The 72,089-nt window shown below is 41.7% G+C and overlaps 1 protein-coding gene across 2 annotated transcripts; it reads right to left on the bottom strand.

The window, feature by feature from the left end:
- Nucleotides 1-12,839: 12,839 nt before the first annotated feature.
- On the bottom strand, nucleotides 12,840-63,089 carry LOC134571673 (putative methyltransferase DDB_G0268948). Of its 2 annotated transcripts, XM_063430172.1 has the most exons (9): nucleotides 62,970-63,089; nucleotides 62,576-62,631; nucleotides 54,109-54,242; nucleotides 50,463-50,623; nucleotides 31,393-31,495; nucleotides 25,329-25,439; nucleotides 16,686-16,786; nucleotides 16,462-16,599; nucleotides 12,840-13,218 (listed from the first exon to the last, which is right to left on the bottom strand). In XM_063430172.1, the coding sequence occupies exons 3-9, from the start codon at nucleotides 54,217-54,219 to the stop codon at nucleotides 13,128-13,130; spliced, it is 816 nt and encodes a 271-aa protein (XP_063286242.1). In that variant the 5' UTR covers nucleotides 54,220-54,242; nucleotides 62,576-62,631; nucleotides 62,970-63,089; the 3' UTR covers nucleotides 12,840-13,127. The 2 variants fall into 2 exon arrangements, with proteins under 2 accessions (XP_063286242.1, XP_063286243.1); XM_063430173.1 differs by lacking the exon at nucleotides 62,576-62,631.
- Nucleotides 63,090-72,089: the final 9,000 nt, after the last annotated feature.

The following is a 72,089-nucleotide window of genomic DNA, read 5'->3' as shown; positions in this document are numbered from 1 at the left end:
TATTGAGGTTTTGACAGACATTAAGATATTTAAAATAATGGGTCTAGATTGTTTATTGATGCCCGCCATATCCATATGTAATAAAGCCATACTCGGAGTTAACTCAATCCTTGTTTCTAATAAAGATGACAAATATTGGTTTAACTCATCCCATAAAGGTCATCTCCAACAATTGGGTAAGGCTGTTGGATACATTTTTGCAATTTTGTGGGGAGTATTGTACCATCTGTTTAATATTTTGTAATGAGTTTCGTGTATATTTAAACAGTGGCAGACTTTATATAACGTATTTAAAGAGTTATTCCATTTTTTCATGGTTATATCTTTGGCCAAATCATGATTCAATTTATTAATTGCCCTTAGGATTGGCTTTCTCTGAGTCTTATATATTATTTTTTGGCATTTATTTACCAAATGGGTATAATCTGACTGCTCATATAAGTCTGATAGAAGCTTAACTGGTGGTTCCAGAAGATTAAATCTCATATATATGTATATATATGTATTATATATATATATATTATATATATATGTATTCAAAAAAGATTTTACCCTGATATATTTAAGCCAATCATTATTAGGTATGTTATATTCAATTTGGAGTTGTTCAAAGGATTTTACTATATTTCCTAACAGAAGGTTGGATATAGTTTTTGAACCATACGTAATCCAGATTGCTAAATTTATATCTGTCATTATTTCTGCCAGTATTCTTTTTACTTTTATTTCTTATGGGATTTATATCCAACTGTAGACTATAACAGAATGGCACAATCATAAAGCAAAACATGGCAACAAAGAAAAAAATTAAATTATCCCGGTTTAAAAGTCTGCATACCCTTAGTTCTTCATACTGTGTATTGCCCCCTTTAGCATCAATGACAGCATGCAGTCTTTTGTAATAGTTGTCTATGAGGCACCTAATTCTTGCAGGTGATATAGTTGCCCATTCGTCTTAGCAAAATGCCTCCATGTCCTGCAAAATCTTTGGTCGTCTTGCATTAACCGCACGTATGAGATCTCCCCAGAGTGGCTCTATGATATCAAGATCAGGAGACTGTAATGGCTACTTCAGAATCTTCACCTTTTTCTGCTGTAACCACTGGAGGGTCAACTTGGCCTTGTGCTTAGGGTCATTGTCATGCTAGAATGTCCAAGAGTGTCCCATGAGCAGAAGAATGCAAATTGTCTGCCAGTATTTTCTGATAACATACTGTATTCATCTTGCCATTAATTTTCACAAGATTCCCCAAAACATCAGCTCACCCCCCCCCCCCCCCCAAAAAAAACATCAGTGAGCCACCACCATGCTTCATAGTGGGGATGGTATTCTTTTCACTGTAGGCCTTGTTGACCCATCTCCAAACATTGCGCTCATGGTTGTGAACATAAAGCTCTATTTTGGTCTTGTCACTCCAAATTACAGTGTGCTAGAAGCTGTGAGGCGTGTCAAGGTGTTGTTGGGCATATTGTAACTGCGCTTTTTTGTGGCATAGGTGCAGGAAAGGCTTCTTTCTGGCAACTTGACCATGCAGCTCATTTTTGTTCAAGTATCGTCCTATTGTGCTCCTTGAAACAACCACACCGTCTTTTTATCCCGAACAATTCTTCTGGCAGTTTTTATACGTTTATACTTCCTTTATTGCACAGTTTGTTTAATTTACAATTTCTTAGCTCCTGCTCTGTTAAAGGGGCTCTCTAGTACATATCCGTTGTCCTGGCACTGCAGGACTTTGCAGTGCCCCTCTCCCTCCCATCCCTCATCCCATGTTGCTGAAGGGGTTAAAATCCCTTCAGTGTCTTACCTGAATCAAGTGCCGATGTCCCTCAGCGCTTGGTCAGGCTCCGCCCATACTCCTCCCCTGCAGACGTCAGCCAGCAGGGGAGACCTAATGCACATGTGCTGCAATTATTCAATGTTTTCCAATGCGGATTCCGGCGACACTGGAGGTCCTCATGCATAGGTCTGTGCATTAAACACTTTTGTGTTCTAAGAACACGGAACTCCCTCTACTGGCTGTCTGGTAGACAGCCACTAGAGGAGGACTTAACCTTGCATGGTAATTATCGCAGTTTATAAAAATGCAATAATTACCTTGCAGGGTTAAAGGGACACTCCAGGCACCCAGACCACTTCTGCCCATTAACCCTTAACCCTGCAAGTGTAGTTATTGCAGTTTTAATAAAAAAAGAGACCTTCTTTGTCACGGCAATGGTGCATAATTTATTATTACACTATGAAATATTATCCTTTAATGTAATTTGTGTAGTAAATGGCACAAATTACAGAGACGGTATTGTTGAGGTCAAAAGGGGTTACATCTTTTGAAGCTGGGACCCCCACAGAGGTCAGATGACAGAAGGGGTAGTGTGAATGGCATAGCAATGTGAAAAGGATTTTACTATATGGATGTGAAGTAATCGATGCTCTGCAAGGTGTGAGGTTCTACACTTGGAAAAAGTCTGAATGTCTCTTCATCCATTTGGCATGTACCTTGTGAAGGATAGTTCAATCATTTGATATGGTAATGGAATTAGTTTCATGAAGATCCTTGTATTCCAGTATTTTATCCAAGAGAAAAATTAATACTTACCCACTGTTTAATAATTAAGCCTCATTTTTATTATATTTGGAATGGGACAAGCCCAATCTCTTAAGCCTAAACATGAGTTGCACAACTTAAACCGTGTGGCAGGAATTGTGATGTCTGTCCTATTGGATCGTGGGTGGGGCGTGCAACACGTCTATGAAATGGGAAAATAATAACAAATTTATAGAGGCAATTATTATTTCTGTGGCAAGTACAGTAGAGGAGATACAACCAAAAGTTTATATTTGGCTTGTTGTTTTCTGGAACAAAGGAGGTAGTCACTAAGTATCTCTATGGGTATACCTTAACTCCACCCCTGGGCAAGACTTGATAAACCACAGGATATATATCTAATGATCCTTAAGGGTGATTGTGTACTTGCTTGGGGCCAAGATCTAATTTTTAGTGAGTCACCATCCTTCCTTGCCAGAGCCCCATGGACAGAAGTTGTACTTTGAAAAACCTAAGTGAGTAATTAGGACTGTATTTTATCCTTTTTGCTTTTATCTGTTGTTGGTGTAACTAATTTGTTTATCATATCTTTTATATGCACTGTGACCATTTTTTGCTCATAACAAACATTAATTTATTAAGTTCTGCCTTTGTCTGGTTAAGAATCACGTTACCTGAAGAGACTAGTTAGTATATTTGCAATTCCTTAAGTATTGTATTAAGTAATATTTGGTGGGTTTCATTATTGATTTACCTGGGGGACCAAGGCACCACATTTATAAATTGTCTTGGTGGTGTCAGCGTTAAAATAGTAATAGTTTAATTATTATGTTTAAGTGTGGGTGGTGTTAAAGGGGGATTTTGTCATTATTTCCGGTCTAGTACAGACAAATAGTGAACTTTAACCCTTTCACCACCACAACTACGTCACGCACACTCTTGGAGTAGGGTGCGTTCGTGACAAATTTTGTACCAGATTTTAGTGTTGCTGGATTTGTTGGTTAATCCAGGCACTAAAAGAAATTGTGTCTCAATTTCCAAAGGCTGAACTCTGTGCATATATAATATATTTACACCTCAACAGTCCCCCCCTCCTCTCTGTTTTTTCTTTGCTATCTTTTATTTACCAAATGGAGTACCAGGCGCAATCCAAGGCAGCGCTAGACCAGCTTTGCCGGGAGAGATCTATTCCCTGTCGGGGAAAAACAAAAGAGGAACTATTACAAGCACTGGTGGACTATGATATGCAACAAGCGGAGCAAAGTGATGCCTCAAACTCTGCAGAGGAGATACCTGTAGCTTTTGTCCGTGATGTACCAAGATCTGGAGATCCTTTGGATTGTTACTTACAATCAGACGCAAACCAAAGACTACAGCTTATCCTTCAATATCAGGAGGCTGAGAGAGAGAGAGGCTGCTGAGCGCCAAGCTGAGAGGGAGAGAGAGGCTGCTGAGAGGGAGAGAGAGGCTGCAGAGCGGCAGGCTGAGAGAGAGGCCGTGGAGCGACAAGCTGCCAGAGAGCATGAGCTAAAATGGCTGAGTTGGAGAGGTTGACTGCCTCCCCTATAAGTATTAATTCCAGAGACTCTTCTGCACCCAAACCACGTGCAGAGAACTTTCCAACTTTGGACAAGGATGGTGATTTGGATGTTTTCCTGCACAGTTTTGAAAAGGTTTGCTAGCAGTACCAGCTACCAATTAACCAGTGGGCAAAATGCCTCACCCCTAGTCTCAGAGGTCCTGCACTGGAAGCATTTGCTGCGCTTCCAGCAGAATTTGACCAGGACTATGATGCGATTAAGGCTGCCTTGCAGGAATGGTACAACCTCACTCCTGAGGTGTACCGAAAGAAATGCAGGACTTTGCAAAAGCATCCCACAGAAAGTTATGCAGCAGTTGTGGGACACCTGGCGACAGCATTCAGACAGTGGAATACAAGGCTGGAGATTACCACTTTAGAAGGTTTGCAACATCTGTTAATAAAAGAACAATTCTTGCAGCTCTGCCCAGCTGATGTACAGGAATGGCTGCTGGACCGGAAACCCCAAGACAGCATTGGAAGCCGGTAAGCTGGCAGATGTCCACACTGCCAACCGAGCAACAGTGGACCAGAGCAGAGGTTTTGCCAAGGCTGGAGGACCACACCACCACGACTCCCCATCACCAGGCCTAGCGGGCCATCCTTTGTTTCAGCTCCTACCTCAGGGAGAGGGGGAGCTAGTGCCATGTCTGCGCAAGGAGATAGTCGCAGGTGTTTTATTTGCAACCGAATGGGGCACTTGAGTAATACCTGCCCAGAGAAAAGGAGGCCAGCACCCTCCTCAGGAGGGGTTCAACCCACAAGAGCCCCATCTTCTGTGTTGTTCGTGACCAAGGCAGAGGGCAACAACAATGTGAACCTGCAGCCTGTTACAGTGGGAGAGAAGGTAACTGTGGGACTCAGGGACACTGGGGCAGATGTGACTATTGTGCGTCCAGAGCTAGTGCGCTCTGAGGACTAAATCCCTGGCAGGACTTTAGCCGTAAAAGGAATTGGGGGAATACGTCCTGCAGTGCCAATGGCACGTGTTTATTTGGATTGGGGAGCGGGCAGGAGTCTGAAGGATGTGGGGGTATCGGATAATATTCCTACAAATGTATTGCTTGGTACCGACTTAGGTAGGTTGATATCCCAGTATTTGCCTGAGAGTGATATGTGTTACCAACCAAAGCCCTGTAGGGGCCCTGCTGTGGAGAGGACAGGGTGTAAATGTTTACGTAAATTACTGTGCTGGGAGGGAGGCCAGAATGTGTGTCAGTCAGTGCCAGAGCCCAGGGTGTCTGTGGAATCATGTAACGAGATATGTCGACAATTGTGCTGGGAGGGAGGGCAGAGCGAGCATGTGTGCCAGTCTGTGCCAGAACCAGAACCAGATGTGTCTGCAATACAATGTGAGAGTGTGCCAAGACAGAGTCACTGGGAGGGAGGGCAGAGTGAGTGTGTGTATCAGTCTGTGCCAGAACCAAACTTGTCTGTGGTACCCTGTGAGAATGGGCCAAGGGCAAATCACGTGGAGGGGGAGACAGAGGTTTCCACTGTAGCTGTGGTAACGCGGCAGCGATCTTACCCGAGTAGGGAGCAGGGCCTGCCGCAGCCTGCAGACTCAGAGCGTATGTCCACAGGAGAGCACCCAGATGGGGGAACCAGGGAGTCTCGCACCTTGTTACCCTCCCCTCCTGTAGTCCAGGGGCAGGAATCTGTGTCCGAGCTCCCTATTGACTCTGAGACCAAGGCGCGGTGTCCTGAATTCCAGCAGGCCCAATGGACAGAACCCACGTTAAAGGTATTGAGGGAACGTGCTAGGCAGCCACTTACAGACCGGGATAGGGAGAGAGTGTACTGGGATAACAAGAGGTTATACAGAGTAACCATTCCTACTGAGGGGCAAGAGCCCTGGGTAACAGAAAGGCAGCTGGTGGTACCCCAGAGATACCGGGACCAGCTGCTGAAGGTAGCTCATGTCATCCCCATGGCTGGGCACCTAGGGGTGGCGCGGACTAAGTCTCGCTTGTCCCACCATTTTTATTGGCCTGGTATGGGCATAGATGTGGCAAATTATTGCCGTTCCTGCCCTGAGTGTCAGAGGGTGGGAAAGCCTGGGGAAGTTTGTAAGGCCCCCCTAATACCCCTTCCTATAGTTGGGGAACCATTTGAAAGAATAGCTGTGGATATTGTTGGTCCCCGTGCCATTCCCCATAGTTTGTGCAAGTGATATATATTAACCGTGGTAGATTACGCCACTCAATACCCAGAGGCAGTAGTCCTATCATCCATCAGGGCTGACAAGGTGGCTGATGCTCTGTTAAGCATATTCTCCTGTGTGGGATTTCCCAGAGAAATGCTAACCAATCAAGGTCCCCAGTTCACCTCAGATCTGATGCAGCCCCTCTACAATTGTGCAGGTAGAACATCTAGTGACCAGCCCCTACCACCCCCAAACCAATGGCTTGTGTGAGAGGTTTAATGGGACTCTCAAGCAGATGCTGAGGACCTTTGTAGAGTCACAGGGGAAGGATTGGGAGCGATACCTGCCACACCTACAGGGAGGTGCCGCAGGAATCTACAGGCTTTTCCCCATTTGAGCTCCTCTATGGACGTAGAGTGAGCGGCCCCCTAGCTCTGAGAGGGGTGGGAAGGAGAGTTGGGGCCCCCAAAGACCTCTATTGTAGATTATGTAATCCAGTTTAGGGATAAAATGCAGCCTTTCATGGGGGAGGTGTGTGAGAATCTGAGGGCTGCCCAAACCAAGCAGAAGGGTTGGTATGATCGTGATGCCGAGAAAGAGTGTATGGAGTGGCTCAAAAGGTTTGTGTTCTGATACCCACAAGGCAGAACAAATTGCAGGCAGCATGGGAGGGTCCATTTACTATTCTGCAGCGGATAAATTATGTAAACTATGTGGTATCCCTGGATGAGGGGGGAAGGAGGAAAAAGGTGTATCACGTAAATATGATTAAAGCCTATTATGACAGGGAAACTACGGTGTTAACTGTATGTAGTCTGCCTGGGGACGAGCAAGAACCTGATCCCCTTGTGGATCTACTGGCTGCAACCCGGGATCTAGAGGGCATTGAGGTAGCCCAGGTTAATACCCACCTAACAGAGGGACAGAGGAGTCAGCTATTAGACCTTACCATAGTTTCTTCACATGGAAGCCTGGCAGGACACGCCTAGTAACCCATAACATGGACACTGGGGATCACCATCCCCTCAGACAGGCTGCCTATAGAGTATCCTTAGAGGTGAAGGCAGACATTAGGAGGGAAATAGAGGAAATGCAGGAGCTGGGTGTAATACGTAAGTCTCACAGCCCCTGGGCCTCCCCAGTGGTGCTGGTCCCCAAGAAGGACAAGACCACTAGATTCTGTGTGGACTACCGGCGGTTGAACCTGGTAACTGCATTTGATGCATATCCTATGCCACGCATTGATGCATTGCTAGACCAACTAGCTGGAGCTAAGTTCCTTAATATTATGGATCTCAGCCGAGGGTACTGGCAGATCCCCATGACCCCGGAAGCGCAAGAGAGATTGGCCTTTATCCCTCCCTTTGGCTATATGAGTTCAAGGTGATGCCCTTTGGGATGAAAAATGCCCCTGCAACCTTCCAACGTCTAGTTAATCACCTGCTAGAGGGAAAGGAGGGGCATGCAGTAGCATATCTGGATGATATTGCGGTGTTCAGTGATACTTGGGAGGAACACCTGCTCCATTTAACACAAGTTGTGGACCGCATAGCAGCAGCTGGGCTCACCATAAAACCAGATAAGTGCCAACTGGGCATGACAGAGGTTCAGTACCTGGGGCACAGAGTGGGAGGGGGGGACGCTTCGCCCTGAGCCCAGTAAGGTAGAGGCTATAATGGCCTGGCCTGCCCCCCAGACCAAAAAGCAGGTGATGTCATTCCTGGATACTGCAGGGTACTATAGGAAGTTTGTACCACATTATAGTACCCTGGCCAAACCTCTAACCGATCTCACTAAGAAAGCACTCCCACGGGTGATTAAGTGGACACCTGAGTGTGAAGTGGCCTTCAACTCCTTAAAACAGGCCCTCACTGATTCTCCCATACTACAGGCCCCTAATTTCCAGACGGTTCTTAGTACAGACCGATGCCTCTAATTATGGCCTGGAAGCGGTGCTGAGTCAGGTGGATGAGAAGGGGGATGAGCATCCTATTGTGTATCTCAGCTGGAAGCTGCTACCTAGGGAAGTGACCTATGCCATTGTAGAGAAAGAGTGTTTGGCCATAGTTTGGGCCTTGCAAAAACTGCAACCGTACCTGTACGGGCGCCAGTTTACCGTGATTACCGATCACAACCCCCTACATTGGTTACATAGGGTGGCTGGGACAAATGGGAAACTCCTCAGGTGGAGTCTGGTTCTCCAGCAATATGAGTTTACCATACAGCACAAGAAGGGAAGTACACATGGCAATGCTGATGGTTTGTCCCGCCAGGGGGAAGACTTGACCTAATACGCAAGGTAGAGGCATGTGAGCCTTCTCCCATTGCGTCTCTTATTTGGGGGAGGTGTCACGGCAAGGGTGCATAATTTATTATTACACTATGAAATATTATCCTTTAATGTAATTTGTGTAGTAAATGGCACAAATTACAGAGATGGTATTGTTGAGGTCAAAAGGGGTTACTTCTTTTCAAGCTGGGACACCCACAGAGGTCAGATGACAGAAGGGGTAGTGTAAATGGCATAGCAATGTGAAAAGGATTTTACTATATGAATGTGAAGTAATCGAGGCTCTGCAAGGTGTGAGGTTCTACACTTGGAAAAAGTCTAAATGTCTCTTCATCCATTTGGCATGTACCTTGTGAAGGATAGTTCAATCATTTGATATGGTAATGGGATCAGTTTCATGAAGATCCTTGTGTACCAGTATTTTATCGAAGATAAATATTAATACTTACCCACAGTTTAATAATTAAGCCTAATTTTATTATATTTGGAATGGGACAAGCCCAATCTCCTAATTAAGCCTAAACATGAGTTGCACAACTTAAACCGTGTGGCAGGAAACTGTGATGTCTGTCCTTTTGGATCGTGGGTGGGGCGTGCAACACGTCTATGGAATGGGAAAATAATAAATTTATAGAGACAATTATTATTTCTGTGTCAAGTACAGTAGAGGAGATAAAACCAAAAGTTTATATTTGGCTTGTTGTTTTCTGGAACAAAGGAGGTAGTCACTTAGTATCTCTATGGGTACACCTTAACTCCACCCCTGGGCAAGACTTGATAAACCACAGGATATATATCTAATGATCCTTAAGGGTGCTTGTGTACTTGCTTGGGGCCAAGATCTAATTTTGAGTGAGTCACCATCCTTCCTTGCCAGAGACCCCCTGGACAGAAGTTGTACTTTGAAAAACCTAAGTGAGTAATTTTATCCTTTTTGTTTTTATCTGTTGTTGGTGTAAATAATTTGTTTATCATATCTTTTATATGCACTGTGACCATTTTTTGCTCATAATAAACATTCATTTATTAAGTTCTGCCTTTGTCTGGTTAAGAATCACGTTACCTGAAGAGACTAGTTAGTATATTTGCAATTCCTTAAGTATTGTATTAAGTAATATTTGGTGGGTTTCATTATTGATTTACCTGGGGGACCAAGGCACCCCATTTATAAATTGTCTTGGTGGTGTCAGCGTTAAAATAGTAATAGTTTTATTATTATGTTTAAGTGTGGGTGGTGTTAAAGGGGGATTTTGTCATTATTTCTGGTCTAGTGCAGACAAATAGTGAACTTTAACCCTTTCACCACCACAACTACGTCACGCACACTCTTGGAGTAGGGTGCATTTGTGACAGTCTTAGTCTTGCTATGTAAATTTTAGCAGTTTCTCTAAACCTGCAATAATTTACGTTGCAGGACTAAGGGGGACAGGGACACTGCCCCCAGGCCACTTCAATGAGCTAAAGTGGCCTGGGTTTCTATAGTGTCCCTTTTTGGGGTTGGTCTTGCCCTACTTGGCTATGAGCTTTTGATTTTATAGTTATCCCATCGAATGGCCCTCTTGATATGCATATATAGGTTATATTTTACTATTGATTCATTTGATTTAAATGTTTTAAACACCATTTTCTTACGGTTAATTACTTGACTGACCATTTTATTAATTGGTTTTAATGTGCTTCTTTTATTTCTGTTCCCTAATGTTTAGAAATGAGAAATGTACCGTATATACTCGAGTATAAGTCGAGTTTTTCAGCACATTTTTTGTGCTGAAAAACCCCCACTCGACTTATACTCGAGTCAATGTCTGTATTATGGCCACTTACATTGCCATAATACAGACAAGGACCGCAGGGCTCATTACAAGCCTGGCGGTCCGGTTGGGGGCTGGCAGGACGCGTTTACTTACCTTTCCTGCAGCTCCTGTCAGCACCCTTCTCCTCCAGTGTAAGTTTCGCGAGAGCTGCGGGGTCAAAACGTTGCCACGGGTTACCGTGGCAACGCTCCGCGTGGCCGCGAGACTTACAGTGGGACTTGACAGGGGAGCTGACCGGACCAGCGCGGAGGAGAAGGGAGCTGACAGGAGCTGCAGGAAAGGTAAGTAAACGCTTCCTGCCAGCCCCCTCCTACACAGCCCATCCACTGGACCACCAGGGAATGAGAGCCCCCCTCCCTGGCCAGCTAACAAGCAGGGAGGGGGGACGAATACAAATAAATAAAAATGTAAATAATAAAATAAAATAATAATATTGAAAGAAAAAAAAAATGCCCACCCCTACCACCAAGGCTCTGCATCACACACACACACACACACACACACTGCATTCATACACACACTCTGCACTCATACACACTGCATTCATACACACACACACCGCATTCATTATATTCACACACACACACACACACACACTATAAATAAATATTCAATTAATATTTTTGGGGGATATCATGTTATTTTGAAATTTACCAGTAGCTGCTGCATTTCCCACCCTAGTCTTATACTCGAGTCAATAATTTTTCCCAGTTTTTTGGGGGTAAAATTAGGGATGTCGACTTATATTCGGGTCGACTTATACTCGAGTATACAGTACTTTTGTAGAATTTGTTATAAGACAATCAAATAATCTTCTGTTCTTTTGCTAGTGAAATGTTCCTGTAAGTCAATTAGTTATATGATGTCCTTACCCCTTTAAAGCATTTTGTAGAGCCATATAAATGTATTTTTTTGAGTTGATCACACATTCTGCCATATTATGGTCGGTATTTCCCAAGTGCTCCATATATTCAGTCTCAGTACTCTATGTATTCTATGTTTGCTTATGAATGCTTTATGTATTCTCTCGGTCTCTATTGATGGGAGCATTGAAGGAAAGAATTGAACAACCTTTTCTTAACCATTTAGTTTCATATTTTCTAATAATCCAATAATAAGCACAACATTGCATCTCCCCCTGTGAATATTATTCACATGTTTACATAGTAAGCCAGGGGTCAGCAACCTATGGCACGTGTTCCATGCATGGCACTCAAGGTGCCTTTACATGGTGCTTAAAGCTGTCAAAGATGATGTAACAAGTGCCTTATGGGTGCCACCCACAATATCAAATAGGGGGCTATCCACCAAGCCAGTAGAAGGAAGTTAATGGACCTTTATTTTACCTATATTTGTGCATTTTACACAATTTTGTATCAAATAAATATCCTTTTGGAGAAAATAAATCTTTGAAAAGTTTTTCAGTGTGCTGGAACTTCCTTCTTCTGGCTTGGTGGATAGCCCCCTATTTGATATCGTAGGTGGCACCCATAAGGCGCTTGCTACATCGGAAATTTGTGAGTGAAACTGTGTAATTGTTTTATACATATACATCAAACAATATTTGCACTGTTATGTCCTTAATTTTAGGTACAACAGCAGGATCCCTAGATATTTCTCTTTGTATATATCTGTGCATTAATTGGTTACTACCTGGGAAGTAACCTTGGGAGGCTGTACACCTAAGCTCAGTATTTTTATTTTTCATTTATACACAATTCACTGGTGTTTAGGTGGCTTGATCACAATTGTATGTGTAGTGGTTATTACCCTTGCTAATGCTTTTTTTTTAAAGGAACACTATAGTCACCTAAATTACTTTAGCTAAATAAAGCAGTTTTAGTGTATAGATCATTCCCCTGCAATTTCACTGTCATTTAGGAGTTAAATCAATTTGTTTCTGTTTATGCAGCCCTCTGATTGACAGAGCCTGCATGAAAAAAAACTGGTTTCACTTTCAAACAGATGTAATTTACCTTAAATAATTGTATCTCAATCTCTAAATTGAACTTTAATCACATACAGGAGGCTCTTGCATGGTCTAGCAAGCTATTAACATAGCAGGGGATAAGAAAATCTTAATTAAACAGAACTTGCAATAAAGAAAGCATAAATAGGGCTCTCTTTACAGGAAGTGTTTATGGAAGGCTGAGCAAGTCACATGCAGGGAGGTGTGACTAGGGTTCATAAACAAAGGGATTTCAGTCCTAAATGGCAGAGGATTGAGCAGTGAGGCTGAAGGGGCATGTTCTATACACCAAAACTACTTCATTAAGCTAACGTTGTTTAGGTGACTATAGTGTCCCTTTAAGTAGTGCTTAAAGTCATAACTGCATTTGCTAGCAAAATGATTACCGTAATTCACAATGAAAATTTATTTTGCTGATTTTAAAATTATTAAGAACTTTATAAGACTGTTACAGTATTGTATGTAAGGACTACTTATGAAAACAAAGGAAAGTGGAAAAATAGGATTTATTCAAAATATTCTTAACTTTGATTCATGTAATTTGCTGTAAAGACAATGCTTTCCTTTACCATGTTGTTTATTATATGTATTTCCCTAGCAATACATTATGATTTTTAAGCTGCGTGAATTAAAAATCAAACAGGAAACACTGATTTTTTTCAAGAGTTTATATAATGTGTAGCATCTTACAAGATTCATTTACTTAAGCTTTTTTTTCTAACAGACCTATTATGGTTCATGTAACAAAAGCTTTGTTGCGCTAGGCATGTTTATTGTTTTATCTCTTCACTTAGGCTTGGAGGCCAACAAACATACATTGTTCAACCGCACTTCAATTTCTGTCTCAGTGGAGGATACCCCCATGATTTCAAGGAACCTGAAATAATAATAAGGTTTGTAAAAAGTCAACAGAATGTCATAAACTCGTAAAGAATGTCATAAAGATTAGCATCTTCAGGCCACCAGGATGCCTAACCTAGAATCAATCAGGTGCTATATCATTGTTAATAAGAGATAGCAAGATGGCCATTAAAGTAACTAGTAATGTTGATAAAAAAAAAAAAAAAAAAAAAAAAATTATTTAAAAGGCTAAAAGGAACCAAGGTCAAAGAAAAACTTTGGTCCAACAAAAACCATGACGAAGTAGTGGCTATGTTGTTAGGGTACCCATTTCGTACATTAAAGCACTAAAAATTACCTGTAAGCTAGTGAAATTTGGAAAGCCAGGTGTATGAAACACTAAGGGTGACTTGTTCATATGATTGCGGGCTGATTTGCTATGACAAATATGTACTTTTGTTGTATGTCAAATGTGCAAAATAGTAAATATTAAGTGGTAGTTAGTATCAGTTGAGGAATATGTACATAGTGTGCAGACATTAAACACGGCGTGGACAAAGGAAGTCCATTTAGTCACAAATATCTGCTGATTGTTTGTATTAACAATGTGTAACAGCTGCTCTTTAATAACAAGCATGAAAACGTGTCTCAAAAGTGTATATGCATAGAATGGTAACATCATTATATTCAGACAAAAAAAAATAAAAAAATTCTATAACTGTATATATTCATCATGCACCATGAAAAGGAGACATCAATTGCAAAGTATATAGTTATTATTAGACATGTGCAAAAAATACCTTTGAATAAAATATCTTTTAATTGATACAGAAAATAATGGATTTACATCAAATATTTTTATTAAAGGGACTCTCCAGGCAGAGTCTTTTACTCACCTCGTTCCAGCGCCGGGAGCCTCGTGAAGCCGCGCCCCCTATTTCGTCAAAATAACTAAATAGGCGGGCACAAGCAGGGAGCAACCAGACGCTTCCATTTGGAAGCGTCATTGCTCCCTTGTGCGCATGCGCGACTTCGCCACACATGCACAAATACTTCAGAGGGCGGCATTCATGCCGCCCTCTGAATTCCTGAGCGCCTTACCGCGCATGCGCGTGGTGTGCGCAGCCGCGAGCTGAGCTGACTGACAGCTCAGCTCGCGGTCTTTGAGCGCCCCCCTCCTCTGCTGACAGGCTGGAGAGAGAAGGCGCGCACACAGTGCCTTCTCTCTCCTGCACACGTATTATACGTCTGACGTATACAGGGCCCTTTTAGGGCCCTGCATGATAGGAAGTCCCTCTGGTGGCCGTCTGAGTGACGGCCACTGGAGGTATTCCTATCAATGTAAACACTGTATTTTTTCTGAAAATACAGTGTTTACATTATATTGCCTGCAGGGGCTATAGATCATACCTGAACAACTACATTAAGCTGTAGTTGTTCAGGTGACTATAGTGTCCCTTTAATGTTTTAAAATAATATATCATAACACATTGGCATATATATGATGACGTATGAACCATTGTCAAAACTAAACAATCAATCGAATAAAATACACATAAATATTATAAATATTTGTTTTTGAAATAAGTCAACTATGTACAGAAAAAATAAACTGTCAAGTAATTAATAACAACACGGTACTAAAAAAAATCAGGAAGCAAAATATGTATTCAGTCAGGTGGGAATATGGTTAAAGTCCGAATTTATCTTTCCCATCATCTTCCCACATTGACCATTCATGCTGCAATATAGATGTGAAAGTAGATGGATCATGAAAAGCCAATTCCCACCTTTTAATGTAAAAAACGAGAGATAAGACCTCACCCACAGTTGTTACAGTGGGTGACTTTCAAGGACAAGAGATGATGGAATAAGCTAATATGAGAAGATGGTCACGTACAAGTTTTTTGTATCTAGGCAGGTTAGATGTAATTTTCATAAAGAGACAAAGAGAGGGGGATAATATTACTTCGAATTCTAATATGTGATTAAATTAATTTAAAAATGTTCAGCCAATAAGTTTTAATTTTGGGACACGAATAGAAGATGTGAAGTAATGTACCAATTTGACCGCAGTCTCTCCAACATTTATCATTTTCGCTAAGGTGCATTTTAAAAAGTTTGGAAGGGGTTAGGTACCACCTATAAAATTAATTTGTAATAGGATTCCAAATGGTTTGCACATTGATAAAATATTGATCTGAGGCGCTTTCCCTTTAAGAAATATATATAATAGATTTTATCCCTTCGATTAATATACAACCCGTGCCGCTGTTCTCTACTTACCCCCAAATACAAAAGCTCCGAATGAATCTTTACAACAATGAGTTAGCGCACAAAATGGTAAGAACTCTCAAATTTGAGAGAACGAAATGTGAGTGAAACTTATTGAATTGAAACAATGTCCCAGTGTGTATATGATGAGAGGATCAAGCAGCAATATCGATGGACGATTAACTGACCACGATCTTTTCTATTACCCTACGCACTGTAAGCCAGCTATAGAGATTTATTGTTTATTTCATGAAAGTCAATAAAGTGTGGTAATTATTTAACCACTGAAGGTTTATTATTTGTGCATAGCGTGAGTACACTGTGGGACCAGTTAAAGTCCCTGCACCAGGTGAGCAGGGCATATAGGGGGAGTGGTGTTAACCCCTGTTTACACAGTGTTACACTATTGGAAGATTTAACTGTTTCAACCCTTAGACATGGATCATAAAGATATCTATTAGGACTGAATATATAGGAATATTCAACTAGGTGAGAGCTCCACGTAGGGTGAGTTAGGTGGAGGTTTCTCACCAGACGTTATTATACCATTTCAGTTCTAATTTCCCTTGGTTATCCACCCATGGTGTAACCCTTGGAGTGCTGGAGGATCGAGAAAAAGTTTATTTCAGTGCATATTGTAAGAACTTGGACATTTCAAAAGAACATCATATACACACTGGGACATTGTTTCAATTTAATAAGTTCTATTTAATTTTTACATTTTGTTCTCTCAAATTTGAGAGTTATTACCATTTTACAGTACAGGAGTGAAATTCATTTTTATTATCGTTCAAATATATTACTCAATGTGCAAACCGAATTAATCTTTACAACGATGAGTTAGCGCACAAAATGCCCAGCTCAGTCTCCCACCTCAACATGTAATGGATTTGAACTGACTCTTCAGGTAAAACCATTTGGAATCAGTTTGTTCGATGACTACCAGGAATTTTATTTGGAAGTATCGCTTAAAACAAACTTTTGCACATATCTACACATTACATACCTTTTTTCTGTTGTCACTATAAATTCCTTAGCTTTCTCAGGTTCATGTTTAAGGAAATCTTGGAACATAGAGAAGGTCTGTATGAGACCCAAAAAGTCTGACAACAACATTGGCTTTTTGGTTGTCATATTTTCAACCCTGGAGAAAACAAAACAAAAATTAATTATGGTTATTAAATATATATGGCTAAAATGAAATTGAATATAGAAGAAAATCTGACTTACCTTTTTTTGTCTGTATAAGGTATGGCATCAAATAGGTCTTTGTAACCTGTTTTCACAAGTCTCACTTTCTCATTTTCATACGGGGCCAACTTTTCTTGCCCCTTGAATAAGGAAAAAAATGATGTAAGAGGAAGGTTTTAAAAAGGCGTATTTAACCCACATCTCTCCCTAAATCTTAACATGCTAAATAAGCCAATAAATAAACACTCTAAGCAAAATAAAATGATTGTAACTGGTACACCTAATGTGTTAACCAGGAGTGAGGGAGTGGGACTGGCACTGGGCCGCTCAGAAACTGGAAAAATAGGAATCAACTAAAACCTATAAAGAAAATACTATGGATAGACACCAATAGTGTGTATGGATACCAGGAGCTGGCCTAGAATATAGTTAAAAATAAGTGAATCTCTGGATATGAGAATAAGTAAATGTGCAATAGTACTGTGCCTTTAAGAAGGAACTGGTGTTCGTAGAGAATAAATAAATAGAAAAAAGCAAAATAAATGAATATATTCAAAAAGCATAAGTAAGGGGGGCGTGTCCTAACCACGGAGCAAGATGGCCGCTTGAGCTCCGCAACACGAGCTAGGCAATCCGACCCAATCCGGCACACAGAGGGAACAGATAGCCTCACAAGTCACGGAGGCAAGCCGACAAAAGCGACAAAATAAATTTTTCCGCCCAGAAGAAGCCGCCAGCCTCACAACACGCTGAACTAGGCCCACAAGATGGCGCCGGGTACTCCGGAGGGAGCAGCCCCCGCTCAGATCTGGACATGCCTCCAGAAATAGGGCTCACAGCCTCTCTTCTCCAAGCAGCCCTGGACAGGCAGTCCAATAAGCTAATCGCCACCTGGCAAGAAAGTGTGGCTGAAATCAAACGCGACCTGCATGATCTGGGGTCACGAACAGGGCACATAGAGACGAAAGTGGACAATATCGTGGAGGCCCACAATCAAGCTGTAGACAGGATTCAGACTCTCGAATCCCAACTGGCTAAATACGAAGTGAAGCTTATGGACCTCGAGGACCGATCACGCCGCAGCAACCTGAGGCTCCGCGGCATCCCAGAAGATGTGCTGGAGGCTGACCTACCTGCCTTTGTGAACAGCTTCTTCAAGGCCCTACTGCCGGACATCCCGGTCGACATGTTGCTGTTGGACCGCCTACACAGGGTCCCGAAGCCCAAGCACATTGCTGCCTCATTGCCAAGCGACACTCTACTTAAAGCCCACTACTTCCATGTGAAGGAGCTGATCCTCCACAGAAGCCGCACGGTAAAAGACCTACCGCATACCTTATCGGTGGGGATTTCCTATCCGCCTGATCATCACGCGCAATGGCACCACCACGGTGCTTCTGTCGGTGGAGGAAGGCCTGCAACTACTCCTGAGATGGGACCTGGGCCCAGCTAAACGTACGGCAGACGCACCGTCCCCCAGACGCCTTGACAGGGACTGGTCCCAGGCTTAACTTTGGCCCGCAAGTATCTGATGTGATACATACTAGCACGATGGGTGAGGCTTAGCCCCACACTGTGCATTAAGCTTTTGCCATAGGCCTATTATGTCGCTATTTTTTGTTATTCTGTTATATGCTGTGTGCCACACATTAGCGGTGTAGTGCGGCAGTTATCTTGTTATCCCGCAGACACTGTTGTTGTTGTTTTCTTGTACCTCAAACTGCGATACCAGCCCTTAGAAAAGTCACACTGCCTTCCATATGCCGGCTCAGGCCCTCTATCTAACACCATCTCCGGTCCCCCCCCTCAAACGTACAGCCTGTCTGTACCTCGTACCCACCAAGGTCTGAAATGTATATACTTTTGTTAATTCTATCAGTTCTTGTTCACCTCCACCACCCTCTGCTCCAGGATGCTGCATCACACTCATCTAAAGTCCATTCAGGTGGCCCATAGCGGTGCCCCCATTGTTTCAGTCGTTCACTCGACCCATACTAAGTCTCAAGATCTTGACCACCATGCCCTGGTCCTCCGCCCTATACCTAAAAGAGGGCACAAATCGGCCCAACCTTTAGCTCCACTCAGGCAAAATAATCACCAACCTCATAAGCCACCCTGAAGATCTATTCCCATAACGTACGCGGGCTTAACATGCCCCACAAAAGGCATATGCTTCTGAAGGAGGCCAGTAAGCATAATGCTGATATTTTATGTCTACAGGAGACTAATTTTCCTAACTCCTGCATACCCGCATTCGGTATGAAACACTACCCCAATCAATATCATTCTACCTTTTCCACTAAATCAAGAGGTGTATCCATATACATTCAAAAATCTATGGCCTTTGAGCTATTACAGGAAATAGCTGATAAGCAGGGCAGGTATCTCATTTTAATATGTATGCTGAATGATGTGTTGTATACTTTAGTTAACCTGTAAGCTCCGAATGAGCACCAACGTAATTTTTTGCACAAAGTGTTGACTAAGGTGACCACTGTTCAAAGGAGAATGACTGTAATTTGCGGAGACATAAACCATGTCCTTGATCCCAGACTTGATTCTTCCACGCAGGCCCACTCCACACGACAGAGGTCGCTCAAGCCTCACTGCAAAGCCCTGACGCAATTGCTACTGCAATTTAACCTTTATGACTGTTGGCGCACACTACACCCTTCTGACAGGAGCTACTCGTACTACTCCAAATCCCATAGGTCGTACTCCAGGATTGATGTGATTTTGGTGCAAGGCTCCTCCCTCAATCTGATCCACAGGTGTGATATGGGTGACAGTTTGGTCTGAACACAGCCCGATCACCATATCCTTACATGACAATTTCCGCTTCCGTGGCTGCAACCCATGGAAACTCAACACTGGGTTACTATCTGATGAAACCTTCAGGCGAGAAACTGAGACAGAACTCTTACAATATTTTAACATTAACGACAACTCTGACACACACACCTCCTCTACATGGATAGCACACAAAGCGGTTATGCGAGGGATCTTCATACGCAGGGCCTCTTACCTTAAGAAATTGACACAAACGAAAACCCTCTCCCTCCTTCGTACTCTGCAAGACCTCACCGCCCACCAATTTCTACACCCGACCACTACCAGAGGGTCCCAAATTGAACAAACCCAGAAAGAGCTCAATGATATATACATAACGCGCGCGGCATGTACCCTACATACACTGAAAGCGAAAAAGTATGCCATGGGCGATAAAGCTAGTGCTCTGCTCGCCACCAGATTGCGCGCGGCCAACGGCCAGTCAAAAATAGGTTATATAATAACAGAAGAGGGCAAAAAGGTTATTAAACCCCAAGACATTTGCAACACCTTCGCGCAATTTTACGGCAAACTCTATAACTTGCGGGAAGATGCGGCGACGCACCAACCCAAACAGAAATCTCCCAATTCCTAGACCAGGTAGCTCTCCCCAGTCTGACGGAGGACCAAATACACCTACTGACGGACGTAGTTACACCACTTGAGATAGAACAGGTCATAGCGACCTTGCCTCCTCACAAATCACCGGGCCCTGACGGCTTTCCCAATCTTTACTACAAAAGGTTCGCCTCCATCCTCTCCCCCCAGATGGCTAAACTATTTGCGACAGCATCTACTGAGTGCAAGCTCCCACAAGAAATGCTAGAGGCTAATGTAGCCACGCTGCCCAAGCCAGGCAAGCTTCCCACAAAGTGCGCTTCAGACCCATCTCCCTGCTGAATACTGATATTAAAATAATGGTGAAAGTTTACGCGAATAGGTTAAAGTGTTTTCTCCCCACCCTGATACACTCTGACCAGGTAGGCTTCATAGGTGGGAGGCAAGGTGCGGATGGGACGCGCAAAGCACTCGCCCTTTTACAAAGCATGCACAGGATATCACCCAATAGCATACTCCTCTCATTAGACGCCGAAAAGGCCTTTGACCGCTTGAACTGGTCTTTCCTACAAGCAGTCCTCGAAAAATTTAACTTTCCCCCCCAATTCCTGGCGGTAGTTAAGGCGCTTTACAGTAAGCCGACTGCGACAGTAGTCAACGCAGGCTTTAGGTCGACCCCTTTTAACATAAGCAACGGGACTCGGCAGGGGTGCCCTCTGTCACCAGTGCTGTATATCCTGGCGCTAGAGCCGCTGGCGGCTCTAATCAGGGGCGACGACCGCATACGATGGGTACGTGTAGAGGGGAGGGAGATGAAACTGAACCTATTCGCTGACGATATACTCCTCACTATCACTGAACCCAAATCATCACTACCAGCATTTCACGAACTGTTACATTCCTACAGCAAATGCTCATATTATAAGCTTAATCTCACAAAAACACAGGCCATGGGGGTGAGGATGGAGAGCACCTATAAGTCTGACCTTGCGAGGGAATTTGAGTATGATTGGAGAGAGGATTACCTCACCTTCTTAGGAGTTAGACTTCCCCACCACCTCCCAAACCTTTACGACCTCAATTATGTCAAACTGAGTAAGGAAATAGCCGAAACCCTCCAGCAATGGAAAAATAAGTATATTTCCTGGTCGGGACGCATAGCAGCTGTAAAAATGGTGATATTGCCTAAACTGCAATACTTCCAAGCGCTGCAAAAACAAATCAATCTGTTCATATGGAACGGTAAAAAGCCCTGTATAGGCACAAACACCCTCTATAGGGCCACAAGCGCAGGAGGTATGGGCCTGCCTAACCTTGCTGGGTACCATAAAGCGTCAATCCTAACTAGCCTAGTAGCGGCCCATCATCGTACAGACCCACCACAATGGATGTCCATTGAGGGCCTCTGGACGCATAGGCTCAATATATCCACCCTGATGTGGCTAACACCCTCCCAAAGACCAGACATGACACAGGCGCTTCCAGCCACGATGGCCACCCTAAAAATATGGAACATCTCCCGCGCACGCCTGTGCGGTTGCCACCCTATCTCAAAGGCCATGACCCTCAGGGCGTTGGCGGAGCTGATCCCTGAGTTTAATTTTAAACTATGGAACAGATGTGGAGTCACCCAACTACATGACCTGCAACATAAGGGAACGCTGCTGACATTTCCCGTCCTTAGCACTAAACACACTATCTCTAACGTGGCACACTTCTCTTATAGACAGCTCCAATCCTGGTGGCACATACATGTAAAGATCCCAACACCAGATGCCCCTCCTTACACAATTTGAGAAACACCTGATGGCAGGTGCACCTGCCGAGGGCCCCATATCCGCTATCTACACGCTCCTGAACACCAACACAGAACTTTGCCACCTCCCATGGGCCAAAGCTTGGGAAACAGATATAGGCCACCACATCCCTGAGAACACCTGACTCAAAGCCATTAACAGCTACAAGGGCAGATCAGCCTGCGCAGCCCATATGGAACTCATGCGCAAAAATCGCATATAGGTGGTACATGGTCCCCACACGCCTGGCTAAAATACTGCCAACCCACTCAAGTACCTGCTGGAGATTTCAAAGATACAGGCACTTTCCTACACATATGGTGGGGCTGTGATATCATACAGAGCTACTGGAAAGAAGTTCTCTCCCTCATCCACTCGCATACAGGTATTACAGTCCCCAACTCCCCAGCCTCTCTCCTACTGTTCATGTCCCCCAGCCGACAGATATTTGATACACCATATCCAAATGGCTGCCTTGACACATATTGCCAGGAATTGGCTTTCCACAACCGTAGCGACTATGCAGGAACTGACTAAATATATATCTATGGTAGGAAGCTACGAAACACTTATTGTCCCCATGACAAAACGCCAATCCTGCAAAAGGGAGGTTTGGAGAACATGGGCTGAGAGAACTACACTAAAATTAGCAGAAAGGGCGCACAAACATTCAATGTCACAATGTCATGACACTCGTCTGACTGCTAGGAGACAGGAGACGAAACATGGACAACGGGGCTGAAACCGTGGTGTGTACCCAATGGACCCTATCGATAAAAACTTCACCCAGACTGGAGCATCCCCCCCAGCCCTCCCCCTCTATCCCCTCCTCCATTTGCACTTGCCTTCTAGGCCCCACTCCGACATATGACTCAAAGACCCACGCAAGAGCTCTGGAAAGATTGCACACCTGACTTTACTCCCTGGTTATGTACATATGTCCCGCTTATGTTGTGAACATGAACGGAAGAGGTCCTATACAAAACAATGTTACACCCAGTAGAAATGTGCAAAACTGTACAAATATATATACACAACATTGAGTGGCACCATATGCTTTGTACAAATCTGTATAAACCAATGTAATATATGTAACACCCACGCATGCAACCCCCACCTTTTCTTTATTTCTGTACCCCCTTATTCTTTTACCCTTTATGCAAGAAAAATAAAAATTGTCAAATTGAAAAAAAAAAAAAGCATAAGTAAGATATATCTGGATAAGGAATTGATGTCTTGTAAACATATTATTACATAAAATGAATAAATGAAAGAATAATTAAATAAAATAAATAAAAATGAATCTGTGTCCAAAAGCCCAAACTGTGCAGTGCAGTGCAGGTGCCTCTATTGCTGCTATAAAACAGAATAGCTGGCACTTGTACCAAATAGTATACTCTGTATTTGGAAAGATACAGATGAAAAGTGCAAGATAGTAATATTGTAGCAATACAGTATGTGGAACTGTATGCTAAAAATTGTTACAATGTAACAGCAGTAGTGAAAAGCAATGGTTCTGAAACTGGATAATAATAAAAAAGCCAGTTTATTAGACAACAAATAAAATATATGAAAAAATAAGTATTGTTAAAAAAATATGCATCAGGAGAAATTCATACAGATGTTACCAGTCAATATTCGGGGTTAAGAATGCACAAGCAATTTACACCCTAAATGGTAGTGAACTAGGGATAACCACACACGAGAAGGATTTGGGAATTGTTATAGCCAACAAATTAGGCAGCAATATGCAATGTCAATCTGCCGTTGCTAAGGCCAGTAAGGTTTTGTCATGTATAAATAGGGGCATAAATTCTCGAGATGAAAATATAATTTTGCCTCTTTATAAATTGCTGGTAAGACCACACCTTGAATATGCTGTGCAATTTTGGGCACCTGTTCTGAAGAAAGATATCATGGCACTAGAAAAAGTGCAGAGACGAGCTACAAAATTGATAAAAGGAATGGAACATTTTAGTTATGAAGAAAGGTTAAAAATTTTAATCTCTTCAGTTTGGAAAAACGGCGCCTGAGAGGGGATATGATAACATTATACAAATATATTCCAGTACAAACCATTATCTGTAAATCTATTCATAAACAGGGCTACACATAGGACACGAGGTCACACATTTAGGCTTGAAGAAAAGAGATTTCATCTAAGGCAAAGAAAAGGTTTTTTTACAGTAAGAGCAATAAGGATATGGAATTCATTGCCTGAAGAGGTGGTTTTGTCAGAGTCTATACAGATGTTTAAACTGCAATTGGATAAATACTTGCAAAAACATAACATACAGGGATATTATTTCTAATAAGTGGGGTAATAGCTGCTTGATCCAAGGAGACATCTGACTGCTATTTTGGAGTCAAGAAAGATTTTTTTCCTAGTTTGTTGCAAAATTGGAAGCGCTTCAGACTGGGTTTTTTGCCTTCTTTTGGATCAACAGCAAAAGCATATGTGAGGAAGGCTGAACTTGATGGACGCAAGTCTCTTTTCAGCTATGTAACTATGTAATATTGAAGTCAGAATTGTTCAGAGACCTTCGGATTATACTCGGATGGATATGGATTGAATCTCTTGCCGCTTGTAATAATACCGCCGGTGAGGACAGCGTGTTTGTTCAGCCTGCGTCCCTGCGGGAGCCTCACTCCGGAGGAGCGTGTGCTGTAGGCGGCTCTGATTCAGCAAAGAAGAAACAAACAGGTCCTGTGGGTCTGTATCCTGATGTGTGTCCAATAGTCTAACACGTTTCGTAGGTGAACCCCTACTTCTTCATATCCAGAGATTCACTCTTTTTTAACTATATTCTAGGCCAGCTCCTGGTATCCATACACACTATTGGTGTATCCATAGTAAACACTCTAAGCACCCTAATCACTATAGTCTACTGAAGTGGTTATGATGCCAGAAGTGTCCTGATGATCTCCCACAGTAAGTAATCAAATAGTTTTTATACAATCTGAAAGCTTACCTGGTGCCTGCCAAGCATATGTTACCTCCTTCTCTGCTGCATGAAGCTCGGGCACTAAGCTAAGCTAAGTGAAGCTGATGAAAGCTCTATAAAGCTTCCTGTTCCAGGATTAGGCTCCATCCGGTGCATGGCAGAACCTAGGTAAGTTGTCAAAATATTTGCCGACTTAAGATAACTCACCTTGCTAGGGCACCATAACCACTATAGTGGGCTGTAGTAGTTATGGTACTTGACATGCACTTTTAACTTCTTATGTCTATGTGACATTGGTGTGGTTAACAAATCAGGGGAATTTTAGTTCAATAACTGCTGAAAAGTTACATTTAAACAACAATAAAGGGCTTGTTTCCATAATAGTTGTTAAGTTAGTTGCAAATCTTGGTTAGATAGAGAGTTAGATATAGGTAGGCTTTATCCATTAACATGGAAACCAGACGTTAGTTATTATTTAACTTTTACAAAATATTTAATAATAAGGAAAAACTACCATATAATGCACCCAAAAGAATATGGAGTTGTCGGCTGACCTCTTTAAAGACTTTTGTCAACTGTTCTGATCGGTCTTTGTAATGCACTTCCATGTCAGGAATGTACGTAAAAATAGCAAGGCAACCACGAGGCTTCAGGATCCGATCCACCTAGAATGTAACACCAGAAGCAAGGTTTTCATTCAACAATTGTAGTTGCTTTTGAAAATCAAAATTAATGAAATTGTTAATAAAATAGAAATAAAAATCAATCAAAACTGATTACCAAAATATCGTATATTAATAATAAGGGGATATGGTATGTGAGATTAATGCATTTATTTGCTTTAGCATGTTTAATGGTTTCTAGGATCAGTTCCATGCCAGAAAGGATATAACAAGTTCTGCTTTATTCATTATATTGCCTTAATGCTAATCTATGATACAGCATCAAATCAAACTGACATGAATTAATTAATAATATACATACATGTATAATAATTATATCCTGCTGATTGATTGGTGTACAATGCATACATTTGGTGGCATAAAACATAGGTCATTTTAAAAGAGATCATGTGAGTTATTCAATGAACTCTATATAAGCGTTAATTATTTATTTCATTTTTTTTTCTTCTTCTTTCTCTTTCTTTTTCCCTTTTCTCTTTTTTTATTATTCTTTATGATATTCTTATAAGTAATAGATTAATGTTTTATATTAGGATATCAAAAAATCTTTTATAATGCATTTAGTCTATGCTGGGATGGAGGGGAATGATAAATATATCGCTAAATTTCTGGGTAAGGATTAGGGCGGCCTCTTGAGTCTAAAAATGTAAATATTAAATAATTAATGGATCCGAGGATAGGACTTTATAAGCTTTATTTTTGTTTCTTCCTTGATTATAGTTATTTATAAGTTTATTGTCTTGCTGGTTTCTGGACATGGTGTATGGGGGTGAAGATGAATGCTGGTATAAAAAAAAAAAAGGAGGAATATTGAGGCTTGATAAATATTTGAAATAATTGCTTACAAGGCTATGTTTGCTTTTATTACCTTTTTTTGTTGTTGTTACTATATTTACTATGTCCGGTCTATATATTGGGTCCTGGGTGACCATCAGACGCCTATGTTTATCTAGATTTTCAAACCTCTTTTCCTCAAACTTTTTGCTAATAAAGAAATATTAAAGAACTCTATATAAGCTGACAGCATCACAAGACATTTTTTTTACAGAGTTGCAAAATAATAAGAAATACAGCCCAACTTTGCAAGGCCCTGGTGCCCTCTAGAGTAAGTTGTCAAACCATTTTAGAATGGTTTGACAACTTACCTGGATCCTGCCAGGAGCAAACCTCTTTCTCTGTGATGGAAGTCAGATATTTTCATTGAGCTGAAGCTGGTCTAATAGAGGACTGCACTCAGCTAATGCTTTTGGACGATTACTGTGGCCCTGCAGGACTCCTTGCAGAAGAATCTGGAGGCTGGGGCTACAGGTGCAGGTGCCTGGCAGGACCAAGGAAAGCTGTCAAAACATTCCAAAAGGTTTGATAAATTACCCTGAGAGGGCAACAGGGCACTCATGACACCATAATTACTATAACACATTAACCTAGTTAAGGTACTTGGAGTGGGCCTTTCATTATCTCAACAAAGAGTAGCACTATAGTACAGTTAGTCTATACCATAGATTATGTTTGAGAATACTTGGAATGATAAATAACAATACCACAGGGAATCTGGAGTTCAGGGCTTTAATAGCAACATCAATAGTATATACTGTAGACCGGCCTTAACATTTCCACCAGTTCTAGCCATTGGTGAGCGACAATTTAGTGCTGGCAAGCAGAAATTCACCCTTGTGAAGTGCTTCAATGCACTTTCAGCAAGGGGAAAACGTGCAATGATGAAAGTGCATTGAGGCACTGTAACATGCATCAAGCGTTTCTATGCTTTTTTTTATTTTGTCACCTTGGTTTTACTAATTCTCACTGTGACAATGTTGTGTTAGTTGGAACTTTACATTCCATTCCCTCTGGGTACTAACTGGAGAGATTGGGGTTTAATCGCTGATTGCTTAATTGTTGATAGCATTGTCTTACAGGCGGTATTGCCTAGTCACAGCCAAAGTATCTTTACAGTGAGTATAGGAGTATATATTTTGCAGTAATTTTTTCCCATTTTTGTGGCATAACTGGAAATGGCAAAAATTTAGGGGTTTGCCTTCTTTTGCATCAACAGCATAAAATAATGGGTTTCATGGTTAAACTTGATGAACTTTATGTTGAGAAAGCACCAAGGAAGGTACGAAACGCGGGGTAGTCTTCTGGGTGGTCTCTCCCCTGTCTGGCAGTTGCAGGTAGTACGGCAAATTGATATTTTCCTAACATTTTTATTTTTTTTCTCTCTCACTGGGAAATTTGTGTCATCTCAGTGTACTACAATGTTTTGGTGTGATATGCCTGTACTACCTTTAGCATCTATGAGGGCTGCAGTGACAGCATGATGCTATGACTTTTTGATATGCATACTTTATCAATAAATCTGCACTCTATTTGTATACATACATTTTTCTGTGGATTATTTGGGGTAATCTATGTGTGGGGACCTACATGCACCTATTGTGACACATTATCCATAACTGGGAAAAGTCCAGCACCGTGGCAATAATCCTGTTAATTTAACGATAGAATGACTCACAAGTACAATCTAATATTTTTTGGCATTTCTGAGATAATTAGGTGTTGCGGCTACACATATAAACTGAATATTATTTCTCCCACTCTGAAACTAGAACACCAAAAAGACACTCCAGTAGTGTCTCGAAGCTTGACCCCTATTTATCAATGAAATAAAATTGTAACTCCCTCCCACCAGAGACAAAGCTCTGTATGTAGGTGTTATCTGGAAAGAAAATAAAGTATATCTACTAAGGTTGAAACACTTCACCACAAAGTGGTTGTGGTCAGATTAGTAATCCAAAGCCTTTCAGGCTAAATCTCTGACTATAACAATTAGTCAGTGCTAAGCATGAAATGGCTGCTTTCAACACCCAAATAAATGTGATTACACTTCTAAACAAGTTGAATTAAATGCAATCTCTATACAGCTGAGCTTAATTAATTAATTCAAATTGTGCAAGGATCTCCCACTGGGGCTTTCTCAATTGAACCATTCTTATCTAATCTAGTGCAAATGTGACTATATTTCTTGAGCCAATATATTACTTACATAGAGCAACTTTATTATGCCCTCTTCCTGTATTTTTGATCTAACAACTATATTTAACTATATTTTACTTGTATCCAATTCCCCTACAGAGGCACACTTGAATAAAGCCTGATAAGATAGGAGAACTGGATCTTTGCTAATTGTTATAATTATAGACTTGGCCTGACAGGCTTTGGATTACTAATCTGACCACAACCACTTTGTGGTAAAGTGTTACAACTTCAGTATATATACACGTTAGTCTTTTTTCAACATTAATAATTATATTTAACGAGCAGCAGTGCTGTCATTTGGTTAATAACTCATTTTACTATAGTAGATCTCCTTGATTCCAGTTAGATAGCAGTAATGCTATTGGTAAAATTTAAGCTGCCCTGGTTTTGTGTAGGTGAGGTATTCTTCTCGCTGCACTTCTTTATTTTATTTAACTGCTACCTATCTCTCTATAGCCTAATTGCCTCCACCCTTTCCAAATTTGTTCATTTGTGAGTACTATTTAGGATACGTGATCTAGTGGTTTCTACCTAACACCTCTATTCAGTATTGTGGAGAAATATTTATCTGTACCTACTTTGGTATTATGGATACAGAATTGCTGAGCTCTCCTTTGCACAAGCGGTAAGGACTTGGTATAGCAACCATAGAAACATAGAATGTGACGGCAGATAAGAACCATTCGGCCCATCTAGTCTGCCCAGTTTTCTAAATACTTTCATTAGTCCCTGGCCTTATCTTATAGTTAGGATAGCCTTATGCCTATCCCACGCATGCTTAAACTCCTTTACTGTGTTAACCTCTACCACTTCAGCTGGAAGGCTATTCCATGCATCCACTACCCTCTCAGTAAAGTAATACTTCCGGATATTATTTTTAAACCTTTGTCCCTCTAATTTAAGACTATGTCCTCTTGTTGTGGTAGTTTTTCTTCGTTTAAATATAGTCTCCTCCTTTACTGTGTTGATTCCCTTTATGTATTTAAATGTTTCTATCATATCCCCCCTGTCTCGTCTTTCCTCCAAGCTATACATGTTAAGATCCTTTAACCTTTCCTGGTAAGTTTTATCCTGCAATCCATGAACCAGTTTAGTAGCCCTTCTTTGAACTCTCTCTAAGGTATCAATATCCTTCTGAAGATATGGTCTCCAGTACTGTGTACAGTACTCCAAGTGAGGTCTCACCAGTGTTCTGTACAATGGCATGAGCACTTCCCTCTTTCTACTGCTAATACCTCTCCCTATACAACCCAGCATTCTGCTAGCATTTCCTGCTGCTCTATTACATTGTCTGCCTACCTTTAAGTCTTCAGAAATAATCACCCCTAAATCCCTTTCCTCAGATGTTGAGGTTAGGACTCTATCAAATATTCTGTACTCTGCCCTTGGGTTTTTACGTCCAAGATGCATTATCTTGCACTTATCCACATTAAATGTCAGTTGCCACAACTCTGACCATTTTTCTAGTTTACCTAAATCATTTTCCATTTGGCTTATCCCTCCTTGAACATCAACCCTGTTACATATCTTAGTATCATCCGCAAAAAGACACACCTTACCATCAAGACCTTCTGCAATATCACTAATAAAAATATTAAAGAGAATGGGTCCAAGTACAGATCCCTGAGGTACCCCACTGGTGACAAGCCCAAGCTTTGAATATACTCCATTGACTACAACCCTCTGTTGCCTGTCACTCAGCCACTGCCTTACCCATTCAACAATATTGGAATCCAAACTCAAAGATTGTAGTTTATTGATAAGCCTTCTATGTGCAACAGTGTCAAAAGCCTTACTGAAATCTAGGTAAGCAATGTCTACTGCACCACCCTGATCTATAATTTTAGTTACCCAATCAAAAAAATCAATAAGATTAGTTTGGCATGATCTCCCTGAAGTAAACCCATGTTGTCTCTGATCTTGAAATCCATGTGTTTTTAGATGTTCAACAATCCTATCCTTTAACATGGTTTCCATCACTTTCCCCACTACTGAAGTAAGGCTTACTGGCCTATAGTTGCCCGACTCCTCCCTATTACCAATTACACTATAAAGCTTAATTACATTACATTACAACTAGTGTGAACGGAGCTCTGTGGTTACAAGGAAGGGTGGGGACAGACAATAAAAATGGCTGAGAACCACATGGAAAATTTAAAAGAGTGACAGGGCAGCCACTTTGAACTGGTCTGCCTGGAACAATGGGACAACTCTGATGGGAAAACAACAAGACAGGAAAGGGGGGATGATGAAAGGAACATACAATCGGGACAATCAATGCATTCAATTCCAGCTACATAACCTACAATATCCCCACAATTTTAAACCAGGTGACAAGCTATTAAAGGTTAGGGAATCATCTGCTACGCTAGTAATTGGAGAGAAAGTACCATACCAGGGGAAGAAGCAGTTCCAACTGTCCCACTATACACATCTCCCAAAAAACAGAACCTCTTTCTAGGCTAAAACACATAGTTGGAGGGGTGGAGGCTGGCACTTAGTTGCCTCCAGGTGCCGGGGCAATGGAGACTTCTGTTACAGGCTTAAAATGAAAGGTCGCTGAAGGGTATATGCCACACTTAACAAGGATACGTTTCTCCACGCCAGTGCTAAATTGTGACTCACTAATGGCTAGTAGTAAGTGGAAATTTTGAGCCCTGTATGTATGCTCAAGAGGAAAGCTAATGTAACATATGGACTACATACACGATATATGGCTAGCAGTGAGTGGAGATGTTAAACCCTGTATGTATATGTGTGTGTATTTAAAAAACAAAAAAAAACAAAAAAAAACACATATATATGGCTCAAAGAGGAAGCTAATGTAACAACTGATATATATTTATATTATTTTTTTCATTTTACAATGTATTGGAAAAATGTTTTAATGTATTGTTACCTCCTTATAGAACTTTTCAATACTGAACCAGTGGGCAGCAGCACATGCAGTTACGAGATCTACAGAAGCATCATCCACTGGCAATTCCTCAGCGGGAGAAACACTATGGGAAATCGATAACACATGATTAGTCTAGCTTCATATGAAAATGCCTTGTTAAAAAATCATTATGATACATAAAAAAATAAGGAAAATGTTATCTTTCCTATCTAATACTTTAGAAAATTGTACTTTCAGATTTACTTTTAACACAGCCTTCACAACTTTTGTCATATTTCCCAAAGGCTGTTAAGGGACCACAATATTTACCCAGACCACTTCATTTCAATTCAATGGTCTGAGTGCAGTGAATATGTTGTTTTACTCTTGCAATGTAAAACATTGCCGTTTAGTATATATGACAATGTTTGCATTGTAGGGTTAAACAAGCCTCGTAATTTTAGAACTGGGGATCTGTGCATACAGGCCCAGAGAATTTAGTAATGCTCAAACACAAATGGATAAAGTAACTGAAACAAAGTAGTAATATTTTCCACTTCTGGTAGGCAACATACTATACAAACTATTCCCTATGTGGCTATTTCCTCTTAAATTGTAAAAGGCTCTCTCAAACACCGCTTTATTAGTTTGTAATACCATTGATGAGATAAATTAGACAGCAAGTGAACAATTAGTTCTTGAATTTTGTGTGTTGGAAGCAGGATAAATGGGCAAGCGAAAAGATCTGGGATGTTCCCAGTATGCAGTGGTTAGTACTAGTGAACCAGTGTCATGGTCATGGGCACTCAATGCTCAATGTATGTGATGAGTGAAGGACAGTCTGTCTGATTCCATCACAAACTGCTGAAAAACAATGCTGGACATGATAGAAAGGTGTCAGAACACAGAGTGCATCGCAGTTTGCGTAGTGTCCACAATGACCCCTGTTCACTGCCGAAAAAGCGGGCAATTAGGACGTGAGAGTCAGAACTAGACTTTAGAGGAATTCAGGAAGGTTTCCTGATTTGATTACCGTATATACTTGAGTATAAGCCGACCCAAATATAAGCCGAGGCCCCTAATTTTACCCCAAAAAAACTGGGAAAACTTATTGACTCGAGTATAAGACTAGGGTGGGAAATGCAGCAGCTACTGGTAAATTCCTAAATAAAATTAGAACCTAAAAAAATTACATTAATTGAATATTTATTTACAGTGTGTGTATATAATGAATGCAGTGTGTGTGTATGAATGCAGTGTGTGTGAGTGCAGTGTGTGTATGTGATGCAGAGCCTTGGTGGGGGGTGGGCATTTTTTTTTTTTTTTTTTATGATTTTAATATTATATACACACACATCTGCATTTTAGGTGCAAGAGGGTGACTCAGATTGATGGGAGTCTGACTCCCTGTATATAATGCAGTGTGTGTGCATTATATACACACACACTCTGTATATAATGCAGAGTGTGCGTGTGTGTGTGTGTGTGTGTGTGTGTATAATGCACACACTGCATTATATACAGGTAGTCAGAAATTGGAGTCAGACTCCCATCAATCAGAGTCACCCTCTTGCACCTAAAATGCAGAGTGTGTGTGCATATAATGCAGAGTGTATGTGTATATAATGCACACACTACATTATATACACACATCTGCATTTTAGGTGCAAGAGGGTGACTCAGATTGATGGGAGTCTGACTCCCTGTATTTAATGCAGAGTGTTTTATTTAAATACACACACACTCTGCATTAAATACAGGGAGTCAGAAAAGGGAGTCAGACTCCCATCAACTGGGCATTTTTATTATTTTTTTTATTTTAATATCTGAATACATTTTGTAATCGTTTTTTTTTTTTTGTCCCCCCCTCCTTACTTCATACTTGGCCAGGGATTGGGGGGGGGGGGGGGCGCGCTGTGCAGGGGGAGGGGGGGCTGTCCAGGGGGAGGGCCGGTACTTACTGCCAGTCTCGCGGTCTGCTCCCAGTGTAAATCTCGCTGCCCGTGTGTCTCGCGAGATTTACACTGGGAGCTTAACAGAGAAGCCGCGCGGACGTGCTGGGAGCTGACCGGAGCTGCTGTAAAGGTAAGTAACAGCTTCTCCGGCCCCAACATGTCATTGTCTGTATTATGGCAATGTAAGTTGCCATAATACAGACCTAGACTCGAGTATAAGACGAGGGGGCTTTTTGAGCACCAAAAAAATGTGCCAAAAAACTCTTCTTATACTTGAGTATATACGGTAATCAAGTTTTCTTTTAGATCAGGTGGATAGTCAGGTACGTAGTTTTCCTGGGGAAAAGATGGCAGAAGGATGCACTATGGGAAGCAGGCAGGCTAGAGGAGTCAGTCTTATGCTCTAGGCAATTATATGCTGGAAAACCTTGGGTGCTGTCATTCATGGGATGTTTCTCTTTGACAAGTACCACCTGTGTAGAGATTGTTGCACACCACATACACCCCTTCATGGCATTGGTGTCCCCTGATGGTAGTGGCCTCTTTTAGCAGGAAACACCCCTGCCTCACTGCAAAATGTTTTAAAGAGTAGTGAGGAACATGTCAGAGTAAAAAGTGTTGCATTGGCCTCCAAATTTGCCACATCTCTACTTAAAGGACACATGGCATGCTCAGAGGCCTTGTGGAGTCTATGCCTTAATGTACCAGTCTGACAGCATGAGGGGGACATATAAGGCTTTATAAGGATTTATAGTTTAAAAAATATGACCGTTTGAAGATGGCAACCGCAAAAATACTCTGACCTGTGCCAGGCTGCAGCAGCAAGTGATGTCATAGACAAAGCCTTTTACACCTGCTAATGTTTTTATAACTGGATGTTTTAATGTAACTGTGAAGCACTTTGGGCAACAACGTTGCAATTAAATGTGCTATATAAATAATAGCAGTTACTCCGCCCACTCCAGTTGTAGAATACGGGTGGAGGCAAGAACACTTCACACAATTTCCCCAGAAATTGTACCTTTTCTAGTTATTTATTTATATAGCACATTTAATTGCAACGTTGTTGCCCAAAGTTCTTCACAGTTACTTTAAAACTTACAGTTATAAAAACATTAGCAGGTGCAAAAGGCCCTGTCTATGACATCACTTGCTGCTGCAGCCTGGCACAGGTCAGAGTATTTTTGTGGTTGCCATCTTCAAACGGTCGTATTTTAAAAACTATAAGTCCTAGAGTGAAGAGCTTTATATTGTGAGATTCACAAGACCCAGACCTACATTTTGATGTATAGTATGTCTCTGAGATATTAACAATGAAGGCACAGTCGCAGTTTAGAAATTGCCCTTCAAATCTGAGCTTTGCAGAGTGGAGTTTCAATGAATGTCAATGGACGGCATGAGTTGCAAACAAATGGTCATATTGTGAAAACTATCAGGACTATGGCTTAGCTGTGGACATTTTTAGTGGCAGCAGGGATAGCTGAACGTTTTGATATAAGATTTGTGTAGGTGGGCCTGAAAATGAGGGAGTGGTGGCAGTTTAGAAATCATGTCCTGATTTTTCAGCTTTTGCCAGCTCCCACTCTAGCTTTGCCATTCATTCCTATGGGAAAAATTTCGCCACAAGAACGACGATATTCCGAGAACCATTCGGTGAAACGTTCCACAAAGTAATAGCAATCCGATCGGGAACAATCTGCACGTTTTGGTATATTTTTGTCTATGTAGTGTAAAAACTGTGGGAGGAGTTAGGGTGGCAAATTTGGCTATAATAATAATAATAATATATATGTGAGATAACAGTAAGTGGTCTTGCTATGCAAGAACACTTAATAATAATATATATGTGAGATAACATTAAGTGGTCTTGCTATGCAAGAACACTTAATAATAATATATATGTGAGATAACATTAAGTGGTCTTGCTATGCAAAAACACTTAATAATAATAATAATAATATATATGTGAGATAACAGTAAGTGGTCTTGCTATGCAAGAACACTTAATAATAATAATAATAATAATATATATGTGAGATAAAAGTAAGTGGTCTTGCTATGCAAGAACACTTAATAATAATAACTAGAAAGCTACAATTTCTGGGGAAATTGTGTGAAGTGTTCTTGCCTCCACCAGTAGTCTACAACTGGAGTGGGCGGAGTAACTTATTATTTATTTATATAGCACATTTAATTGCAACATTGTTGCCCAAAGTGCTTCACAGTTACATTAAAACATACCTTTATAAAAACATTACCAGATGTACAAAAGGCCCTGTCTATGACATCACTTGCTGCTCCAGCCTGGCACAGGTCAGAGTATTTTGGCGGTTGCTATCTTCAAACGGTCGCATTTTAAAAACTATACATCCTACAGCGAAGAGCTTTATATTGTGAGAATCACAAGACCCAAACCTACATTTTGATGCATAGTATCAATTTCGCCACAAGAACGACGATATTTCGAGAACCATTCGGCGAAACGTTCCACAAAGTAATAGCAATCCGATCGGGAACAATCTGCACGTTTCAGTATATTACTGTCTATGTAGTGTAAAAACTGTGGGAGGAGTTAGGGTGGTAAATTTGGCTATAATAAGAATAATAATAATATATGTGAGATAACAGTAAGTGGTCTTGCTATGCAAGAACACTTAAATAGTCATAGGTTTACAGTAGCTTGCTCAACGTCAGTTTAGCCTACTCCATAAAGGAATCCTAATTCAACAATTGTCCTAGAAGATCGCTATAATTGTTGGAGTGATAGAATAGTAAAGTACCCCTACCTAGGTTAGTTAATGTTTTAACCCACAATCTACCAATACGCAGGGACAAAGGTGACAATCAAGGTGAGACAGTATTGAGCATAGTAATTACAGTGTAATAGGCTGCAATGAGTAAAAATATATCTTGAGTGTTCTAACACTCAATTCAATGCCAAAGAATATAGCAGTCTAAGTTTACTGATCAGGTTTCACTGAAAATAAGGATATATCTCAGCTGCTAAATGTTAAAGCAGCAACCACTTACTGAGTACCTTTGGTAGGAGTACAGAATGAGTACAGTTTGTCCATTCATGTAAGGATGAAAGTTGTGCATTATGTTCAATTTGAAATTGCATTCAAATTAAATTCTGATCAGATTTGTGTCGCGGCTGCATTTTGCAGCTGCTTAGTAGATATCCCCTAATACCCACAGTATTAGGGATAAGGATGGAGTACAAGTAATCATATCCTAGATCAACTAAAGCAGTGGTCCCAACCCAGTCCTCATGGACCACTAACAGTCCAGGTTTTGTCAGTATCTCAACTGTAATAAAACAGGAACATTAATAAATCCTGGACGGTTGGTGGTCCATGAGGACTGGGTTGGGGTTCACTGAACTGAAGTACTCAGTACCTCGATCACAGATAAATAATTTGGTTGTTTATTTTTTTCTCAATGTATTACTCTAGCACAGGAGTTAGCACCATTATGTTGAGTTTGTAGGTCCTGTGTTTTCTGTTCTCTCAATTCCCTATTTTTGAGATAGTGGATCTCTAGGAGATAATTAATATATGTGTGAAAGTAGCCTTACGGTATTGCAAGTCTCAGGAATTAATTAAATGGTAATGGATCCTGCAGTCTCCTCCATAGACATCAATGCTGTACTCTTGTGTATGCACTACATTCACTAAACAGTAATTTCATTCAAAGGTCACCTATGTAATAGTTTTTTGTTTTTTTAAAACATCTCATCTAAGCAAAAATAATTGGGGTTTAGTTACAGTATATGATCATACATTTCGTAAGCATGCCACAATGCCAATGTACCCCATTTTTGGTAGGTTGTATCCTAGCAACTTAATGCCTGCTCATATGAGATTAATCCACATGCTTGAGAAATGCTTACTCCTGGGACTCTCTGCAGGGCTAATTAATCCACATGCTTGAGAAATGCTTCCTCCTGGGACCCTTAACGTTTCAGGATCGTCACTGGAAACATCCCCTTGAGGACCGGTGATGGTCCTAAACCGTCACAACTTATTATATACTTACCTGACCCCCGCCGTTCCCCCGGCGGCGATCGACGTTGCTCCAGAGGAGGTCAAATGCATCATGAAATCAGTTAACCCCTTATACAAAGTGATAACTGGACTTCCTGACAAGAATTTCTTGTGATGTTATTGCACCATCTACTGACTAAAATCTAGATCAGGCATAGGCAACCTTCGGCACTCCAGATGTTTTGGACTACACCTCCCATGATGCTTTGCCAGCATTACAGGTGTAAAATTATTATGGGGATATAGTCCAAAACATCTGGAGTGCCAAATGTTGCCTATCCCTGATCTAGATGATAGCCTGTAGGGAAGACACGCCCGCCTTAAAGGACCATTATAGGCACCCAGACAACTTCAGCTTTATGAAGTGGTCTGGGTGCCAGGTCCAGCTAGGTTCAACCCTTTTTGCAGTAAACATAGCAGTTTCAGAGAAACTGCTATGTTTACCTATGGGTTAATCCATCCTCTAGTGGCTGTCTCATTGACAGCCGTTAGAGGCGCTTCCGCGTTTCTCACTGTGATTTTCACAGTGAGAAGACGCCAGCGTCCATAGGAAAGCATTGAGAATGCTTTCCTATGGACTGGCTGAATGCGCGCGTGGCTCTTGCCGCGCATGCGCATTCAGCCGATGACGGAAGAAGAGTGAGGGGATTAACCCCTTCCTCCCCCTTCAGTGCCACGGGAGTGGGACCCTCAGGGCACTATAGTGCCAGGAAACCGAGTATGTTTTCCTGGCACTATAGTGTTCCTTTAATCTATTGGTCACTGAAACTAGTGACAAAGAGAAATTCTCCTTTAAAAATTAAGGAGAGACAGAGAGAGTGGATCTCACATATTGGGTCTTAGATCTAACATCTGCAACCAAATCTGTGCACATCTAACTTTCTGTATCTTTTCCAACTAAACTTTGAAAATCTAACACTTGTCTCTCTATCTGAAAACTTTCATATTTTCACAATATTCTTCCCATACTTGCATACACCATTTTCTGGAATATATCTCCGAGCCTTAAATAAATTCTACCAAGAACTGGTAATTATGCTGGTTTCATTTAATTTAAATGAAATTTACTATTTTTTACTTAACCCCTTAAGGACCGATGACGGTTCAGGACCGTCATTGGAAACATCCCGTCATAATGGTATTATTTACTTACCTGATCGCCGCCATTGCACCCGGTCTGGGGAGACTGCCAGACTGCACAGGCAGTCCCCCCTCGGCGAATTAGGCCCCCACGGCCATGTGATCGCTCTAACAGAGCAGTCACATGGCCGCAATAGGTGTGGGGGGATAAAAAAAAATCACTATGGGACAGGGGAGGGGGGTTAAAGAACACTATGGGACAGGGGAGGAGGGGTTAAAAATCACTATGGGATAGGGGAGATGGGGTTAAAAATAACTATGGGACAGGGGAAGAGGGGGGTTAAAAATCACTATGGAACAGGGGAGGGGGGGTTAAAGATCATTATGGGACAGGAGAGGGGAGTGGGACTGGGTGGTAAGGAACACTGTGGGACAGGGGAGAAAAAAAAATATTCTGAACAAACTGTCCCATAGTAAGAAACGTTATGGGACAGTTTGTTCAGAATATTTTTTTTCTGTGTTTCCTCCTCTAAAAACTAGGTGCGTCTTATGGTGTGGTGCATCTTATGGAGCGAAAAATTCGGTAATTATGTTATACCTAATATTCACTGATTATTGTCACGCATGTTACATATTATTATTAATGTCAAAATAAATAATATTTTTATAATTAGTTTGTGATTAACCCCTTAAGGACACAGCTTCAGAAGCTTGTCTTACGCTTAATGACACAAGCAATTTTTGCATTTTCTTGCTGCTTGCGTTCAATTGCAATTTGCATCTCTCTCGTTTATTGCACCGACAGAAAGGGCTTTAATTTGATGTAACACACACACACACATATATATATATATATATATATATATATATATATATATATATATAAATGCTTATTATCAAAAAAATACAGAAAAATGCAAAAAAAATAAAAACAATTGTGTTTTTTTTTTACAGTTTTTGCAATAATAATGTGTGCATAATTAGTGCAGGTTAAATAAAGTATTTAAAAATAAATTCATTTAGTTGTTCTGATTTACAGAATATATAATGTGTCTGGGATTTTAAGTTTTTTTTGGTAGTTACAGGTCACAAAGCACAAGGAGTAAAATAAACTTTTAATGTGGTTGGGCCCTAAATATGAGGGCCCCTTCCTGAAGTTAAGTGACGCAACGAATGGAAATAAACTGAAACCCATACAAGAACTTACCTTGTCCAACACTCACACAGGGGTCCAATTCTTCTTCCATGACCAGCTTAATCACTTCATCAAAACCCAATCACTGTTGCCAGAGGGTAACAGACCTCTCACTAGATTTGAACTATTATGCACCACCCACCCACCAAAGATAAAACTCTTTCCCTCTTATACTCAATAATCAAAGAGGCATACCCACAAAACCCTCCTAACTTTACCATAAAGTGGACAGATGAACTACACACTAACCTCACTAATCAACAATGGAAAAACGTCTTTATTTCTATCCATAAGTCCTCTATATCGACCCACGCTCAAGAATGTAATTACAAAAAATTAACCCGCTGGCACAACACACCCGCTAAACTTCACAAATTCTACCACTCATCACCAGATCTTTGCTGGAGATGCAATTCTCCAAATGCTCACCACACCCATATTTGGTGGCAATGCCCAATGATACATAAATTTTGGGAGAGAATTCACATAATCATTCAACTGATATTTCATAAAACCTTCTCATGTAGCCCGGAACACTATATCTTTCTCTTACCACCACACGAATTCAAGAAACTGGAGACAGTACTGTTTCGTATCTTGTTTCGGCCTCTCAACTCATCCCTAAATACTGGAAACAACCCAAGTCCCCCTCAATTCGAGAATGGATAATAAAAGTTGAAGATATTAAATTGATGGAAGAAATTACCTTAGCTAAAGTAGGGAGACATGTTAAATTCTTATTCATATGGGATCCATGGCTCAAACATGTTCACTGCAAACCCCCTCTATCACAGTGGACTAACCCAACACAAACCTTTATCCACAACCAAAGTACAATCTCTACTCGTATACCTCTGCTTCTTCCGCCACTGCCACCACCTCTACTGCATTCCCCTCCTCTTCCTTTGAGGTAAGATTGGGTTGAAAATAACCAGTTGACATAACATATACAACCATCACACAAACTTGCTCTCCTAAAGTGGTGGCTTCACACCACCCCAATATCATTACTTCCACTACTTTCCTATAACTCCATCACTTCCAACTAAACCTTGGTTCTCCAACTCATCCCTTTATCTACACATGAAACACATCAGAGCAGACCAAGACGCATAGTATTTGACAAATGTTTTGTTTCTTTTCATTATCTGTTGTTACAGTATTTTTTTTTTTTGAATTCTTTATTTTTGTTGTGCACTTTATACATCATAGCGACAAAACGCCACAACAGCGTGTTTGAGAATGTACTTAAAATAAACAGTGGCATGAAATCTTGCACATTTTATATAATTATAACAGTCATCCGATAAGGTAAACAGTAATGATCTTGAATTTAAATGAAAAGAAAGAGGTTAACGCTTAACATTGCTAAGGTAGGCATGTTATCACAGTTATTCACGTTCTTGCTAGGCCAGTGTATGCATTAAATAGGCATCATAAGTAGGCTCTCTGAGTTTTGTAGGGAAGTGACAGCATACATTAGCGAGTCAAGTAATATACGTAAAATAAAATAAAAAAATAAAAAAAAAACAGTGGCATGAGATCTTGCATTTTTGCCTAAGTAAAACAAAACCGCTTGTGCTGCCACAACGACAGGTGCCAGCAGAGAGAGGAAAACAGTATAAACATTCGTGGCACGTATTATCAGTACAATTTGTGTTATAAAAATTCCGCTTGTTAGTCGTTATATACCTAATCTGTACATTTGCTTCTCTGTGTGGTAACTAGGTAGAGTGCCTATTGTGTTGTGAGCTAGCTTGGGCTATGCTCTTCCGTACATGAGTGGGTAGTTATGGACTTTTGGGTATACGCTCGTTCTGGGAAGTCCTCTAAGGCTCTGACGTGTCCGCCGACTTGCAGGTGCATGGGACTGCTATCTAAGAAAATTTTACGCCCCTGTTACTTAAGATGGTGCTGAGTCTACAATGTGTGGTTGTATAGTGAGGTAGAGGCGGGGGGGGTTGGTAATGACCCTTAAGCCTATCCGTCTGGGTAGGTGTAAGACGGTTTGCGAGAAAAACAACAATAACATAATAAAATAATAAAATACATGAGCTATGTTAAACTTTGTTTGGGTTGGCAGGGAACAGTCCTGTTTCTACTTGCGTCCAGGGCGAGTCTCAGGTAATCGCTGCCGCACCGGCATCGGCTGTTGCTCGTTGGGGGATGAATGGGGTGACTTTAGTGGGGTCCCATCTGTGTGGTACCGCTGGGGCCGTCCCCCGTCCGGGGGGGCCGAGACAGTCCCGTGTGAGGCCGAGTGCCTCCAGTAAAGAGCCCGCTTCGTGCAGCTCCCTATTCATGTAGGTAGATCCGTCGTGTGAGACTAGTAGAGTTTGGGGTGTCCGCCAGGCATACCGGATACTGCGGTGTCTGAGGAGGGAGGTTAAGGGCTGGAGAGTTCGCCTCCATTCCATTGTGCTCCCAGAGATATCCGCATAAAACATAAGTTCCATATTCTCGAAGGGGTATTGGGTAGTCCCTTGGAGGGCTGCTGTCATTGCCGCTTTGTCTTTCATGTTTTGGAAGCGTATTATTAAGTCCCTTGGGGCCTCCGCTGGGGCCTTCCTCGGTTTAGGTATGCGGAATATACCGTCCAGAGTGACGGCCTTGGCTTGCTTGGGTGTGAGCACCGCTGTCAGCAGGCGTCTCACCAGATGTGGAAGTTCTGCCTCCGGCGTTTCCTCGGGTATGCCTCGTATTTTAAGGTTTTTGCGCCGTCTCTGGTCCTCCAGGGCAGCGAACCTTTTCTCAGTGTTTGCTTGTCGGTGTTGGAGGTTTCTCACCATGGTCTCCAGTGTTGTAATTTTCTGTGACTGTTCGTGTGAGGAGGTCTCCAGTGTGCTCAGTTTTCCTACTAGGCCCGTGATATCTGTGTGGATGGAGGCCACATCTGCTTGGAGAGTCCTCTGGAGGCCTGTGAGTAACTCTTTCAGTGCCCCCATCGTGACCGGTTGGGAGTCCGGGCTCTGTGGGGGTCGTGGGGTGGGCGCTTGGTGTGGTCTGTCAGCGGGTTCCCCATAGATTGGATCCTCATCCGAGGAGTCCGTGCACTCATCCAGGTAGTCGGCCATCTTTGGCCTAGCTGCCTCGTGCCCTTGGCGGAACATATCGCCGATATTCATCCCCAGCCGGGGCTTGTCAGGTTTCTGTTTTTTTGTTTTTCTGCCCATGGTTGCTGAGATCGGTATTAGGATGTCTTTGTTGTTGTTTTGTAGGCTTTTATCGCACTTTTTTCCCCCCTGTTACAGTATTTTTACTTGGTATGTTATCTTCATTCAAAAGAACTCTTCCACCACGAAACTTGCAAAGTTTTTTATACGACATGTACCTGACGTTTTGTGAAATTTTTGTACTGTTTTAAATTGCGAAATATTGAAGTTGTAATCTCAATGTTATCTCGCTGTACCAAAGTCTATGTTTAACTATGTAAAACATATAAACCAATAAAAAGATAAATAAAAAAAAAAAAAAAAAAAAAAAAAAACTTTAATGTGGAGCGATTTTAGAATTTGGTATGTTTGTCTTGTAAGCTTAATAGCCATAAAAAAAAAAAAAAATTGCCACACAAGTATATATTTATATAAAGTATAATAACATTAGACTATTTACCAAAGGATGTTTTGACACTTTCTACATGGTCATTTCACCGCCAACCTCTGCTTAATATTGGAGTAAAATTGTGGGGTTTTTTTGGTTTTTGGCACACAAACTTATAACAAAGAACTTGTCATGTGCATTTTGTAAAGTTGGTGTGTGCTATTCCTGTACAAAGTTTTATTTTGTGTTCAGTTACATCTGCTGAGTAAAATGACACCACCATTGTATGTCTTTGGCACTATTTTGTGAAGCTACAGTGCCATATATGAGACCTGTCCTTTTCAGTATTCACAGTAGAATTTTGCGAGACGGATTTAATGAGCCTATGCTTCCATTTGGGGTATTATAACAGTTTGACGGTTCAAAAAACCCCCACAAAGGTCTACCATTTGTAAAAGTAGACACTCCCCATTATACCAGTATACTACATACTCAGTGGCGTACATATAGCGGTCGCAACTGTGACCGGGCCAGTCAGTCGCAGGGGCCCGGCCGCCCTGCGAACCCCTGCGACCGGGTGCCCGCTGCCAAGTTTTCATAGAAAACGTTTTAAAATCAAGAGTTAATTCTGAAAGAAGCACATGTAAGAACTTGGTGAATAGAACATTAAAATCTTGCAAGGTGAATAGAACATTAAAAATTAAGCAGGTTTATAGCTATCCAATATTTTTTGTAAGCTTGCATTCTAAAATCAGTATAATTAATTGGGCATTTGTGTTGGTAAGTGAGCAACATGATACAGGTTTAAAACTTTGGAAAGTCTTTTTCAGTTAATTTTGTTTTCTTTAAATGTATTTTTCATTTTGCAGTATCTTTCCTGCCCATTAAAATTCAGAATGATATATCTTCTTGGGACTGAAAATAAGGATCTATCCCCTAACCTGCATCTAGGGACTCCTCTACACATCTAATTTCCGAATCCAAGAAATAAAGAAGATTACTCAGTTACCCAGGGATGTGAACAAATTTAGAGAGCAGAGCAATGATTTTCTGGATTGCTAAACAGAATAGCTCTAGTTATATAGAATATATTTTGACTCCAAAAGTAAAGGATATCTGCTGCTGTTCTTTTATCTATACCCAATCACGTGCATGTGGAGATTTACTATGTACTTTTTGATGCAATCGCCCTAATAGGAATTCTATATTTATAGAAAAAAAAACAAAAAAACGATAAAGCAACTTTATAGAAACGAAAATGTGCAGCATCAAGAAAGTATATCTAATTTGTAAATGAGCTAATTTAATCTAAAAAGTCGCACAAACAAATGATGTACTACTGATAAACAAAAAAGCAAACAAACTTCACATCATAATTTGAATGTGAAAATATTTCAGACGTCACTGTAGCCACTTTGACCTAAGCGGTTTTAAACCTTAAGTTTAAAACAAGAGATTACTTTTTTCCAGGTAATTTCAACATTTTGGATAACAGAGAAGGACTACTGATTTTCGTTTTAGGATGTTAAAGCAGTTCTATCACGGATATATCTTTTTTTATTTATTTTTTATGACCTCCAATTGCTCTTCATTCCTTGGATATACCCCAGTAAAGATGAATAACAGTACAATACACTGCATCACAAATTAGGAGGTTCTAATGCCTAGTTATGGAGAACAGCTAGGCAAATGTTCTAGATAAAGAACTTAGAATAAAGCTCAAATGTTGCTCACCAGGATTATGAATGCATTTAGAATGCCAATACACTAAAGAGGTGTGGCAGACCTTTTTTTTTATTTGTGAAGATTATCCCACTGCACTGTAAGACCAGAGTCATTAGGCATTGTCAGGAAAGGAGGTGTAATAATTAAAGGGACTCTAAGCACCAAAACAACTTTACCTTAACAAAGGGATATTGGTGTACAGATAATGCCACTTTTCTCTTACTGCTCAGTTATCTGCCATTTAGGATTTAAATCCATTTGTTTATGCATTTCCTGAAAAAAAGTCTACATTTTTTAGCTTCCCTTTTTACAGGGCTCGACTGGGATTTGAAACCCTTTAGCTAAAACAACAGGATGGGGGAACAATGGAGCCGGCTGGTCGCCCTGAGGAGCGTAGAGGCGGCCGGATGGGGCAGCGCACGAGGGAGCTGTGATCTTCCTGTAGCTCCTCTCTGCTACCTCAAGCTGTATAGTGATGCCGGGAGACGAAATATGACATTCCAGCCCCGGCATCACTACAGGGAGCAGAGAGAAGCCGCAGGTAGATTACTGCTCTCTCGCATGTAGGATGAGCGACCAACCCCACTGGTCCCCAGGAAAAGATCCACTTAGCTCTCCCAAAGGTAGGGAGGCTGGGTGGAATAAAATGTAAAATGTAAATTTGTGTGTGTGTGTGTATGTCAGTGTGTGTGGCAGCACCCGATCGCGCTGTCCTTGCAGCTGTGATCGCTCTGACAGCCTGTCAAAGTGAGCACATGTGCTGCAGGGACTCCTAAACCGTCTCCCTGCGCTTCCGCGGTGAGTGTAAAGTGCAGGAAGACAAATCAGCAGTGATGATCTTCTCCTTGCAAAAAAAAAACAAAAAAAATGAAGATTATTAAAGTTAACCCATTTAAAGTAAAAATTAACCCTACAGTGATCAATTGGTGGTAGGCACTACATTTAATCATTGGGCAATCCCACGATGTGTTTAATTCAATTGCTCTATTTGAGCTGCATTTCCAACAAGCTAATTTCCCCTTGGGGTACATCTTAGCTAGTTTCATAGTTGTTAAATACCATCTTTTAAGCATTTTGTAATGCATCTCTATAAATTAAGACAATGTACTGACAAATATACAGTTTGCAGGGCCAAATACCAATCCCTAATATCAATTTCCATTTAGCTTTTGCTTTAGGAGTGGTTATCTCCTCAATATCTTGTAGTACATTAATACATTGTTTTAATATTAGTTTCAAATCTTGTCCCTGTTCAATCATACTATGCAATTTATCTATAGGGCTTATTGATTTCTCCTTATATTAAGAGGAAGTCTAGAAGCGTCTAATTTTGACATAGTTAAAAATCTCATGATCTGGGATGTTATAGGATTGCTGTAGAGTCTGAAAGACTTTAACCCCTTAAGTACACATGACATGTGACGATTCCCTTTTATTCCAGAAGTTTGGTCCTTAAGGGGTTAAAGGACCACTATAGTGTCCCCACCCTCAGGGTCCCACTCCCGCCGGGCTGAGGGGGGAGGAAGGGGGTTAAACACTTACCTTTCTCCAGCGCCAGGCCCCCTCGGCGCTGGGGACTCTCCTCCCTCTTCTGATGTCATCGGCTAAATGCGCATGCGCGGCAAGAGCCACGCACGCATTCAGGCAGTCCATAGGAAAGCATTCTCAATGCTTTCCTATGGACGCTGCCGTCTTCTCACTGTGAAAATCACAGTGAGAAGCGCGGAAGCGCCTCTAGCGGCTGTCAATGAGACAGCCTCTAGAGGCTGGATTAACCCTAAAGTAAACATAGCAGTTTCTCTGAAGCTGCTATGTTTACAGCAGGCAGGGTTAATCCTAGCTGGACCTGGCACCCAGACCACTTCATTGAGCTAAAGCGGTCTGGGTGCCTATAGTGGTCCTTTAAGCCCAGGTCGGTTTACTATCCTAGAGAGCTTTGTAAGTCCCAGCTGTGTCCACTTAGTTAAATCCAAGTTTTCTATCGTACATGTAAGATAGGAAAGAGGCAAAATCTTATTTTTCAAGTTTTTTAAGATGGTTTCAAAATTTCAACAAGTTTTGTAATATGTGCACACCAGATTCTTTTATCAAAAGCCAAGAATAATTAATCAGTTTCCATCGAGCTTCAGCAATCGTTTCTTCCATCTTGTACCATCCCTGATCTTTATGCTCATCTCCTCTTGCTGCCTTCAAGGACCACTATAAGCACCCAGACCACTTCTGCTCAATGAAGTGGTCTGGGTGCCAGGCCCTTCTAGGGTTAACCCTGCAGCTGTAAACACAGCAGTTTCAGAGAAACTGCTATGTTTACATTAGGGTTAATCCGGCCTCTAGTGGCTCTCTCATTGACAGTCGCTAGAGACGCTTCCTCAATTCTCACTTTGAAAATCTCAGTGAGAAGACGCTGACGTCCATTGGAAAGCATTGAGAAATTCTTTCCTATGGACTGATTGAATGCGCGCGGCACTTGCCGCGCAGGCGCATTCAGCGCTGACATCGGAAGAGGGAGGAGATTTCCCCAACGCTGGAGAAAGGTAAGTGATTAATAGTGGGACCCTGAGGGTGGGGGGCACCTAAAGACCCTATAGTGCCAGGAAAACAAGTTTATTTTCCTGGCACTATAGTGGTCCTTTACTGAATCTTCACATACATAAAAAGAACAAGCAAAAGCAAACGTCATACATTTAAAAATACTCCCAACATATTGTTAGGCATTTAGCGTTGAGTTTTGAGGCCAAACCCAGCCTCTAAAACTTTTAATAGTGTTATCATCCATATGTGACTAGACTGTAGGTGTGGTATAGTGGTCTAAAATATCAAGTCACTATAAATGTGGTGGAGTGAAAGAGAAGAGAGGGCAAAGGGGAAAAAAGTAGGCAATTAATAGTCTCAAATCCTACAAAAAAAAAAAAAAGGATAATTCTGCTTCATTTTTTATTTAAAGAAAGCATACAGATTAAATGCTTTTATACGTTCTTTCAAAAAAATTAACATTCTCCACTTATTTTCAAATGTTCACTTGCAGATAAAAAGAAGAGAGGGGTAACTATATTATTTTCCAAGGACACAGTCCAATGGTTAAGTTCCAGGATATTAATAAAGAGTGAATATGGATTATCCTTCTTTTCCTCATATTCCAATATGGGTGAATTACCCGCTGCTTTTTCATAGCCTGCTGGAACTTGCAATTGCCTCCTCTGTGTCATCTAAAGTTCAATTAACTAAGCAGGAGATAAAAAAAAAAAAAAAACTACTTCCCAAGTATGGTATATACTCTGTGCAGTAAGAAATGATTAAATATCAAAAAAAAATTTCATGGAGGCTGTGTGAGTCACAGCCAGGAGAGGTGTGGCTAGGGCTGGAGAAACAGAAACAAATTCCTAAACAGCAGAGAAATTAGCAATAAGACTATCTATCCACTAAAACTGCTGCTTTAGGCTAAAGTTATTTTGGTTGTTAGAGTTTCCCTTTAAGGGTGCTCTGGCTGCTACTTAATACTGTATGCCAAACCAAAAAGGTTAGATGTGTACTGTTCTATATTCATATGCTCTCTAGCGACAGCTGCTGGGATAAAGGATTCTTCATGTGCATCGCAAGATAAATTCTGCCTCTAGAAAACTATGTTGTACTCTCACACATGCAAAATAATAAGTCAGTGATGCAGGCTCCTGAAGGATAGAGCTTCAGGAGCTGATGATGAACGTCAGGAGAAAGATGACAGCACTCATATAGTAGAGATTGCAAAATATGCAAAGAATCACATAAGTGACAGAGCCCTTCAGAAGAACATAGCAATTTGAACTAGAGTATAGGTAACTCTTGGCTTCTCCTGGTTTGTTTGTGTTTTCTTCTTCAGAATGCCATAAACTTTCTGATTCTAACATTTTTCTCTAGTGACCATACAGCTGAACACAGCATTCCCCACAGAATTAACTGGTGAAAACACATTCACACATTTTGATTGCACTTTTCAAACTTTTCCTAGCACAATTTTTTTTTTCACATTTAGAACAGTATCAAAGACTTTCTAAATATCTAGATAAGCAGTCCACATGTAATGCATCTCAAATATTCTCCTAATAATACAAACTAGGTTTGCATGGCGTGATCTTCCTATACGAAATTACAACTCAATTAGATTATTTTTTTTAACACTGTCAAATGTCCTGATTTCTTAATTTGCATAATTCATGTAAAGTTATATGTGTTACACCTAATATATACACATACATCCCAGAAATTTAGCTCACAAAGCAGCAACAAATTCTGATACTTATTGCCAAACTTTAAACCTGCAGGCTACACTAAACTACATTACACAACAAATATGCTGTGGTTTGCCATCTAGTTAAAAGCTGCAGTATAACAAAAATGTCAACACTGAACAACTGCTGTCATTTGCTTAATTAAATGCCCTTTATCATTTTTAGATGAACATCTGATGTTATTTTTGGTGAAAGTAGTGCAGACTACATTTTGAAGGGTGTACGCTCGGCCTTGCAGTACACCTTTTTCCATTGGCTATCTCCAGATGATATTATTCATCAACAAGCAACAACGTAAAAGAGCTGGCAAATATTAACGGTTAGTTTAACCTTTAAACACTATACAATGTGAGAGGAATACACTGGACCTAAACGAGTAACCGCTTTTAAATCAAGAAGGCATTTGAAATAATCCATTGGATTTTTAAAATCCCATTGGATTTTTTATTTTTCTGCAATTCATGTTTTGTTTTGTTTTTCTTTTCATTAGTTGTGTCAGGAATCCTGCAATATAATTTGGACTTTTTGGGGCTAAAGAAGAAAAAGAAGAAGAGTTAGAAAAAAAGAAGACTTGAGGTGGCAAGTATTTTTTTAAAAATTCTTTTAGAGGTATTAGTTATATTTCATATCCAACTATTATTAGGGTGGGAGGGTAGGTAGGGTTCTTTATTTTTATGGGGGTGGCTATTTGGGTGGGATTAAGGACCCCAAGCCACCTGGGGGTGAGGGCATGACAATATTTCACGGTGGGGGACAATGGCATGTTCACTCCCCATAAATTATTTTGAGTCCTCACCCATGGGTGGAGGCTGAGACACTAGGTCCTCCGCACTGAATATTATATATAAGGTCCCGTCCCCACCCACCTCCTATAGGTGGGGAATGGCGGATATAATATGCCCCACATGCCCCCTGTTAAGCAAGGGTGCGGGCGGATCTGTCAAACCCCATTGTTTTTTTAAGTCCCCTGCTTGGTTTCCACAAATGATGGGGACTATGCCCTCCAATGTGATTTTCACAGGCCCCATACTTATGGGATCATGCATTCCTAGAGACTGGACAGCAGTGGCAGGCAGACAATAGTTTCAAACATTTAGTAGTCATAACCCCACCTGCTTCTCTTATAGTAACATTGAGGTCTTATTTCATCCGTCTGGCATTGGTCAAGCCTGAATTGCAAAATCCGGACATTGTTAAGTAGTGTGCAGTCCAAAATTTCCTGTCTGCAGCCAGATGCTTTTAACCCATTCAGTATGTGGCTCTCATGGCAATGTAGATCACTTACCTATAAGTAACATTTGAGATATCATTAGCTTTGTTAGCCTCTTCTATTTGAGCAGGACTGATATCGGTCCCCAAGATCTTTTCAAAGTAAGGAACCAAGATTCTGGTGCTTTGTCCTGTTCCACATCCAACATCCACTGCAAACCCATAAGGTTTTGATAGCTAAAGGTGGGCAAAATAAAGAGAAATAAAGTAGAATTAAAAGGAGTTAAAGAGGTACTCTAAGCAAAATAACCATTACTGCTTCCTGTAGTGTTTAGGCTGCCTACAGTACTCTGACACCATCCCTAGGATTAATTTGAAACCTTTTTGCCTTCCATTTCCACCCAGATTGTAAATTCTACAGACAAGTATACTTATTTCCGGGGGCGGGGCCTGACAGCCAAGATGGCCGGCCGTGTATTCTGAGAGCTCCGGCACCAGCAGGCTAACATAAGCGATTTATGACCAAACTACTAAAGCCACTGGCGCACGGTGCCCAGAAAGCGATGAAGGAACGACCAAGGAACAGGACGATTCCTGCCTCGGACCGATACTCAACAGAAGTGCCTATACCAGCCATGCGGCCTAATCTAGAGTGGAGCTTGATGTCTGGGGGAGGCGGACGATCTCCCGGCGGAGGGCATGCTCCAACACGAGAGCCCAACACAGCCCTGCTGCCCCCCCCCTATGGACCGGCGGGGGTCATCCCGGTCCTCGCTGGGGACGATTACCCCCACAATAAAGACTGTAACTTACCAGACTCTGAGTGCCCCTGGGACAGATACCGTGATGGCTCCTGATCAACCCAGGGAGAGCACAGAGGGACCTGCCGATTGCCGCTCAGAACAGGCTGACTACACAGTGAGGCTAGAGGCGATCTTTACAGCATTTTGGCATAAGCTGGAACGGTGCATGCAATGCCACATTGAAAATATACATGGAGTCCGTCCAACAAAGCAGCCACGAGGTGAGCACAAAATGGCCGACGCAAAAACAAATCGGCGCACGCAGGGCCAACGACACCGCACAACCCCGCACAATGCACCGTGGGCACAAACGACTGCCCCAAGCACTCACCCTTCCACTGTGCAAGGAGGCCTGAGAGGCCGAAAACCGACCCAACACCCACACACCCGGAGGGGCAGCAGGAAAGAATTTCGGAAAGCCCATGGCCCTACGGCGAACGGTACGGAGACCCAGAGAAGCACAGCAGCGACAACAATGGTGGGAGGATCTGGGCGAACACAGCACCACTGCACCAACCTCCTGAGGCACCCACCGAGCAGAAATCATTGGCAGAGCCCTAACTCGAACAGCAGAAGCTGGGCGGAGGCATCATCTGCATGTCCCGCAAGCGGAATCGGCTAAAGGATGCACTCCGACTCAACCTGCCGGTTAAACTCTTAGTGAGATATAAGACTTCAAACACAAAGAGCCCATAATGACTATATGCCGGAAGGCAACATGTGACTACATCTACAGTAACACTTAACGCTTGACCTTAGTTATAGCAGGGTGATTTAGTGTTTAACATTTCTGTCCACAATAGATCAGTCTGTCATAATAGTTTGCGAGCATCGTAAGGCTGATTTTAAGGACAAGCACCCAGACAGTTTAACTAATGTATATGATTAGACGCCTCAAATAGCTGAACCGTACCACAGCGAACACAGTGTGTCTGAGCGCGGCCGGTAGTTAACTTCACAAGTTTCCCTCATGTTTACTTCATGTTACCTGTCTCCATAGCCATGCCTGCAGGACATGCCATAAAATAAATTTAGAAATCTTACTTATTCACAGACGATTGTATATGGCATGCCTGGCTCATTTAAATTGTTCAACCCCTCCTATATATACACAATGTTCTACACGTTTATGTAATACTCATGATTCTCCAAACCTATAAAAATGTGCAGCCTACTCTGTCATATATAAATAACTATGCTCTACTCAGCTTGCTAGTGCCGTTGTGACACTGTAAGCATTGTCTGTTATGTTATATTATGCACAACTAAAAATAAAGAATAAAAAAAAAAATTTTTTTTTTTACTGATTTCCGGATGTATACATGTGCAATTAGTCCTCTGTTAGAATTAGTGCATGAAGTCTCCTTATTGTAATGTAAATATCAGGAGTGATATATGATGGTTTCCCCTGATTTATACAAATATATATATATATATATATATATATATATATATATATATATTGTTCCTGAAATCTGTACATTATTAAATAAAACAATTTAACCATTGCTAAGCTTTTTTTTCCCCAGCGCTGCCCATTTTTGTTTTAAATTACTATCAAAGATTTAACTTATTACATCATATTCCAGTTCAGTCCAGGCACATCCATAGCAGACATTGCAAATGAAGAGGAGAAATATAAAAAAATGTATGTCGATCTGCACTTTATCTCGCTGATAAGAACCACGAGATTGGAAGATATTCCTTTGGTCCACTTGCAAGTGGAGATAAGCCTGCATTTTCCAATGTGTAAGTGCAGCCTGGAAGTAAATGTATCATATGTTTTAAGGCCGTAAGGCCTGTATTTGTGGGAGGAGTTAAGCGTTCCATATAAACGCTACTCCCCCCCCCTTCCTACCTGCCGTACGCACGCTGTTCACCCCACCCACCTCTCCCTCTCATACAATTCATCCAGGGGGGCCCTCTTTTTCAGGCCTACCCTCTACGTCGGTTCCGGCACACCACACCGACTTAATTCCAATCACAAGGTATTTCACTATACGATATTAACCGACCACAAATATATTTATACTTTCTCTTTATATCCCTTTGGGGAGCCGAACCTGAAGACATCAGCTCTCTTGGATAAATACCCCTGAGGGTCCATTTCATTTATTCATCTTGTAAGTTCTCTCTCTCCCAAGTGCTCTGGCTCTATATTTACATATCCTTATTTTCAGGTTGTATATTTGGCATATAGATCGTCTGTGTGTATTTAACACCACCCTTTTATATATCCTTTTGGTATATATATGTTTTTTGGTCTCTTGAAATCTAAATATTGTTTTAATTTCCTCTCTTCTCCGTATTCTCTCTATGTTGGTGGCCAGTGTCAAATGACAGAGACTTAGAACAATGATTGACAGAGAGCTAAGCTGGAAGTTCTAGGATAAAAAAGAACTTTGATTTTTACATTTATTTCTCACTCTTCTAAAATAATTATTTATTAAATATAGTGGATAAGTAAACATAATAAAAATTATTTTGAAATGCAGGTAGTCAATTTAAATAAAATTAAATGTAATTTAAAGAGACACTTCACTGACCAAATACACAATTTAAAAAGAAATCAGTTTAGTAGATATACCCCAGATGAAAACTTGCACACATTTAAAAATGCTATTTTTTTCATTGGGGGTATATAAAACAGCTTGCAAAACCTGCAGTTCTGATGTCTGCTACATTTGCAAGTCTTTCTGTGACTGTCCAATCACAGACTTAACAGTGCAGCTCAATGAGAAGTCTATGCAAGGTAGGAGATAAAGGCAATTGCGGCCTCCTGAGTTTAGCACCACCAAGTTAACCGAACCAGGAATTAAAGGTGCCTGGGGGGTGTAACCAGGTTAATTTATAAATGTGTAAATTTCTATTGAAATCTGCACTTTTTTCAAAATGAAAATAATAGTGCACACTGCTTACCCTTTCACCCATGTAGTTGAAAATCAAGTCCTGGACCTCTTGTGGTGGAGAGAACCTATATTTTTGATAGTAAGATGCATGGGTTTTCCCCTCAAACAATCGAGTAGCCATAGTGGAAACAAGCAGCTCCGAACCTGCTCAGACAAAACAATGAGAAGCACAGTCAGTGCTTATTACAGTAAACTCTGTCAATTTACCAGCAATAACCTTTCTGATCGATGCATGAAAAAACTGGGTAACAGGACTGAAAGTGAATTTACAGGACCTTCAGGAAGAAAAGTGCATCAATAAGACAGAAACTTTCTCAAAATATTTTTGTGAAAAAAATCCAGTACCATGGGAAGATTTACATGTGCTCTGGGACCCTAGCTGAGATGCATGACCTAGCAATTAGTAAAATCTTTGTATGCAAACTCCCCCAAGTCATGTATTATTATTTTATTATTTATATAGCGCCATCAAGTTCCGTAGCGCTGTACAATGGGTGAACTATCAGACATGTAATTGTAACCAGACAACTGGATGTACAGGAACAGAGAGGTGGAGGGCCCTGCTCAATGAGCTTACATTCAGATGGGGAATGTCATACTTGCATCTTAATGAGTGAGTCACTGTAAAGCAAGCATGTCCAACTCAAAGTCTAGCACAGGCCAAATAAACAAGGTTTAGGTTTTTGGTTGGCCTGCAACCCCCCCCCCCCCCCCCCTAAAAAAAAAAAAAAAAAAAAAATTCATAGAAACGTAGGTTTATTTTGAAAAGTACAGTAATAATAAAAAAATAAAAAAAACAGCAGCCCCCTCTAATAAATCCCAGTCCTCCCTCTACTAAATCCCATCACCCCCCTCTAGACAACAAGCAGACTCCACTCACTTTGCCACTGCCAGTATGCGACTCCGGAGTCCAGTATCCCCCAAATGGCGCCGTCCGCACACTGTGCCAAAGTGGATCCTCTTGAAATCCTGTCGGAATGTGACGTGGCATTGCGTGCCTCCATGCACCTCCATGTACTCCACTGTCCAGCAGCGGCCAACGCAACACTAACCGACACACACACACAATTTTATTTATTGGCGCTACCTTTGGGAGTTGGTGTGGGGCCTCTCCCTGGGGTCCAGTGGGGATCTTCTATCTGGAGATCTCCTTCCTGCTCCTCACTGCTCCCTCGCGCGCAGTTTAGTGATGCCGGGTTACGGAATATGACGTCATATTCTGGCACCCGGCATCACTACAGACGGCACGTGCAAGGGAGCAGTGAGGAGCAGGAAGACTGAGCTCCCTCGCTGCATCCACCTTCCTCTCAGAGTCCCGGGCAGAGTGGAGAAAGCAGCTGTCTACTCTGCTTTAACACTAAGCATGTACTCGCGGCTTTGCCGGGCCGCAAAGATGTTCATTGAGGGCCGCGTGTTTACAAAAAGAAAATGTTTTAATTGTCATACTTAGCTTTCCAAATCATTTAATATTTTGATAAACATTTAAATAGAATTTTCAACATATTAAAAGGTAAATTTTATATATATACACACATTTGCAAGAAAGAGTATGTGAACCCTTTGGAATGATATGGATTTCTGCACAAATTGGTCATAACAATAGACAATCACAGTCTGCTTAAACTAATAACACACAAAGAATGAAATGTTGCCATGTTTTTATTGAACACACCATGTAAACATTCACAGTGCAGATGGTCTTGGAATTGTACTGCTTTATAATCATTATTTTTATATGAATTGTATTAATAAATTTGCAGTTTTTTACACTATATCTTATTTGTCACAGTGATTAGCGCCCTCAATAGGGGAGATTAACACCCTCCCCTTCTCTATTTTCTAGTTCCTTGTCTATAGGCTTTTTTGGGGTGTGCCTATTATGAGTGGCAGCTTTTCTACTGTAGGACTTATCTGTAGAACCCAGAGTCTGGATCTCTTTTCCATTTTTGTAGATGAATAGATGGGACTGGCATAGACATGACTTAAAATAGCTGATCTTGGTTATTCGCAGCTGAGTAGTTTTGCTGGGAGAGTCTTACTAGTAATACGTAGTACCAGCTAGTTAGCTTAATCTATTGTTAATATGATTAACTTAAAAAAAAAAGTTTGAATACAAAGCTGCATTTATTCTAGTTTTAAAAAGGTACTATTACAATCCACAAACACAATTTTTGATCCATAAATATTCTCCTTATCTAGTTGTCTAAGCATTTATATTTAATGGGAAACGATAGTGCCCGGAAAACAAAATTGTTTTTCTGGCACTACAGCTCCTTATAGTGCCCCCTCCCTTGTGGCGTTCCCCGCCCTCGAGGTGCATAAGGGATTTAAAAATACTTTTGTCACTTACCTGAGTCAAGTGCCGGCAGGCGAGACCTAATGCGCATACGCGACAATGGCCATGCTCGCATTAGTATTTTTCCCATAGTAAAACATGTATAATGCTTTCCAAATGGGTTTTGCATGACGCTGCATGATTTCATGCATAGCGTGAAGACATCAAGCGTTAGGTGACCGAAAGTTGCCTGGGAGTTGAACGACCTGGGAGTTAACCCTCAAAAGGTAATTACTGCAGGGTTAAGGGACCTGGGGCTATGCACCCAGACCACTTCAATCAGCTGAAATGGTCTGGGCGCCAATAGAGTCCCTTTAAAAAGAATCTTGAATAAATACGTTCCAGTAAATTTCTAGCTCCCAGAGCATCAAATGGGTTAATTGTACCACATCTAAAAATAATGAAGGAAGACTTTATAAGAGACTAAATACCATGCCTGCTTTTTGCATTTTTATCTTATCTTATATATTAATAATTAGTTATTAACAGAAATGAATTTTATTTTGCAACTCCCTGAGAGTAGTCAAATTAAGAATTTGTAGACAAAGCATGCTTATCTTTTACAATTGATCACAAATGTTTAAAACAAGATATCCTATTTGAATATATCAAGCAAAGTGGGGGTGTACCATCTGGAGAAAACAAAGGCATTAACAAAATGAATGTGAGACTTGTAATGAATAGGAATGTACTTTGGTCTTTTGAAATTAAGAATTTGGTTTATAGGCCATATTATAGAACGTCTACTAACAGACAAATGTGTTTGTGCTCACATGATGTAATGGGTTTTGCTATGAAACATTCTCAATCATTGTACCCCTATGAATATGCAAATGAAAACACATTTAAAAGTCTGAAAGCTATGTGAATGCATTAGTTAGTTAGCAAGCATCGAACTAACAAATATTTTTTCCCCCTATAGGTTTTCCAGTAGTATCTCTTACACACGGTATTACCAGTCATATCTTTTACATCTCAACTATTACTTGTGTTCTCCACTAAATACTTGTAGCAAATCAAGCACATCTGCTACCAAGACGCAGTATTATAACATTTATGCTCCAGAACCTGTTTGTCCATGCAATGTAAAACAGCTCTCAATTTGACAAAGTCCTCAGCTATCACCTGCATTGCTTAGGTTAATGAGAGTTGGTAAGTTGTTATGAAATTGTTATGGTGTGATGAGGTCCTGGGTGCCAACTTACCTTAAAAACTAACTTAGCTTAAAGGGTTAATCCAAGCATCATACCGATTACTGTAGTAGATATCAGGCCAGAAGTACAGTGGACCGGTTTCACAGTAATGGGGAAATGGTTTTTCCTCATACCTGGGTCCCCACCAGACTTCTATCGCCTCTGTAGATGCCAGAAGATGATCCAGTCATCACACAATGGCTGAGAGCATCTCCTGACCGCTTTGGACAATAAATGGCACACTGTGCAAAACAAATAGCACAGAATTGATATTATCCAAACCAGAATTGTGAATGAAGCCCTATGATGCTGCCAGGGGGGAGTTACAACTTGGGCAACTAAGGGGTTCATTTCAGATCAAAACACTGCACACAAATAACTAAATGGCCTTGGTGCTTTAAGTAAACCTTTAATGAAGTAGTTTTAGTGTATAGATCACAAACCTACAGTTACACTGCTACATTCTCTGCCATTAAAGCAGCACTGTCATGCCGAACCTACTTTTCTTTCAAGGACCACTATAGGCACCCAGACCACTTCAGCTCTAGTTTTAACCCTGCAGCTGAAAACAGAGCAGTTTCAGAGAAACTGCTATGTTTACACTGCAGGATTAATCCAGCCTCTAGTGGCTGTCTCACTGACAGCCACTAGAAGCCGCTTCCGCGATTCTCACTGTGAACATCACAGTGAGAAGACGCTCACACCAATAGCAAAGCATTGAGTAATGCTTTCCTATGGGCGTTTCTAATGTGTGTGCGGCTCTTGCCGCGCATGCGCCTTCGGCTCCACTTGGGAGCCAACGTCGGAGGGGGAGAAGAGGTCACCAGCGCCGAGGGAGCCCACTGCTGGATAAAGGTAAGTGGCTGGAGGGGTTTTAACCCCTTCAGCCCAGCGGTAGGGGGGCCATGAGGCTGGGGGGACCTAAGGACTACATAGTGCCAGGAAAACGAGCTTGTTTTCCTGGCAGTATAGTGGTCCTTTAATCGCTTCCTCTTCTTTCCCTCTCTCAGGATCTGTTCTCTGTTTCTTCCTATCTGATCTAGTTTTCTTTAAAAACATAAGACAAAGTAGGGACTACTTTGTCTTATATATTTTTCATATGCCTGACTGGCTATGACCAGCGGAGTAGCAAAGTGTGCTCCATTTCCTGTGGTCAACGGAATTTCCCACAATTCTCACCTTTCCTCTGTGATCTCGCAATGCTTCCTGTCAGTATTCCCGAACGTCCTGTCATTTAGACATAACGCTGGCGAAACTACTGAATTTCGTTCTAACAGAATGAGAAGTTTGTTCATTTATGTTAGGACGATGATCAGATACGAAGAACAGGGTGTTATGAGTGTTATGAGTCAAATTACACAGTATGGGGAAATTCCAAAGAACTTTCCCACGCTATGTAAAATGACTCAGAGCACTAAGATTGGTTGAATTTCAAGCCAACCAATAGGGTGCTGTAAAAGGTAAATGTAGAGATTTACCTGTCAGTCTCTTCGTTTACGTGTAAGAGCACACTGGTTGGCTTAAATCGACCAATCAGAGCGTTCTAAGTCATATAGCAGGGCGTGGGAAGGCTTTTTTTCCCCCATCAGATTTTTTTTTTTTTTTTTGCTCAGGTTTTTTTATTTTATTTGATAAGTTCAACGGGTATAATGGCTTTTTGTTTGGCCTTTTTTGGTGCTGAAAAAAAAGGTTTTAGAAAAAAAAGGCATCAAATGGTAAGTATTTTTTTATTTACAGGTATTTCATTTTATTGTCTCCCCCCTCACTATTTTTAGGGTGAGGGGGGTAGGTAGGGCTTTATTTAATTTTGGGGGGGTGGGGGGGTAACAAGGAGCTTGGGGACCCCTAGTCATGCCTGGGGGAGTATTTTTACACTTAGCCCCCACCCGTCGCCCATGGGTGGAGGGAAAGGAGGAGGACAATCGGTCCCCCCCCCATTGTCATTTAGAGCCCCCACCCGCTGCTCATGGGTGGGGGCCAGGGGGAAGGACAAAAGACCCCTCCCCTTATTGTAATTTAGGGCCCCCACCCACCGCTCATGGGTGGGGGCTCGGGGGGAGGACAATAGCCCCCCCCTTATTGTAATTTAGGGCCCCCACCCGCTGCTCATGGGTGGGGGCTGGGGCAAGGACAATAGCTCCCCCCCTATAGTAATTTAGGGCCCCCACCCACCGCTCAAGGGTGAGTACAATAGGTCCCCCCATTGTTATTTAGGGCCCCCACCCACCGCTCATGGGTGAAGGCCAGGGGGGAGGACAATAGGTGTCCCCCCATTTTCATTTTGGGCCCTCACCCGCCGCTCATGAGTGGGGGCCAGGGGGGAGGACAATAGATGTCTCCCCCCCCCCAATTTCATTTAGGGCCCCCACCAGTCGCTCATGGGTGGGGGCCGAGGAGGAGGACAATAGGTTCACACCCCCCTTTTTTCATTTAGGGCCCCCATCAGCCGCTTATGCGTGGGGGCCGGGGAACAACAGATTCAAAGCATCTATATGAGGAAATGCTGATTGGCAAAGTGGGCGGGAGGGGGGTGTTTGGCCACGCCCCCTATGAGAAAGCATTGGATTGGCTGAGATCATCAATTCTTATATCAGCTAAGTAGGCTTTTCGGGAGAAGGGCCAGCACAGGCAGACCCGCATGGCACTGGAAATAAGCTAAGTTTGCTTTATGGTGATTTTAACACTATTGGGTCAGGAATACATGTTTGTGTTCATAACCCTATAGTGTTCCTTTAAGCTAAAGTTTCTTTAATGACTATCGTGTCCCTTTAATGGTAAATTCAAGGTGTATAAAGTATTGGTTGTGGCAACGTTTTAAAGGGATACTATAGTCACCTGAACAACTTCAGCTTAATGAGGTTGTTCAGATGAGAACTATAGCTCCCTGCAGCCTCTCATGTAAATACTGTATTTTCTGAAAAAAATACAGTGTTTACATTGGAAGCTAGGAACACCTCCAGTTGCAGTCACTCAGACTGCCCCCAGAGGGACTTCTGAGTTGATGAATGCATAATTCGCATTCATCTTCACGTTTGACGTCTTCACGCTTGGGTGAAGACATCAAACGTGCTATCAGCAGACAGGAGATAGGAGGCACTGTGAACACGTCTCCTATGTCCTGTAGTAACCTCGGAGCCTGTCAGTGATGAGAGCCGACAGTGTGGGAGATAAGATCCGGAGACCGAGCAGGATGGGAAGAATCCAAACTGTAAGTAAACTTATTTTGTGAGTGATTGAGTGTGAGTGTGGCTGAGTCTGGGTGGGTGAGTGAGTGAGGGTAGGTGAGTGTGACTGAGTCTGGTGAGTGAGGGTGGGTGAGTGAATGTGGGTAGGTGAGCGATTGAGTGTGGGTGAGTGATTGTGGGTTAGTGAGTGACTGAGTGTAGGTGGGTGAGTGAGTGATTGTGAGTGTGGATGGGTGACTGAGTGTGGGTGGGTGACTGAGTGATTGTGAGTGTGGATGACTGAGTGTGACTGAGTGAGTGTGGGTGAGTGTGTGAGAAATAGATAGGTATAGATAGATAGAAATAAATAGATAGAAATAGACAGTGTGTGTGTATGTTTAACAATATTGATTTAAAATGAGTGTGTTTGTATACAAACACTATATACCTCTCTATTTAGTGTTTGTATACTAACTTTGGGCTGGAAGGTTGCGGTAGGAGGGGGCGGGCATAGACAGCGAGCTGAGCTATCAGTCAGCTCAGCTCGCGAACGTGCATACCGCGCACATGCGCGGTTGAGCGCTCGGTTCTTTCATAGAGCAGCATTCAATGCCGCTCTATGAAGAACCTGATTGGTGCAGCGCAAAGTCGCGCATGCGCACCAGAGGGCGATGGTGCTTCTCAAAGAGAAGCGTCCTATTGGGCCTTGCGAGTTTTGTAAGTTTGATGGGAAAGGGGGCATGGCCTGACAAGGAGCTTGGCGCTGGAATGGAGGTACGTTTTAATGATAAAAAAGGCTCGGATTTATTTTTTTATTAGGGGGAAGTTCATATAAAAGCAAGAAAGAAGGCTAGGGGACCTGTCTTTCTTGCTTTTATATGTTGACTATAGTGATCCTTTAACTCTAGCCTGATGAGGAGTAGGTAGGATATGGAGGCTAATTTGGTATAAATTTGTGCCCTGGTTGATGAGGGTGATGTTTGTAAATCATTTTAGTATATATTTACATGCCATTAGCTGTATACAAGCCATTAGAGACATCCCTTTTTATCCCGTGCCAGGATATATAAATGTGTCCTTGTGAATGCAAACAGAAATATGAAGGCCCACACAGGCTTGCCTTATAGCAGTAATTTCTTCTTTTGTTTGCATTTTAGAAGATGGCTTTAATACACAAGTATAGAATAATCCAACAGTTAAGGGACTAGGTTTACCATATAACTATGTTCCTAATTCATATATTGTTAGATCTGTTGTCTGTGCAAATGGTGGTGTGCCTGAAACACTGCACATACTGAGATATTTGTAATTGTGTGCTGGGGCTAGTTGTACCCCCAGCACTTGTGACATTAGCATGTGACATCTAATCCTTGAGACGTTAGCTCTCCTCTTGCACGTTGCACTCTCTCTGTTCCACATTGTTTTAAAGCAGGGGTGGGCAATCTGCGGCCCTCCAGATGTTTTGGACTACATCTCCCATAATGCTAGCAATGCATCAAGGGCGATGTAGTCCAAAACATCTGGAGGGCCGCAGATTGCCCACCCCTGTTTTAAAGCATAACTAATTTCTAGTTTTTATTTAACCATGGAGTTGTGCAATATTTACCCAAAAAGCAGTACCACTTTAACCATTTTATTTAGTGCTGAGTAACATATCACTGCAATCTAGACTCTATAGATGTACATACTGTTGGTACGTACATAAAAATTAAAGTGTTAGATTAATTATATAGCAAAATAATTGCTGGTAAAGAAATTGCATACATTCACTTTGCTGTTACCCACCTGTTCTCTTGCAGACTGTAAGTGTCCTTCTGTAACAGTCACTCAGACTTTCCACTCTGTATTATGCAAAGAAACAAAAATCAAGCTGCAAATGCAAGACAACTCTATATCAAGAGAACAGAAGGTGTGCCTCACCTTATTCTGGCAGCATACTGCATTTGGCATATTTGTGGTGGTGTGTTTACATTTGCTTTTCATGCTTACACTGCATTAAATAATATTAATATGTAACCATAAAACTGAATGATTGATAGATCGTTCTGCTTCACAAGCAGTATGTTTTAAGCTCTCCATGTTAAACAATATAGCACTTGCATTGTTAATAGCCATAAATGAAGCCTATGGTGATGAGTGACTGAGCTGTACCATACCATGCAATGCATACATTACTTACATTCAGGACAGCCAGAAAGCAGGAACAAACAATGTGCTACAGGACAAGCCCAACCTAAGAAACAAGGGGAGACGTTAAAATGATGCACTGCTTATCCTTCCGTTTTAGAACTGAAACTAGCTGCATACTAGTAAAACAAAGACACGATATATACATTATATCAGGAAGTTAAATAAATCAATATATAGTTGACTGTCATGTACTGTTGTAAAATATATAGGGAAACACCCAGATTGTATTAATGGTATGCCCCGGTGACGTCACACTGTTTAAAGTGCCACTGCAGACAACTTTTCAAAGCGCTTACAATTTTGTACAGCTTGATTTGGCAGTTTGTTTGTGTGTAAATCCCAGTTTGTTGACATGCATATAATTTGTTTTTCAATGGAAAGTGCGATTTTAGCGATTTGGTGGTGTTCTCCCAGTGTGCTTCAGAGTTCCATTTACACGAGTTTTGATGATGCAGTTAACTCCTGCAACTCTGCTCTCGGGGTGGAATTCTGTTTTATACTATTCATATTTGAAACTAAAGCATATTTTTAAATCTCTAGATGCACCCCAACTCCTAGTGTCAGTACATTAACTCCTTCATTGAGCACTCCACCACTAAATGTTCATACAAGTATTAGGGGCTGATAGACCCCCTATATTATCAGAATTGACTCCTAGTAATCTTGCTGGGTGTATGATCAGCCCCATTATGAAAGTGTAATAGTCCAGAGCAGGGCTTCCCAAACTTTTATGCGCAGAGACCCACTTTTGAAAATGGTAGTTTTTCGAGATCCACTCGCTGTTAATGCAAATGTAAAAAAATGAATAAACTTGGCACATCATGCCAATCAGCTTAAGATGCATTAAAGTGTCACACGATTGGCAATCAGTTTTAGAGGCATAAAATTAGTACATGATAGAAAGTTTAGATGGATAAAATTGGCACAACATGCCAATCAGTTTTAGATGCATAAGATTGGCATACCATTGCAATCAGCTTTAGAGGCATACAATTGGCATACTATGGCAATCTGTTTTAGATGCAGGGCCGGCGCCACCGTTAGGCAAACTAGATATTAGCAGTGCTGGGCAGGCGGCTCTTGAGCCGCCCTTCCCCAGCGCTGGGCCGATCCTCCAGGTGCCCGAAAGTGCCCCAAAGGATCCTTGTCAGAGGTCGACCAGGAGGTGGCCATCTAGCCACCTCAGGCCGCCCCGAAGCTCTGCTAGGTAAGGCAGAGCAGGCACCTGCTTACCTTGATGGCAGGTGCCTGCTCTGCCAAGAAATACCGGTGAGTGGAGGAGGGGAAACAGGAGGCAGGCTGCTCTATTGTGGGTGACGAGGGATGCTGTTCTTGCAGCTTCCCACTCCTCCCTTGCGCGCCCTCTGTGATGCCAGGAGCCGGAATATGACATCCTTCCAGCCCTGGCATACTAAACAGCACACTGGAGGAGTGAGGAGCTGCCCCACACTGGACCCCAGGGAGGTAGGGAGGCAGGATGTCTGAGTCTGTGTCTTAGTGAGTGTGTGTGTCAGTGAGTGTTTGAATGTCAGTGAGTGTGTGTGTGTGTGTCAGTGAGTGTCTGCCTGTGTATGTGTCTGTGAATGTTTGTCAGTAAGTGAGTGTATGTATGTCAGTGAGTGTCTGTCTGTCAGTGAGTGTGTGTGTATATCTGTCAGTGAGTTTCTGTGTGTGTGTGTTTCAGTGAGTGAGTATATGTGTGTCAGTGAGCGTGTGTGTCTGCCAGTGTGTTTGTCAGTGAGTGAGTGACATGAGGGGGCGGCAAAATGGATCTATGCATAGGGAGGCAGAAATCCTTGCACCGGCTCTGTTTAGATCCATAAAGTTGGCACATCATGGAAGCTTTAGATGCATGTAATTGGCACACCATGGCAATCAGTTTTAGTTAAATAAAATTTGCACACCATGACAATCCGCTTTAGAGGCATAGACTAGGCACATCATGGCAATCCGTTTTAGATGTATAAAAGTGGCACATCATGACAATCAGTTTTAGAGGCAAACAACTGGCACACCAGGGCAATCGGCTGTAGATGCATACAGTTGACACACCATAGCAATAAATGTTAGATGCATATAATGGCAGAATTAGAGGTATCATTTTGGTATTGATACCGGAGAAACTGACGGAAGCCAAGCACAGAGAGATGGACACAGATTTCTTCAGGAAGGAAGAGATTCTTTATTCAATTCACCGACCGGGACTCAGAGGGACTAATGTCACCAAAATACAACAAGATCTGAGCCCCGAACAATAGTGTAGGCTCCTTATATAGGCATGTAACTCCTCCCATAATAAGCTCCACCCACACATACTCTTACCCAATCAATCGAACAAGGACTAACTTCCTGTTTGACCACATGGCTTGCCCAGCACAATGGAGGAGGGGAATACTACATCCTGTATTCTCGCACATGCTCCGTACACTACTGATTGTATCTTTGCCACGTGCAACCAACCGACCGATACACCAGTATATGCACGTACACATGCCACGTGGTAATCTCGGCCTACTAAATTTATTTTTACCGAGATTCCACCACATTCCCCCCTTTGATGCTTCTGATATTTTCACAATTCCAGAGGCATCACTTAACCATAGTTTGCATATACCTCAAGTTTTCCATGAACCAGACCAGACTTTGCGACTCCCTAAAGACATGAATCCCTCAACATTCCTCTTCCTGTACTGGTTCTCCCTGATTTAGAGCCTCATATCTATATATAGCCATTATCTGTGCAGCAGCCTTTCTCTCTGCTATATTTTCTATAATGCCCTGCACAGACCTAACTACCAAAGGAACAAGACATGGCAGGAGAAGACACAGCATCAAGATTAGCATGACTCCACCTACCAATGCCTTAAGTCCTCCAAACTGCTCATACCAGTTACCAAACCAACTACTTGGATTATACCCTTTCCATACCTGAGTAGGCACATGCCCTAGTTTAACCATATGGCTAGTAAGCTCAGCTATTGCTTGCCCTTCATCATCTATTTGAAGACAGCAATTGCTTAGGTTAAACTTCCCACATACACCTCCCTCTACTGCCAATAGGTAATCCAAAGCTAATCTATTTTGGTAAACAGCTGTCCTCATCCTAGTATTATGCTTCGCTAGGAGATTGAGCGCTTGCGATGTCTCGTGGTAATTATCTCAACCACTGCCTGTAACCTTATAATACGATTGAACATATATATTGGGGTTCTATATCCAAAAGTACCATCCTCTGCCCATGTAGCTGGCCCATAATAATCTATAATACGCTGGGGGGCCATTCATTATCTTCCCAGGTACCTATCTCTAGGGGTCCACTTTTCTTCCTATGATTCACATCATATACCTTAACTCCCAAAGTCTCTCCTGTTTCAATAGGCAACAAGAAGAAAGATGGTTTGAGCATACCTAACACACATGCCCCTTCCCAGTCCTGTGGTAATTCCGAATAGGCTTTCTTACCACAGATCCAGTACAAATTTGCTGGGGCTTTCCAGCTAGATGTAATAGATAGATCAAACCACACGTCCTTTAAATTGGTATAACTTGCAAACGGGTTAGGTGGTTCTGAGACATTTGAAGCCGACCACCAAGTTGTATTCTTTGTATTATCATCATAAGCTTTTTGCCCTAGACAAGTCAATTCTCCTACAGATGTGTTAAACATTATTCCTTTCCTTGCTATGCAAACATAACCTATAATGGAGGTCTTTAATCGCCACTCAGATTTACCTCTAACACTCATTTGATAATCGGCTTGAGAAGATATTATTTGTTCAATTGTCTCAGAACCAGAATACATTACCTCCTTTGCTTCCCAGGGCCATTGGTCTCCCATATTAGTACCTCCACACACATAGCAGTTGGTCACATTAAGACTACCAGCAATACTTTCGGCTAAATCAATAAACAGGTTCTTAGCATTATGGGGGATCTTATTTTCTACACTCATCTCTTCGTAAAAAGAATGGAAAACCTGATGAGTTTGGGATGCTACGGTATCGGTCTCTATCCCTATAAATAATATTGTTCCAGGATCCAAACCCGTCCCATATATCTGGAACCTATCTATGAATTGTTCAGGATTATTGATAAGTATATGGACTGGGTTGCATTCCATAGACTTACAATATGGTTTGGTAGGCAACTTAGTTACAATCATATCCCCATCTACTGTCTGTCCCCAAGTTGCCCACCCTACACAAGACCAATATGGACAAAAAGTATAATCCTTATTTGGGCATTCTGGATTTACATACTTGTTTTTACTACTGGGGCAAATATACTTATCATTGGACCCATACGTTCTCTCCCACTTAAGATCCCCACATACATTCCACGGTTTTCTACCACTTGATATCGCCTTACATGCATCAAATAGCAGAACACCCGAAGAATGTACGGTTTCTAATACTGTTTTATTTATTAGGGTCCCCTGTGAGTCTCCATTCCGGAGGGTCAACCAAATTGTACGGGGTTGATACTCTGGATTGATTGGTTCTCCTACTCCTAAATGGCATACACTATAATCTATACCTAAGTATCTACACTTAGATACATATCCTTTACACTCATATTGTGAATGCCAAATAAGGGTCTGGGAAATAGGATTACCTGTTATAGTAGTCTTAATGCAAACCTCACAGCCAGGTGTGTCGGTACCTCTGCCTTCCTGAATAATTAAAAACACAAATATATACATTATCAAGTGCATCTCTCTTGACGTCTTCATCCTCATTCTTCGTCCGTGCGATGGCACCTCAGCTTCCAGGATGTAAGGGCTGCAAGGAATGGAGTTCTTCATGTCCTCTCTTCTCTTCACAGAGGTCCCTTCAAGACACTCTGGCTATGTCACGTAGGTAAGTGGTCAGGCTTTATTATGGCCGTCAAAACACTTACTTGCTGATCTCTTTAATTACACTTGAAACCCCAATATCTCCTTTTAACTCCGACTGAGTTGTGCGCTTTAACCGGATCTTGCAGGGATTCTCTGGATCTGGTGTAGCTTGCCAAGAATCTACTGATACTGGTTTAACCCTGGAGTGATGAATCCACGGAGTCACTTCGGCCACCTTTATAGCTGTAGGGGTAGACAAAAAACAACATAAGGACCCCTCCACTTATGCCCCAACGGTACACTGTTCCACTCTTTTATCCATACTTGATCTCCTGGATGATAACTATGAACAGGGGGATAAATATTAAGTGCACTTGTATTTTATTATTGTTTTATGTATTTGATATATTTGATTGCTGTTTCTCCTGATGAAGTCTAGTATCTAGACGAAACGCGTAGAGCTGCTTCATAAATCCTGTAACCTGCTTCTTCTATTCACCATCTTTGATGAGCATTTTTACTTCTGATTTTCTGTAAGTTTTTCCATTAAATGTGATTTTTTTTATATAATTAAGATTTCACACTATGTCCAGTTCTTCTTTTCTGCATGTACTCCTGAGGAATCATACTCCAGGATTTAAAGACATCTGATGGGCTTGAAATACTCCTTTATTTTGTGAGTGTATAATATACATAGCAGGGACATATACACTAAACGGTGTTACCCTATGAGTGTTCTCTGCTTTTATTTTATCTAGGCGTATCTTGTTTTACATATTGATTTGTGAGGATCCGAGGAATCCTTTTTTACAGCCTAGACCCAGAGGGAAGTAATCTATCCTTCCTTTTTTAATTTATTGCTGCACCTGGGTGGTCTCTTTTTCGTCTATATATATATATTGTACTTCCCAGCTTCAGTCTTTAACCACTCTTCTTCTTGAGCTGTATAAACTGGAGTCCATTGAGACAGTGGGGTCGGTATAAGAGCAGCTATATGTTCCACATACTCCTGTTTTCCTGATTCAGCGGCACGCTTAGCTGCATTATCTGCCATCCAATTTCCTTTGGTTACATCACCATCGCCTTTCAGATGCGCCCGACAATGTATGATACCAACTTCTTTCGGTTCCCATACAGCTTCCAATAGTTGTAATATCTCAGCTGCGTACTTGATTTCTTTGCCCTCTGAATTCAGTAGTCCTCTTTCTTTATACAAAGCTCCGTGGGCATGAGTGGTTAAAAACGCATACTTGGAGTCCGTGTAGATGTTCACTCTTAAACCTTCAGCCAATTGTAACGCTCGTGTGAGTGCAATTAGTTCTGCCTTCTGTGCCGATGTTCCTTTTGACAATGGCCGAGCTTCTATCACCTTGTCTATGGTTGTTACTGCATATCCTGCATAGCGAATTCCTTCTTTCACATAACTACTGCCGTCCGTATAGTACTGGACATCAGGGTTCTGGATGGGAAAATCACGAAGATCTGGTCTACTTGAGAACACTTCATCCATCACCTCCAGGCAATCATGTTGACTCTCAGTAGGTTGTGGCAAAAGGGTAGCTGGATTCAAGGTATTAACAGTCTCTAGATGAACTCTTGGGTTTTCACACAACATAGCTTGATACTTAGTCATGCGGCTGTTACTAAACCAATGATTGCCTTTATAGTCTAGCAATGTTTGTACTGCGTGTGGGACTCGCACGTAGAGTTCCTGACCCAGAGTGAGCTTATCAGCTTCAGCTACCAGCAGGGCGGCGGCAGCTACGGCTCTTAGACAAGGTGGCCACTGCATCCAGTTGTTTGGACATATATGCAACAGGTCGTTGCCATGATCCCAAGTACTGTGTCAATACTCCCACAGCCATTCTTCTTTGCTCGTGTACATATAAGTAGAATGGGCGTGTATGATCAGGTAGACCTAATGCTGGGGCACTCATCAAAGCCTTCTTCACATCTTCAAATGCCTTTTGCTGTTCAGGGGTCCACAGGAAGGGATCGTGTTCTGTACCTTTTATAGCTGCATAAAGAGGTTTCGCCAATATCGCATAACTGGGAATCCATATCCTACAGAAGCCTGCTGCCCCCAAGAATTCCCGCACTTGTCTTCTATTCTTGGGTATTGGTATTTGGCATACAGCTTCTTTTCTCTCTGGCCCCATTATCCTTTGACCTTCAGAGATATGGAATCACAGATACTTGACAGTTGGCTGACACAACTGAGCTTTCTTCCTGGGCACCTTGTATCCTGCCTTCCAAAGAATGTGTAGTAAATCATGTGTTGCTTGCTGACATATTTCTCTTGTAACTGTCGCTATCAACAAATCATCTACGTACTGTAATAGTACACACTCTCCTGGGATGGACTTGAAATCCAGTAAATCTTGACTTAAAGCTGATCCAAATAGGGTAAGTGAATTTTTAAACCCTTGGGGCAGTCTTGTCCAAGTCATCTGGCGTTTCGAGCCCGTTACAGCATTTTCCCATTGGAATGCAAAGATACACTGGCTTTCCGCAGCAATTCATAGGCAAAAGAAGGCATCTTTGAGATCTAGGACAGTAGAATAGGTAGCCCCGCCCGGAATTAAAGCAAGCAGGTTATATGGATTGGGCACGACTGGATGTATACTAACAACCGCATCATTGACTGCTCTCAAGTCCTGCACAGGGCGATACTCATCTGTACCGGGCTTTTGAACAGGCAACAATGGGGTGTTCCAGGGGGAAGTACAGAATTTTAGGATACCATACCTTATGAACTTATCCAGATAGGATTGTATATTTTTCTTGGCCTTTTGTGGGATGTGATATTGTCTTAAGCTCACTGGATAGACCCCAAGTTTTAGTTCAATTCGAATTGGTGGAATATTGCGAGCAAGTCCTGGTGGGTTGTTCTCTGCCCACACTCCTGGTATATTGAACAAGGATTCATCACTCTTAGGGTTTTGGCTGGTCAACACTGTATAAAGTCGCCACTCTTCTTCCTTTGGTACTGATATTGTCATTATACCTGAAGGTCCATTGAACTTTAAAAGATGTTGTTCCATTTGGTAGAAACGTTATCTGCACTTGTAGTTTTGACAACAAATCACGTCCTAGCAGTTGGACTGGACATTCAGGCATATAAAGGAATTGATGTTTCACTACGTGGCCTCCCAATGTACAGAGTCGACTTTTAAGAACCGGTTTAGCAGCACTCCTTCCAGTTGCTCCTATTACGGTGATAGTTCTTCCAGATGGAGGAGCAACTAGGTCAGTCACCACCGAATTTTCAGCACCAGTATCAATCATGAAAGCACTCCTTTTTCCCCCTATTGCTACATCGACCATAGGCTCCGCTCGGCCAAGGGGGATGGAGCCCGGTCGGTATCAATAGTCCTTCATGACTGTGTCCACCAAACCTACAAAGTCCCTATCTTCTCTATCGCGGGGTCTCTGCGCTGCTGGATAATACCTATCTCCACTAACACTTCCTCTATTATTCCCACTATTTCCTCCAGGACCTCCTCTACCTCTCGCTCTGCCTCTATAATTACTATATCCTGCCCTAGGTCTGTCTCTCTCATACTGTTCCCTTTGTGGACACTCACTTCTCCAATGCCCTTCTTCCCTACAGTACGCGCATTGGTTCCTACTAGTGTTGTCGCAAACCCGAAATTTTCGGTTCGCGAACGGCGAATGCGAACTTCCGCAAATGTTCGCGAACCGGCGAACCGCGCGAACCGCCATTGACTTCAATGGGCAGGCGAATTTTAAAACCCACAGGGACTCTTTCTGGCCACAATAGTGATGGAAAAGTTGTTTCAAGGGGACTAACACCTGGACTGTGGCATGCCAGAGGGGGATCCATGGCAAAACTCCCATGGAAAATTGCACAGTTGATGCAGAGTCTGCTTTTAATCCATAAAGGGCAGAAATCACCTAACATTGACACCTGTCCTCAAAGCCCAGCCCTGATACACACTGACACAGAGCAGAATAGAGACTGTTCCCCCTACATAGGGTCACTTGGCAGATATGGATTGACACCTGTCCTCAAAACCCCTGATACACACTGACACAGAGCAGAATAGAGACTGTTCTCCCTACATAGGGTCACTTGGCAGATATGGATTGACACCTGTCCTCAAAACCCCTGATACACACTGACACAGAGCAGAATAGAGACTGTTCCCTGTCCACAGAGACCATGATACACACTGACACAGAGCAGAATAGAGACTGTTCACCGTCCACAGAGACCATGATACACACTGACACAGAGCAGAATAGAGA

The sequence above is a fragment of the Pelobates fuscus genome, chromosome 8 (genome assembly GCF_036172605.1).
Source record: "Pelobates fuscus isolate aPelFus1 chromosome 8, aPelFus1.pri, whole genome shotgun sequence".
NCBI classification, from domain to species: Eukaryota; Metazoa; Chordata; class Amphibia; order Anura; family Pelobatidae; genus Pelobates; species Pelobates fuscus.
This window is presented reverse-complemented; position numbering and strand designations above follow the sequence as displayed.

Excerpts from the sequence above, each read along its gene's own strand:
- LOC134571673 (XM_063430172.1), bottom strand. The coding sequence starts at position 54,219 with ATGGCTACTCGATTGTTTGAGGGGAAAACCCATGCATCTTACTATCAA. Across the intron at positions 25,440-31,392 it reads TTGAAAAGTTCTATAAGGAG|GTGGATCGGATCCTGAAGCC; the intron begins GTAACAATACAT and ends GTTACATTCTAG. Across the intron at positions 16,787-25,328 it reads TGACAAAAGTCTTTAAAGAG|GGGCAAGAAAAGTTGGCCCC; the intron begins GTCAGCCGACAA and ends TCCTTATTCAAG.